Below are 71,696 nucleotides of genomic sequence, written 5' to 3' on the forward strand. Positions count from 1 at the left end.
GTGCTGTTTATCAAACCAAAACTTTGTGACAACAATATAGACCTGACCGTGAATGCTGCATCTGGTGTGGCTTTGTCAAGGGGAGGGAGGCAATAGGGAGGTCAGGGTAGGTGAAGAAGAGTTTTTGGACGGCTTATCACTTTGGCATTCTTTGTTGAATGAGCACAAATCTTGGCAAAAACAATATAGACCTGCCTCAGAATAATTTTACAACGTTTGGTGTGGTTTCATCAAGGGGGGGAAAGTTGGAGGGGACAATGTCGTAGAATAACAGTTTTTGGGAGGCTTATCATTTTGACTCAGTTCGGCAAATCCACACCAATCTTCTCGAAAACAATATCGACCTTCTTGCAAAGTTTGGTGAGGTTATGTCAAGTGTGGGAAAAGTTGTACGGGGGTCCAAAAGATTTTGAAATCTCGATAGACTTGAATGGGGACAACATTTTGCTTGCGGCTACAGCCGAACTGCAGGATGGATTTGCACCAAACATGCGTGAGAATCGTTGGTCAGGTCCTGAAAGCATGCTTTTGCTCATTTGGTGTTAATCCGTCCAGTGTTTTATTTTTTTCAAAAGTGCCAAAATGAAGGTGCAAAATATGGTGATATAACTTTGGGGCCTGAGACTGCCCTTTATCACATAATGGGGTAAACAGTTAATCCAGGGCAACAGAGTGCAAAGATTAAGTGGCAAAAAATAATCTAGGCCAAGTAATTGGTACTAACTAGTGCGTCAGACAGCAGCTATGTAATGAGGATATCTGTTCATAGGGTCAACAATTAAACCAGCGCTGCACACAATTAATCTGGAGCTATCTGGAACTATCCTAGAACAAATTACAATTCAGCAATGAGATAATTTAGGGTGAGAGTTAATAAAATGGAAACAAAAGTAAATACTTAAGAGAGCCAGGGAGCAACTACGCATGGGCCATCGTCCCTTATCTGGCCAAAGTCCCTTACCTGGCCAAAGTCCTTTAACTGGCCAATGTCCATTACCTGGCCAACGTCCCTTACCTGGCCTCTTCCCTTAACTGGCTATAGTCCTTTACCTAGTCAATGTCGATTACCTGCCCATCATCCCTTACCTTGCCATCGTCCCTTATCTGGCCATCCTCCCTTAACTGGCCTTGCCCCTCATCTGGCCATCATCCCTTAACTGGCCTCGTCCCTTAACTGGCCTCGTCCCTTAACTGGCCATCGTCCCTTATTTGGCCAATGTCCCTTACCAGGCCATCATCTCTTACCTGGCCAATGTCCTTTACCTGGCCATCGTCCCTTAACTGGCCTTGTCCCTTAACTGGCCATCGTCCCTTACCTGGTTAACGTCCGTTACCTGGCCATCATTGCTTACCTGGCCATCATCACTTACCTGCCCATTGTCCCGTACCTGGCCAACATCCCTTACCTGGCCATTGTCCCTTACCTGGCCATCGTCCCTTACCTGGCCAATGTCCCTTACCTGGCCATCATCCCTTACCTGGCCATCCTCCCTTACCTGGCCATCATCCTTTAACTGGCCATCGTCCCTTACCTGGCCAACGTTCCTTACATGGCCATTGTCCCTTACCTGGCCAACGTTCCTTACCAGACCATTGTCCCTTATCTGAATGTTAATGTTATGAAGAAATGTTTTCTACCCTCCAGTAAGAGCCGACATGTTACTTTACCAGGGCTCAACAACAGGACAATTCACACTTCACTAGCACCCTCTTCTGGGTAGCTCGGCAGCAGGAGAGCATTGGTTCACACCCCTGCGTAACTGTATACTAACATCCTAGCTTCTTTGCACACACTGAAAATGCTTTTTAAATAAAGTGATAAAAAAGAAACCAAAAAACAGGATTCCCTCTCTTTTTCACTGAATTCCATCTTCCCTTTTTTACACATCATGAAATGCAGAGCTGTCTGTTCCTTGCCTGCTGTCGCTTGTAGTCAGCCCACTCTTCCCTGTGTCTTTGACCTTCACTACCTCTGTGTAACTTCTGGATCATTCTCTCTGCAGGGCTCCTGCATCTTACACTGAACGTGTAGCTCCCCACACACTGCAAAATGCAATTCAGATGAATGGGTTGAAAAAGCGATGAAACAATTCTTCCGGTCCTGTGCACACTTCCGGTCTTGTGCTCACTGGTACTCAGACTGTCCCCCCCTATAACCAAAGGCTCTCTTTCATTTCTGCTATTACTGCCTGAGCAAGAGACCCAGGTGCTATTGAAAGCTAGCAGACAAAAATGTGAAGTTAGCCTCTCTACGGGACTAGGGTGTGGCATGGGCTGGGTGTGGGAAACAGGTAAAGACAGAGGTGGCACCCTTTGCTGGCTGCCCAGGGGGATTGGCGGGAGGGGGGCGCTAGTGGCGCAAAAGCTGGTGCCGGAATGCACAGCTCCAAGTATTCAGAAGGCTGGTCCTATTTCATGGCCATTTGCAGTGGGTGGACCTGCACCAAATACCTTGGCAAGTCCTGCAGAAGGCTTGTGAAGACCCCCTCTGTAAGTAACCATGCTTAGAATGAGTCCAGCCAGTATGGCGGTGCGAAACAATGGAGGGGCCCCTGTAAGGGGCCAGGGGAAAGAAAGGGGGCTAAAGGGCTTGAGGGGCAACAAAGCGGGCTGGAGGCAAGAACAATGGCTAAACGGGACTGGGGGCAACACAAGGGGCAAAAGGGGAAACAGGACTGCATGGCCTTCTCACTCAGGGTCACAGGAAACCTCAGAGCTCTGATAGTTTACTGCCAAAATACACACATCTCATATTGTATATCCTTAGAGAAACATGCTGAGGCAAAAGAATAATGAAACCTAATATCCCAGACCCTAAAAGGAAAACTACAAGATCCAGAGGTAAAATGATACCAGCCTGAAATAATCCCTTCTTTTTGGGCCACTATAGTTACCTAATTGCAGGTCATTAAAAGGCCACAGGCAGCCTAGTCCAGGAGGCTGCCTGTGGCCTTGCATGCTAATGGCAGCCCAGTCCAGGACGCTGCCTGCGGCCTTGCATGATAATGGCAGCCCAGTCCAGGACGCTGCCTGTGGCCTTGCATGATAATGGCAGTCCAGTCCAGGACACTGCCTGTGGCCTTGCATGATAATGGCAGTCCAGTCCAGGACGCTGCCTGTGGCCAGTTCAGGGCGCGGGCCTGTGGCATTGCATGATAATGGCAGCCCAGTCCAGGACGCTGCCTGCGGCCTTGCATGATAATGGCAGCCCAGTCCAGGACGCTGCCTGTGGCCTTGCATGATAATGGCAGTCCAGTCCAGGACACTGCCTGTGGCCTTGCATGATAATGGCAGTCCAGTCCAGGACGCTGCCTGTGGCCAGTTCAGGGCGCTGCCTGTGGCATTGCATGATAATGGCAGCCCAGTCCAGGACGCTGCCTGTGGCCTTGCATGATAATGGCAGCCCAGTCCAGGACGCTGTCTGTGGCCTTGCATGATAATGGCAGCCCAGTCCAGGATACTGCCTGCGGCCTTACATGCTAATGGTAGCCCTGTAAAGGGCACTGCCTGAGGCCTTGCATGCTAATGGCAGCCCTGTCCAGGACGCTGCCTGTTGCCTTGCATGATAATTGCAATGGCAGCCCAGTCCAGGACGCTGCCTGTGACCTTGCATGATAATGGCAATGGCAGCCCAGTCCAGGACACTGCCTGTGCCCTTGCATGATAATGGCAATGGCAGCCCAGTCCAGGACGCTGCCTGTGGCCTTGCATGATAATGGCAATGGCAGCCCAGTCAAGGACGCTGCCTGTGACCTTGCATGATAATGGCAATGGCAGCCCAGTCCAGGACGCTGCCTCTGGCCTTGCATGATAATGGCAGCCCAGTCCAGGATGCTGCCTGTGGCCTTGCATGAGAATGGCAGCCGAGTCCAGGACGCTGCCTGTGTCCTTGAATGATAATGGCAGCCCAGTCCATGACGCTACTTGCGGCCTTGCATGATAATGGCAGTGGCAGCCCAGTCCCGGGCACTGCCTGTGGCCTTGCATGATAATGGCAGCCCATTCCAGGATGCTGCCTGCGGCCTTGCATGATAATGGCAGTGGCAGACCAGTCCAGGGTGCTGCCTGCAGCCTTGCATGATAATGGCAGCCCAGTCCAGGATGCTGCCTGTGGCCTTGCATGATAATGGCAGTGGCAGCCCATTCCAGGGCGCTGCCTGCAGACTTGCATGATAATGGCTGCCAAGTCCAGGACGCTGCCTGTGACCTTGCATGATAATGACAGTGGCAGCCCAGTCCAGGGCGCTGCCTGCGGCCTTGCATGATAATGACAGCCCAGTCCAGGATGCTGCCTGTGACCTTGCACGATAATGGCAATGGCAGCCCAGTCCAGGACGCTGTCACATGTCTCCCCCCTTCTCACCTGTCTGTATTGTTTGCTTGTGATCTTCGGAGATGTCTTCGTTAGCACTGTCCAGGATTTATATAACCCCGTGCATGGGTCCTCGGATTCCAGCGTGTGGTTCGTGACCCAGCTCCAGGATACGCTCAGATGTCCCAGACGAAGATCAGGAAATAATGAGGTTCGCACTCGGAGACCCGAATGTGATGGAAATCCAGGATATGCAAAGGTAAGGATAAGGGAAAGGAAGAAAGAAGAGGAATTCAGGGGACCGGGAACCAGGAATCAAAAGTAAGCGCTGAACGAGCTCTGGCAACACGTCCGACTACTGCAAGCGGTAGAGTTGAGATGCGCAGAGCCGCGGGGGCGTGTCTGCTTTGTAGAACGTAGAGCGTACAATGCAGAGACTGGCAAACAGATTTCCGCGTTCAGCGGCCATGTTGGGAGCATTACTGAGTTCAGTCCCCTATGGGTCAGGGACCACGAAGTCCAGAAGGGACGCGAATGGCGGTTTCATGACAGCATGCCTCCTCTGAAATGAAGCTCCTCCGGTTTTACCCAGATGTATAAGGTGGTATCTTCGGAGCAGTCTGGGGGCATTCATGTTTGAGACGGGTTCCCAGGTGCGTTCACTGGGAGGGTACCCTTTCCACTCGACCAGATACTGTAGCTGACCACGTCTGTACCTGGAGTCACATATTCTGCAAATCTCATATTCTAGCTGATCATTGACAATTACAGCGGTAGATCTTGGAGCAGTTCGAGAGGACTGGACGTATGGTTTCAACAGAGAAGTGTGAAAGACCGGGTGGATCCTTTTCCAAGATTCTGGTAGTCTGAGTCGAAAGGCCACTGGGTTAATGACTTCGTTTATGTAAAAAGGGCCATAATACCTGGCAGCCAATTTATTTGGTTGTAGGTGTCGAGGTAGAAGTTTCGAAGACAACCAGACCTTATCACCTATTGAGTATGAAGGCCCTGGTCTTCTTTTGGAGTCAGCATAATGTTTAACGTCTCTTCGGGCCTTTTCTAGGTGTTTTTTTGCTTCTTTGTGTACGTTGATAAGGGTTTCAATCCAGGAGTCAACCGTAGGAACTGGGGTAGGATGTGGGAGAATGGATGGTAAAACCGAAGGGTGGAATCCTTGACTACAGAAGAAGGGACTGGTTTTGATAGCCGAGTGATCCGAATTGTTGTACGCAAATTCAGCCGCAGGTATTAAGAGTGACCAATCATCCTGGACCATGGTGGCGAAACAGCAAAGGTATTGTTCCAGAGTTTGGTTTACGCGTTCAGTAGCTCCATTGGTCTGTGGGTGATAACCTGAGGATAAGGCACCTTGGATTCCCAGTATACGACATAATTGTTTCCAGAACTGGGATATGTACTGGGGTCCTCTGTCAGAAATGATCTTGGAGGGTAGCCCGTGGAGTCAGAATATGTGTTCCAGGAAGATTCCGGCAAGTTCAGATGAAGATGGCAATTTATATAAAGGTGTAAAATGAGCCATGTGTGTGAACAAATCAATGGTAACCATGATAGTTGTGTAGCCCCTGGAAGGCGGTAGTTCCACGATAAAGTCTGTGGCGATGAATTCCCAAGGTCTTGTTGGCAGCGCTGGTTGGAGCAGGAGACCTGCCGGTTTCTTATTATCATGCTTGTTTTGATTGCAGACTGCACATGTTTGGATATAAAGCTGGACATCATCCTTCATCTTCGGCCACCAAAACTGTCTTTGTCTTAGACAGAGGGTGTTGGTGATGCCACGGTGTCCTGAATGAAGAGTATCATGACATAGGCTTGTGATCTTTTGTCATAGTCTCTGAGTGGGAATGACCAGGCAATTGTCTTTGAATAAATATCCGTCCTTCGTTTTGAGATTCCATCGATTATTACCATTAAACTCCTTCCAGGTTTCTGAGGACTGAGTTTGAATCCGAATATCCTCCAGGAGGTTGATTACTTGGGCAGCAAATATTGTGTGGGGAAACATCTTTTGGAAGGATCGATCTTCAAGGATTTTGTAGTCAGGACGTCGGGATAAGGCATCGGCTATTATGTTGTGTGTTCCAGGAACATGATGGATTTGAAACTGGTATTGAGCAAAAAGGAAGGCCCAACGGGCTTGACGGCTGTTCCTACATTCCAGGGATTGCAGGACTTGAAGATTCCGATGGTCCGTGCGGACCTGAACAGGGTGTTTCGCTCCCAGGAGTAGATGACGCCAATCTGTGAAGGCTTGACGGATGGCTAGCAATTCTTTTTCTAAAACAGAATAGTGGGTTTTGCTAGGAGTCAAGGTGCGAGAAAGATAGGCGATGGGTTGTTCTAGCTTGTCATTGAACTCCTGTTTCAGGACTGCCCCAATGGCGTAGTTGGAGGCATCAGTTTCCACAAGAAAGGGTCGATCAATGTCAGATTGGGCTAATATGGGGGCTTGTGTGAACTCCGACTTTAACCGTTGAAACACCTCATCTTGGGCTGCTGTCCAGTGAAAGGGGGTATCTTTTTTTAACAATGTAATGATCGTATGTACAATCTCCGAAAAAGAGGGTATACATTTCCGGTAGAAGTTAGCAAGCCCCAGGAAGGATTGAATTTGTTTTACAGTAGTTGGAACAGGCCAGGATAGAATGGAGTCTACTTTCGAGGGGTCCATTCCAATTCCTTTTGGGCTAAGGACGAATCCAAGATAGTGAACAGTAGACACATGGAAAAGGCATTTCTTGGGTTTAGCCAGGAGCTTATGTTCATGTAGACGTTGTAAAACTGCCTTAACATGTTCTTCATGCTTCAGATGGTCCTTAGAGTATATCAGTATGTCGTCCAGATATACAATGACGAAGAGGAACAGCATATCGGAGAACACCCGGTCCATAAAACGTTAGAAGACCGCTGGGGCATTGACAAGTCCGAAGGGCATAACCAAGTATTCAAAATGACCAAATGGTGTTCTAAAGGCTGTTTTCCATTCGTCACCTTCTTTTATACGGATGAGATGGTAGGCACCTCTGAGATCTAATTTTGTGAACATTACAGCTCCTCTTACTGCTTCCAAGATATCCGAGATGAGGGGCAACGGGTAGCGGTCCTTGAGGGTGCATTGATTAAGGCCATGGTAATCTTGACAGGGCCTAAGCTCCTTGGTATCTTTCTTGGGAACGGAAAACAATGAAGCTCCAGCCGGGGACTTGGATGGTCGTATGGTACCATTTTCCAAGTTAGTATCCAGGGTATTCTCGGAGGGCTCTTTTCTCAGGTTTTGATAGAATGAACATCCTCCCAAAAGGAATCACTGCTGAGGGTTCAGTATCGATGGCGCAGTCCTCAGGTCTGTGAGGGGGAAGAGCTTGAACTATGGCGGTCAAAAATACATCTGTATAAGCCTGGTTGGCCCTGGGAATCTGGATGATATTAGAGACAGTGAGTGGACCTTGCTGGTTCGCTTGCGAGTCTTCAGAGGATCCTGACGAGGAGTCTAGGGATAAACAGTGGGATATACAATGTTCTGAACCAAGAAATAAGGATCCTGCTGCCCAGTTGATGTAGGGGTTATGCTTCTGTAACCAGGGCATGCCCAGAACCATTGGGTAATGGGCAGATCTTATGATGTCGAATTTGGTTCTCTCTTGAATGTGGTTTATAGAAAGCAGGATATCTTTGGTTTGAAGGGTTATGGGTCCTGAGGAGAGGGGTCTTCCATCAATAGCCTCTACAGGTTGCATGATGTCTCGAGTTTCATATGGAATGTTATGGGTAGTGACCCAATCATGATCTATGAATATCCCATTGGCCCCGCAATCCACTAATGCCAGAATGGGGTACGATTCTTTCTTAGAAGGCGATAGAAAGGCCTGCAGAATCACAAGGTTGTTCTGTCCAGGAGAGTTCAAGGATGGAATAGATGTGGAGCAAACATCTCTCTCCCGAAACTGTGCTCCATCTAGGATCGGGAGCTGGCGTTTCCCGAATGCCGTGGAGGGGCAATAGGACACTCACAAGATGTTTATCAGAGGCACAATACATGCACAGACCAGTGTGAATCCGTCGCATCCTTTCTTGCGGGGTTATGGGTCCGCGGAAGGCCCCAAGTTGCATGGGTTCTGGGTCTGTGGTCGGAGAAGCTGCAGGCTCAGGTCTAGAAGGATGGTCTGTAAAGGCCTTTTGGAAGAGTGATTTAATTTTCTTCTTTTCCGCCTTTCTTTCCTGGATACGAAAGTCGATTTGCAAGGAAAGATCCATGAGAGTCTGGAAGGAACTTGGGCGAGCTACCCTGGCTAGCTCGTCCTTTATCTCTTCATTCAATCCTCTTCGAAAGAGGGTGAAACAGGCCTCTGGAGACCAGTCTGCTTTCTTGGCAAGTTGTTTAAAGCGGGTCACATAGGTAAGCATATCCTGGGATCCTTGTTGAAAGTCCAGTAAACGTTCTTGAGTACTGTAAACCTGCTCTGGCCGATCAAACATGGTCTTTAGCGCCTGCACAAAGCCATCATAGTCATCCAGGAGGGCGTCACCCGAATTAACTAAGGGAGTGGCTCAGGTCAAGGCATTCCCAGTGAGATGTGAGATCATAAAGCCCACCTTTGCTCTGGGAGTGGAGAAGTAGTAGGGCTTAAAGGTGAAGTGCACTAAACATGAATCGAGGAAGGCACGAAGGGTCTTTGAAGAGCCATCATATTTATCCACTACTCCTCCCAACAACACGCTTTCCTTGGTTGCGGTGTCATCTGACAAGACCAGCTGTTTCAATGCAGCATTTTCGGCTTTAAGATTTTGGACTTCTGTTGTTAACTCCTGCATACCTCGCATGAGGTCTTGAACTGCGGCCTCCATTTCTGTAACTGTATCAATTTGTTGGCGTCTCAATCTGTCACAAGTCTCCCCCCTTCCCACCTGTCTGTATTGTTTGCTCTTGATCTTCGGAGATGTCTTCCTTCGCACTGTTTGGGATTTATATAACCCCGTGCGTGGGTCCTCAGATTCCAGTGTGTGGTTCGTGACCCAGCTCCAGGATACGCTCAGATGTCCGGGACGAAGATCAGGAAATAATGAGGTTCGCACTTGGAGACCTGAATGCGATGGAAATCCAGGATATGCAAAGGTAAGGATAAGAGGAAGGAAGAAAGAAGAGGAATTCAGGGGACGGGAACCAGGAATCAAAAGTAAGCACTGAACAAGCTCCGGCAACACACGTCCGACTACTGCAAGCGGTAGCGTTGAGACGCGCAGAGGCGCGGGGCGTGTCTGCTTTGTAGAACGTAGAGTGTACAATGCAGAGACTGGCAAACAGCGTTCCGCGTTCAGCGGCCATGTTGGGAGTACTACTGAGTTCAGTCCCCTATGCGTCAGGGACCACAAAGTCCAGAAGGGACGCGAATGGCGGTTCCTGACAGACGCTGCCTGTGACCTTGCATGATAACGGCAATGGCAGCCCATTCCAGGACGCTGTCTGTGACCTTGCATGATAATGGCAGCCCAGTCCAGGACGCTGCCTGTGGCCTTGCATGATAATGGCAGCCCAGTCCAGGACGCTGCCTGTGGCCTTGCATGATAAATGGCAGCCTAGTCCAGGACGCTGCCTCTGAAATTGCATGATAATGGCAATGGCAGCCCAGTCCAGGACGCTGCCTGTGACCTTGCATGATAATGGCAATGGCAGCCCAGTCCAGGAAGCTGCCTGTAGCCTTGCATGATAATGGCGGCCCAGTCCAGGACGCTGCCTGTAGCCTTGCATGATAATGGCAGCCCAGTCCAGGATGCTGCCTGCGACCTTGCATGATAATGGCAGCCCAGTCCGGGACGCTGCCTGCGGCATTGCATGATAATGGCATCCCAGTCCAGGACGCTGCCTGTGGCCTTGCATGATAATGGCAGCCCAGTCCAGGACGCTGCCTGTGGCCTTGCATGAGAATGGCATCCCAGTCCAGGACGCTGCCTGCGGCCTTGCATGATAATGGCAGTGGCAGCCCAATCCAGGGCGCTGCCTGCGGTCTTGCTTGATAATGGCAGTAGCAGCCCTGTCCAGGGCGCTGCCTGCTGCCTTGAATGATAATGACAGCCCAGTCCAGGAACTGCCTGTGTCCTTGCATGATAATGGCAGTGGCAGCCCAGTCCAGGGCACTGACTGTGGCCTTGCATGATAATGGCAGCCCAGTCCAGGACGCTGCCTGCGGCCTTGCATGATAATGGCAGCCCAGTCCAGGACGCTGCCTGTGACCTTGCATGATAATGGCAATGGCAGCCCAGTCTAGGACGCTGCCTGTGACCTTGCATAATAATGGCAGCCCAGTCCAGGGCGCTGCCTGCGGCCTTGCATGATAATGGCAGCCCAGTCCAGGACACTGCCTGTGGCCTTGCATGATAATGGCAGTGGCAGCCCAGTCCAGGGCGCTGCCTGCGGCCTTGCATGATAATGGCATCCCGGTCCAGGATGCTGCCTGTGGCCTTGCATGATAATGGCAGTGGCAGCCCAGTCCAGGGCGCTGCCTGTGGCCTTGCATGATAATGGCAGCCCAGTCCAGGACGCTGCCTGTGACCTTGCACGATAATGGCAATGGAAGCACAGTCCAGGACGCTGCCTGTGACCTTGCATGATAATGACAATGGCAGCCCAGTCCAGGACGCTGTCTGTGACCTTACATGATAATGGCAGCCCAGTCCAGGAGGCTGCCTGCGGCCTTGCATGATAATGGCAGTAGCAGCCCAGTCCAGGGCGCTGCCTGCGGCCTTGCATTGTATTGTATTGTATTGTATTTTTTATTTATAACGCGCAAACCAACAGGCCCGGAGGCATCAGGGCGCAATTTGTACAAGGTTACAGATATGCAGGTATAACAGAGAATCATTAAACATTTACACATGGGATCAGATATGCAGGTATAACAAAGAATCATTATATACATTTACAAGAGGATCTTATATACATATGTACAGTAGACATTATCATGCCTGTGACCTTGCATGATAATGGCAATGGCAGCCCAGTCCAGGACTCTGCCTGTGACCTTGCATAATAATGGCAGCCCAGTCCAGGGCGCTGCCTGCGGCCTTGCATGATAATGGCAGTCCAGTCCAGGACACTGCCTGTGGCCTTGCATGATAATGGCATCCCAGTACAGGACGCTGCCTGTGACCTTGCATGATAATGGCAGCCCAGTCCAGGACGCTGCATGCGCATGATAATGGCAGCCCAATCCAGGACGCTGCCTGCGGCCTTGCATGATAATGGCATCCCGGTCCAGGATGCTGCCTGTGGCCTTGCATGATAGTGGCAGCCCAGTCCAGGGCGCTGCCTGCGGCCTTGCATGATAATGGCAGCCCAGTCCAGGACGCTGCCTGTGACCTTGCATGATAATGGCAATGGCAGCCCAGTCCAGGACTCTGCCTGTGACCTTGCATAATAATGGCAGCCCAGTCCAGGGCGCTGCCTGCGGCCTTGCATGATAATGGCAGCCCAATCCAGGGCGCTGCCTGCGGCCTTGCATGATAATGGCATCCCGGTCCAGGATGCTGCCTGTGGCCTTGCATGATAATGGCAGTGGCAGCCCAGTCCAGGGCGCTGCCTGTGGCCTTGCATGATAATGGCAGCCCAGTCCAGGACACTGCCTGTGACCTTGCACGATAATGGCAATGGAAGCACAGTCCAGGACGCTGCCTGTGACCTTGCATGATAATGACAATGGCAGCCCAGTCCAGGACGCTGTCTGTGACCTTGCATGATAATGGCAGCCCAGTCCAGGACGCTGCCTGCGGCCTTGCATGATAATGGCAGTAGCAGCCCAGTCCAGGGCGCTGCCTGCGGCCTTGCATGATAATGACAGCCCAGTCCAGGACACTGCCTGTGTCCTTGCATGATAATGACAGTGGCAGCCAGTCCAGGGGACTGCCTGAGCTCTTGCGTGATAATGGCAGCCCAGTCCAGGACGCTGCCTGCGGCCTTGCATTATAATGGCAGTGGCAGCTCAGTCCAGGGCGCTGCCTGCGGCCTTGCATGATAATGGCAGCCCAGTCCAGGACGCTGCATGCGCATGATAATGGCAGCCCAGTCCAGGACGCTGCCTGCGGCCTTGCATGATAATGGCAGTCCAGTCCAGGACACTGCCTGTGGCCTTGCATGATAATGGCATCCCAGTACAGGACGCTGCCTGTGACCTTGCATGATAATGGCAGCCCAGTCCAGGACGCTGCATGCGCATGATAATGGCAGCCCAGTCCAGGACGCTGCCTGCGGCCTTGCATGATAATGGCATCCCGGTCCAGGATGCTGCCTGTGGCCTTGCATGATAGTGGCAGCCCAGTCCAGGGCGCTGCCTGCGGCCTTGCATGATAATGGCAGCCCAGTCCAGGACGCTGCCTGTGACCTTGCACGATAATGGCAATGGAAGCCCAGTCTAGGACGCTGCCTGTGACCTTGCATGATAATGACAATGGCAGCCCAGTCCAGGACGCTATCTGTGACCTTGCATGATAATGGCAGCCCAGTCCGGGACGCTGCCTGTGACCTTGCATGATAATGGCAGCCCAGTCCAGGACGCTGCCTGTGGCCTTGCATGATAATGGCAGCGCAGTCCAAGACGCTGCCTGTGGCCTTGCATGATAATGGCAGCCTAGTCCAGGACGCTGCCTCTGGAATTGCATGATAATGGCAATGGCAGCCCAGTCCAGGACGCTGCCTGTGACCTTGCATGATAATGGCAATAGCAGCCCAGTCCAGGACGCTGCCTGTGACCTTGCATGATAATGGCAATGGCAGCCCAGTCCAGGACGCTGCCTGTGGCCTTGCATGATAATGGCAGCCCAGTCCAGGATGCTCCCTGTGGCCTTGCATCATAATGGCAGCCCAGTCCAATGGCAGCCCAGTCCAGGACGCTGCCTATGGCCTTGCGTGATAATAGCAGCCCAGCCCAGGACGCTGCCTGTGGCCTTGCGTGATAATGGCAGCCCAGTCCAGGACGCTGCCTGCGGCCTTGCATGATAATGGCAGCCCAGTCCAGGAAGCTGCCTGCGACCTTGCATGATAATGGCAGCCCAGTCCAGGACGCTGCCAGCGGCCTTGCATGATAATGGCATCCCAGTCCAGGACGCTGCCTGCGACCTTGCATGATAATGGTAGCCCAGTTTAGGACGCTGCCTGCGGCCTTGCATGATAATGGCAGCCCAGTCCAGGACGCTGCCTGCAGCCTTGCATGATAATGGCATCCCAGTCCAGGACGCTGCCTGCGATCTTGCATGATAATGTAAGCCCAGTACAGGACGCTGCCTGCGACCTTGCATGATAATGGCAGCCCAGTCCAGGACGCTGCCTGCGGCCTTGCATAATAATGGAAGCCCATTCCAGGACGCTGCCTGCGACCTTGCATGATAATGGCAGCCCAGTCCAGGACGCTGCCTGCGGCCTTGCATGATAATGGCAGCCCAGTCCAGGACGCTGCCTGCAGCCTTGCATGATAAGGTCAGCCCAGTCCAGGACACTGCCTGCGACCTTGAATGATAATGGCAGCCCAGTCCAGGACGCTGCCTGCGGCCTTGCATGATAATGGAAGCCCAGTCCAGGACGCTGCCTGCGACCTTGCATGATAATGGCAGCCCAGTCCAGGACGCTGCCTGCGGCCTTGCATGATAATGGCATCCCAGTCCAGGACGCTGCCTGCGGCCTTGCATGATAATATCAGCCCAGTCCAGGACGCTGCCTGCGACCTTGCATGATAATGGCAGCCCAGTCCAGGACGCTGCCTGCGGCCTTGCATGATAATGGCAGCACAGTCCAGGACGCTGCCTGCGCCCCTTGCATGATAATGGCAATGGCAATGGCAGCCCAGTCCAGGACGCTGCCTGTGGCCTTGCATGATAATGGCAATGGCAGCCCAGTCCAGGCTGCTGCCTGTGGCCTTGCATGATAATGGCAGCCCAGTCCAGGATGCTGCCTCCGGACTTACATGATAATGGCAGCCCAGTCCAGGATGCTTGCTGCGGCCTTGCATTATAATGGCATCCCAGTCCAGGACACTGCCTGCGGCCTTGCATAATAATGGCAGCCCAGTCCAGGACGCTGTCTGCGGCCTTACATGATAATGGTAGTGGCAGTCCAATCCAGGGCATTGCCTGCGGCCTTGCATGATAATGGCAGCCCAGTCCAGGATGCTGCCTGCGGCCTTGCATGATAATGGCAGTGGCAGCCCAGTCCAGGGCGCTGCCTGTGGCCTTGCATGATAATGGCAGCCCAGTCCAGGACGCTGCCTGTGGCCTTGCATGATAATGGCAGTGGCAGCCCTGTCCAGGACGTTGCCTGCGGCCTTGCATGATGAAGGCCGTGGCAGCCCATTATAGGGTGCTACCTGCGGTCTTGCATGATAATGCCAGCCCAGTCCAGGACGCTGCCTGTGACCCTGCATGATAATGGCAATGGCAGCCCAGTCCAGGACGCTGCCTGTGACCTTGCATGATAATGGCAATGGCAGCCCAGTCCAGGACGCTGCCTGTGACCTTGCATGATAATGGCAATGGCAGCCCAGTCCAGGATGCTGCCTGTGACCTTGCATGATAATGGCAGCCCAGTCCAGGACGCTGCCTGTAGCCTTGCATGATAATGGCAGCCCAGTCCAGGACGCTGCCTGTGGCCTTGCATGATAATGGCAATGGCAGCCCAGTACAGGATGCTGCCTGTGGCCTTGCATAATAATGGCAGCCCAGTCCAGGACGCTGCCTGCGGCCTTGCGTGATAATGGCAGCCCAGTCCAGGACGCTGCCTGCGGCCTTGCATTATAATGGCAGCCCAGTCCACGACGCTGCCTGCGGCCTTGCATGATAATGGCAGCCCAGTCCAATGGCAGTCCATAATGGCAGCCCAGTCCAGGACGCTGCCTGTGGCCTTGCGTGATAATGGCAGACAAGTCCATGACGCTGCCTGCGGCATTGCGTGATAATGGCAGCCCAGTCCAGGACGCTGCCTGCGGCTTTGCATTATAATGGCAGCCCAGTTCAGGACGCTGCCTGCGGCCTTGCATGATAATGGCAGCCCAGTCCAGGACGCTTCCTGTGACCTTGCATGATAATGCCAATGTCAGCCCAGTCCAGGACGCTGCCTGTGACCTTGCATAATAATGGCAGCCCAGCCCAGGGCGCTGCCTGCGGCCTTGCATGATAATGGCAGCCCAGTCCAGGACACTGCCTGTGGCCTTGCATGATAATGGCAGTGGCAGCCCAGTCCAGGGCGCTGCCTGCGGCCTTGCATGAAAATGGCATCCCAGTCCAGGATGTTGCCTGCGACCTTGCATGATAATGGCAGCCCAGTCCAGGACGCTGCTTGCGGCCTTGCATGATAATGGCAGCCCAGTCCAGGACGCTGCCTGCGACCTTGCATGATGTCAGCCCAGTCCAGGACGCTGCCTGCGACCTTGCATGATAAGAGCAGCCCAGTCCAGGATGGTGCCTGCGGCCTTGCATGATAATGGCAGCCCAGTCCAGGACGCTGCCTGCAGTCTTGCATGATAATGGCAATGGCAGCCCAGTCCAGGACGCTGCCTGTTACTTTGCATTATAATGGCAGTCCGGTCCAGGGCGCTGCCTGCGGCCTTGCATGATAATGGCAGCACAGTCCAGGACACTGCCTGTGGCCTTGCATGATAATGGGAGCCCAGTCCAGGACGCTGCCTTTCGCCTTGCATGATAATGGCAGCCCAGTCCAGGACGCTGCCTGCGGCCTTGCATGATGATGGCATCCCAGTCCAGGACGCTGCCTGTGGCCTTGCTTGATAATGGCAGCCCAGTCCAGGACGCTGTCTGCGGCCTTGCATGAAAATGGCAGTCCAGTCCAGGACGCTGCCTGCGACCTGGCCTTGCATGATAATGGCAGCCCAGTCCAGAACGCTGCCTGCGGCCTTGCATGATAATGGCAGCCCAGTCCAGGACGCTGCCTGCGGCCTTGCATGATAATGGCAGCCCAGTCCAGGGCGCTGCATGCGGCTTTGCATGATAATGGCAGCCCTGTCCAGGACGCTGCCTGTGGCCTTGCATGATAATGGCAGCCCAGTCCAGGGCGCTGCATGCGGCTTTGCATGATAATGGCAGCCCAGTCCAGGACGCTGCCTGCGGCCTTGCATGATAATGGCAGCCCAGTCCAGGACGCTGCCTGCGGCCTTGCATGATAATGGCAGCCCAGTCCAGGACGCTGCCTGCGGCCTTGCATGATAATGGCAGCCCAGTCCAGGGCGCTGCATGCGGCTTTGCATGATAATGGCAGCCCAGTCCAGGGCGCTGCCTGCGGCCTTGCATGATAATGGCAGCACAGTCCAGGACACTGCCTGTGGCCTTGCATGATAATGGGAGCCCAGTCCAGGACGCTGCCTTCCGCCTTGCATGATAATGGCAGCCCAGTCCAGGACGCTGCCTGCGGCCTTGCATGATAATGGCATCCCAGTCCAGGACGCTGCCTGCGGCCTTGCTTGATAATGGCAGCCCAGTCCAGGACGCTGTCTGTGGCCTTGCATGATAATGGCAGTCCAGTCCAGGACGCTGCCTGCGACCTGGCCTTGCATGATAATGGCAGCCCAGTCCAGGACGCTGCCTGCGGCCTTGCATGATAATGGCAGCCCAGTCCAGGACGCTTCCTGCGGCCTTGCATGATAATGGCAGCCCAGTCCAGGACGCTGCCTGCGGCCTTGCATGATAATGGCAGCCCAGTCCAGGACGCTGCCTGCGGCCTTGCATGATAATGGCAGCCCAGCCCAGGGCACTGCATGCGGCTTTGCATGATAATGGCAGCCTAGTCCAGGACGCTGCCTGCGGCCTTGCATGATAATAGCAGCCCAGTCCAGGGCGCTGCCTGCGGCCTTGCATGATAATGGCAGCCCAGTCCAGGACGCTGCCTGCGGCCTTGCATGATAATGGCAGCCCAGTCCAGGGCGCTGCATGCGGCTTTGCGTGATAATGGCAGCCCAGTCCAGGATGCTGCCTGCGGCCTTGCGTGATAATGGCAGCCCAGTCCAGGACGCTGCCTGCGGAATTGCATGATAATGGCAGCCCAGTCCAGGATGCTGCCTGTGGCCTTGCATGATAATGGCAGCCCAGTCCAGGACGCTGCCTGCGACCTTGCATGATAATGGAAGCTCAGTCCAGGACGCTGCCTGTGGCCTTGCATGATAATGGCAGCCCAGTCCAGGGCGCAGCATGCGGCTTTGCATGATAATGGCGGTCCAGTCCAGGACGCTGTCTGCGGCCTTGCATGATAATAGCAGCCCAGTCCAGGACGCTGCATGCACATGATAATGGCAGCCCAGTCCAGGACGCTGCCTGCGGCCTTGCATGATAATGGCAGCCCAGTCCAGGATGCCGCCTGCGACCTTGCATGATAATGGCAGCCCAGTCCAGGATGCTGCATGCGCATGATAATGGCAGCCCAGTCCAGGACGCTGCCTGTGGCCTTGCATGATAATGGCAATGGCAGCCCAGTCCATGACGCTGCCTGCGACCTTGCCTTGCATGATAATGGCAGTCCAGTCCAGGACGCTGCCTATGACCTGGCCTTGCATGATAATGGCAGCCCAGTCGAGGACGCTGCCTACGGCCTTGCATGCTAATGGCTGCCCAGTCCAGGACGCTGCCTGCGACCTTGCCTGATAATGGCAATGGCAGCCCAGTCCAGGACGCTGCCTGCGACTTTGCATGATAATGGCAATGGCAGCCCAGTCCAGGACGCTGCCTGTGACCTTGCATGATAATGGCAATGGCAGCCCTGTCCAGGACGCTGCCTGCGGCCTTGCATGATAATGGCAATGGCAGCCCAGTCCAGGACGGTGCCTGCGGCCTTGCATGATAATGGCAATGGCAGCCCAGTCCAGGACGCTGCCTGCAGCCTTGCATGATAATGGCAGCCCAGTCCAGGACGCTGCCTGTGACCTTGCATGATAATGGCAATGGCAGCCCAGTCCAGGACGCTGCCTGCGACCTTGCCTTGCATAATAATGGCAGTCCAGTCCAGGACGCAGCCTGCGACCTGGCCTTGCATGATAATGGCAGCCCAGTCGAGGACACTGCCTGCGGCCTTGCATGATAATGGCAGCCCAGTCCAGGACGCTGCCTGCGACCTTGCATGATAATCCAATGGCAGCCCAGTCCAGGACGCTGCCTGTGACCTTGCATGATAATGGCAATGGAAGCCCAGTCCAGGACGCTGCCTGCGACCTTGCATGATAATGGCAATGACAGCCCAGTCCAGGACGCGGCCTGTGGCCTTGCATGATAATGGCAGCCCAGTCCAGGACGCTGCCTGCGGCCTTGCATGATAATGGCAGTCCAGTCCAGGACGCTGCCTGCGGCCTTGCATGATAATGGCAGCCCAGTCCAGGACGCTGTCTGCGGCCTTGCATGATAATGGCAGCCCAGTCCAGGACGCTGCCTGCGGCCTTGCATGATAATGGCAGCCCAGTCCAGGACGCTGCCTGCGGCCTTGCATTATAATGGCAGCCCAGTCCAGGACGCTGCCTGCGACCTTGCATGATAATGGCAATGGCAGCCCAGTCTAGGACGCTGCCTGCGACCTTGCCTTGCATAATAATGGCAGTCCAGTCCAGGACGCAGCCTGCGACCTGGCCTTGCATGATAATGGCAGCCCAGTCCAGGACGCTGCCTGCGGCCTTGCATGATAATGGCAGCCCAGTCCAGGACGCTGCCTGCGGCCTTGCGTGATAATGGCAGCCCAGTCCAGGACGCTGCCTGCGACCTGGCCTTGCATGATAATGGCAGCCCAGTCCAGGACGCTGCCTGCGGCCTTGCATGATAATGGCAGCCCAGTCCAGGACGCTGCCTGCGGCCTTGCATGATAATGGCAGCCCAGTCCAGGACGCTGCCTGCGGCCTTGCATGATAATGGCGGCCCAGTCCAGGACGCTGCCTGCGACCTTGCATGATAATGGCAATGGCAGCCCAGTCCAGGACGCTGCCTGCGACCTTGCCTTGCATAATAATGGCAGTCCAGTCCAGATCGCAGCCTGCGACCTGGCCTTGCATGATAATGGCAGCCCAGTCGAGGACACTGCCTGCGGCCTTGCATGATAATGGCAGCCCAGTCCAGGACCCTGCCTGCGACCTTGCATGATAATCCAATTGCAGCCCAGTCCAGGACGCTGCCTGCAACCTTGCATGATAATGGCAATGGCAGCCCAGTCCAGAACGCTGCCTGCGACCTTGCATGATAATGGCAATGATAGCCCAGTCCAGGACGCTGCCTGCGGCCTTGCATGATAATGGCAGCCCAGTCCAGGACGCTGCCTGTGGCCTTGCATGATAATGGCAGCCCAGTCCAGGACGCTGCCTGCGGCCTTGCATGATAATGGCAGCCCAGTCCAGGACGCTGCCTGCGGCCTTGCATGATAATGGCAGCCCAGTCCAGGACGCTGCCTGCGACCTTGCATGATAATGGCAATGGCAGCCCAGTCCAGGACACTGCCTGCGACCTTGCCTTGCATAATAGAGGCATTCCAGTCCAGGACGCAGCCTGCGACCTGGCCTTGCATGATAATGGCAGCCCAGTCCAGGACGCTGCCTGCAGCGTTGCATGATAATGGCAGCCCAGTCCAGGACGCTGCCTGCGGCCTTGCGTGATAATGGCAGCACAGTCCAGGACGCTGCCTGCGGCCTTGCATGATAATGGCAGCCCAGTCCAGGACGCTGCCTGCGGCCTTGCATGATAATGGCAGCCCAGTCCAGGACGCTGCCTGCGACCTTGCATGATAATGGCAATGGCAGCCCAGTCCAGGACGCTGCCTGCGACCTTGCCTTGCATAATAATGGCAGTCCAGTCCAGGACGCAGCCTGCGACCTGGCCTTGCATGATAATGGCAGCCCAGTCCAGGACGCTGCCTGCGGCCTTGCATGATAATGGCAGCCCAGTCCAGGACGCTGCCTGCGGCCTTGCATGATATTGGCAGCCCAGTCCAGGACGCTGCCTGCGGCCTTGCATGATAATGGCAGCCCAGTCCAGGACGCTGCCTGCGACCTTGCTTGATAATGGCAATGGCAGCCCAGTCCAGGACGCTGCCTGCGACCTTGCCTTGCATAATAATGGCAGTCCATTCCAGGACGCAGCCTGCGACCTGGCCTTGCATGATAATGGCAGCCCAGTCCAGGACGCTGCCTGTGGCCTTGCATGATAATGGCAGCCCAGTCCAGGACGCTGCCTGCGACCTTGCATGATAATGGCAATGGCAGCCCAGTCCAGGACGCTGCCTGCGACCTTGCCTTGCATAATAAAAGCAGCCCAGTCCAGGACGCTGCCTGCGGCCTTGCATGATAATGGCAGCCCAGTCCAGGACGCTGCCTGCGACCTTGCATGATAATGGCAATAGCAGCCCAGTCCAGGACGCTGCCTGCGGCCTTGCATGATAATGGCAATGGCAGCCCAGTCCAGAGCGCTGCCTGCGGCCTTGCATGATAATGGCAGCCCAGTCCAGGACGCTGCCTGCGGCCTTGCATGATAATGGCAGCCCAGTCCAGGACGCTGCCTGCGGCCTTGCATGATAATGGCAGCCAAGTCCAGGACGCTGCCTGCGGCCTTGCATGATAATGGCAGCCCAGTCCAGGACACTGCCTGCGGCCTTGCATGATAATGGCAGCCCAGTCCAGGACGCTGCCTGCGGCCTTGCATGATAACGGCAGCCCAGTCCAGGACGCTGCCTGCGGCCTTGCATGAGCATGGCAGCCCAGTCCAGGACTCTGCCTGCGGCCTTGCATGATAATGGCAGCCCAGTCCAGGACGCTGCCTGCGGTCTTGCATGATAATGGCAGCCCAGTCCAGGGCGCTGCCTGCGGCCTTGCATGATAATGGCAATGGCAGCCCAGTCCAGGAAGCAGCCTGCGGCCTTGCATGATAATGGCAGCCCAGTCAATGACGCTGCCTGCGGCCTTGCATGATAATGGCAGCCCTGTCCAGGACACTGCCTGCGGCCTTGCATGATAATGGCAGCCCAGTCCAGGGCGCTGCCTGCGGCCTTGCATGATAATGGCAGCCCAGTCCAGGACGCTGCCTGCGGCCTTGCATGATAATGGCAGCCCAGACCAGGACGCTGCCTGCGGCCTTGCATGATAATGGCAGCCCAGTGCGGCCTTGCATGATAATGGCAGCCCAGTCCAGGACGCTGCCTGCGGCCTTGCATGATAATGGCAGCCCAGTCCAGGACGCTGCCTGCGGCCTTGCGTGATAATGGCAGCCCAGTCCAGGACGCTGCCTGCGGCCTTGCGTGATAATGGCAGCCCAGTCCAGGACACTGCCTGCGGCCTTGCGTGATAATGGCATCCCAGTCCAGGACGCTGCCTGCGGCCTTGCGTGATAATGGCAGCCCAGTCCAGGACGCTGCCTGCGGCCTTGCGTGATAATGGCAGCCCAGTCCAGGACGCTGCCTGCGGCCTTGCGTGATAATGGCAGCCCAGTCCAGGGCGCTGCCTGCGGCCTTGCATGATAATGGCAGCCCAGTCCAGGACGCTGCCTGCGGCCTTGCATGATAATGGCAGCCCAGTCCAGGACGCTGCCTGCGGCCTTGCATGATAATGGCAGCCCAGTCCAGGGCGCTGCCTGCGGCCTTGCATGATAATGGCAATGGCAGCCCAGTCCAGGACGCTGCCTGCGGCCTTGCATGATAATGGCAGCCCAGTCCAGGACGCTGCCTGCGGCCTTGCATGATAATGGCAGCCCAGTCCAGGGCGCTGCCTGCGGCCTTGCATGATAATGGCAATGGCAGCCCAGTCCAGGACGCTGCCTGCGGCCTTGCATGATAATGGCAGCCCAGTCCAGGACGCTGCCTGCGGCCTTGCATGATAATGGCAGCCCAGTCCAGGGCGCTGCCTGCGGCCTTGCATGATAATGGCAGCAAAGTCCAGGACGCTGCCTGCGGCCTTGCATGATAATGGCAGCCCAGTCCAGGACGCTGCTTGCGGCTAAGCATGATAATGGCAGCCCAATCCAGGGCGCTGCCTGCGGCCTTGCATGATAATGGCATCCCAGTCCAGGACGCTGCCTGCGGCCTTGCATGATAATATCAGCCCAGTCCAAGACGCTGCCTGCGACCTTGCATGATAATGGCAGCCCAGTCCAGGACGCTGCCTGCGGCCTTGCATGATAATGGCAGCACAGTCCAGGACGCTGCCTGCGCCCCTTGCATGATAATGGCAATGGCAATGGCAGCCCAGTCCAGGACGCTGCCTGTGGCCTTGCATGATAATGGCAATGGCAGCCCAGTCCAGGCTGCTGCCTGTGGCCTTGCATGATAATGGCAGCCCAGTCCAGGATGCTGCCTCCGGCCTTACATGATAATGGCAGCCCAGTCCAGGATGCTTGCTGCGGCCTTGCATTATAATGGCATCCCAGTCCAGGACACTGCCTGCGGCCTTGCATAATAATGGCAGCCCAGTCCAGCACGCTGTCTGCGGCCTTACATGATAATGGTAGTGGCAGTCCAGTCCAGGGCATTGCCTGCGGCCTTGCATGATAATGGCAGCCCAGTCCAGGATGCTGCCTGCGGCCTTGCATGATAATGGCAGTGGCAGCCCAGTCCAGGGCGCTGCCTGTGGCCTTGCATGATAATGGCAGCTCAGTCCAGGACGCTGCCTGTGGCCTTGCATGATAATGGCAGTGGCAGCCCTGTCCAGGACGCTGCCTGCGGCCTTGCATGATAAAGGCCGTGGCAGCCCATTATAGGGTGCTACCTGCGGTCTTGCATGATAATGCCAGCCCAGTCCAGGACGCTGCCTGTGACCCTGCATGATAATGGCAATGGCAGCCCAGTCCAGGACGCTGCCTGTGACCTTGCATGATAATGGCAATGGCAGCCCAGTCCAGGACGCTGCCTGTGACCTTGCATGATAATGGCAATGGCAGCCCAGTCCAGGATGCTGCCTGTGACCTTGCATGATAATGGCAGCCCAGTCCAGGACGCTGCCTGTAGCCCTGCATGATAATGGCAGCCCAGTCCAGGACGCTGCCTGTGGCCTTGCATGATAATGGCAATGGCAGCCCAGTACAGGATGCTGCCTGTGGCCTTGCATAATAATGGCAGCCCAGTCCAGGACGCTGCCTGCGGCCTTGCATTATAATGGCAGCCCAGTCCACGACGCTGCCTGCGGCCTTGCATTATAATGGCAGCCCAGTCCAATGGCAGTCCATAATGGCAGCCCAGTCCAGGACGCTGCCTGTGGCCTTGCGTGATAATGGCAGACAAGTCCATGACGCTGCCTGCGGCATTGCGTGATAATGGCAGCCCAGTCCAGGACGCTGCCTGCGGCTTTGCATTATAATGGCAGCCCAGTTCAGGACGCTGCTTGCGGCCTTGCATGATAATGGCAGCCCAGTCCAGGACGCTTCCTGTGACCTTGCATGATAATGGCAATGTCAGCCCAGTCCAGGACGCTGCCTGTGACCTTGCATAATAATGGCAGCCCAGCCCAGGGCGCTGCCTGCGGCCTTGCATGATAATGGCAGCCCAGTCCAGGACACTGCCTGTGGCCTTGCATGATAATGGCAGTGGCAGCCCAGTCCAGGGCGCTGCCTGCGGCCTTGCATGAAAATGGCATCCCAGTCCAGGATGTTGCCTGCGACCTTGCATGATAATGGCAGCCCAGTCCAGGACGCTGCTTGCGGCCTTGCATGATAATGGCAGCCCAGTCCAGGACGCTGCCTGCGACCTTGCATGATGTCAGCCCAGTCCAGGACGCTGCCTGCGACCTTGCATGATAAGAGCAGCCCAGTCCAGGATGGTGCCTGCGGCCTTGCATGATAATGGCAGCCCATTCCAGGACGCTGCCTGCAGCCTTGCATGATAATGGCAATGGCAGCCCAGTCCAGGACGCTGCCTGTTACTTTGCATTATAATGGCAGTCCAGTCCAGGGCGCTGCCTGCGGCCTTGCATGATAATGGCAGCACAGTCCAGGACACTGCCTGTGGCCTTGCATGATAATGGGAGCCCAGTCCAGGACGCTGCCTTTCGCCTTGCATGATAATGGCAGCCCAGTCCAGGACGCTGCCTGCGGCCTTGCATGATGATGGCATCCCAGTCCAGGACGCTGCCTGCGGCCTTGCTTGATAATGGCAGCCCAGTCCAGGACGCTGTCTGCGGCCTTGCATGAAAATGGCAGTCCAGTCCAGGACGCTGCCTGCGACCTGGCCTTGCATGATAATGGCAGCCCAGTCCAGGACGCTGCCTGCGGCCTTGCATGATAATGGCAGCCCAGTCCAGAACGCTGCCTGCGGCCTTGCATGATAATGGCAGCCCAGTCCAGGACGCTGCCTGCGGCCTTGCATGATAATGGCAGCCCAGTCCAGGGCGCTGCATGCGGCTTTGCATGATAATGGCAGCCCTGTCCAGGACGTTGCCTGTGGCCTTGCATGATAATGGCAGCCCAGTCCAGGGCGCTGCATGCGGCTTTGCATGATAATGGCAGCCCAGTCCAGGACGCTGCCTGCGGCCTTGCATGATAATAGCAGCCCAGTCCAGGACGCTGCCTGCGGCCTTGCATGATAATGGCAGCCCAGTCCAGGACGCTGCCTGCGGCCTTGCATGATAATGGCAGCCCAGTCCAGGGCGCTGCATGCGGCTTTGCATGATAATGGCAGCCCAGTCCAGGGCGCTGCCTGCGGCCTTGCATGATAATGGCAGCACAGTCCAGGACACTGCCTGTGGCCTTGCATGATAATGGGAGCCCAGTCCAGGACGCTGCCTTCCGCCTTGCATGATAATGGCAGCCCAGTCCAGGACGCTGTCTGCGGCCTTGCATGATAATGGCATCCCAGTCCAGGACGCTGCCTGCGGCCTTGCTTGATAATGGCAGCCCAGTCCAGGACGCTGTCTGTGGCCTTGCATGATAATGGCAGTCCAGTCCAGGACGCTGCCTGCGACCTGGCCTTGCATGATAATGGCAGCCCAGTCCAGGACGCTGCCTGCGGCCTTGCATGATAATGGCAGCCCAGTCCAGGACGCTTCCTGCGGCCTTGCATGATAATGTCAGCCCAGTCCAGGACGCTGCCTGCGGCCTTGCATGATAATGGCAGCCCAGTCCAGGACGCTGCCTGCGGCCTTGCATGATAATGGCAGCCCAGTCCAGGATGCTGCCTGCGGCCTTGCGTGATAATGGCAGCCCAGTCCAGGACGCTGCCTGCGGAATTGCATGATAATGGCAGCCCAGTCCAGGATGCTGCCTGTGGCCTTGCATGATAATGGCAGCCCAGTCCAGGACGCTGCCTGCGACCTTGCATGATAATGGCAGCCCAGTCCAGGACGCTGCCTGTGGCCTTGCATGATAATGGCAGCCCAGTCCAGGGCGCAGCATGCGGCTTTGCATGATAATGGCGGTCCAGTCCAGGACGCTGTCTGCGGCCTTGCATGATAATAGCAGCCCAGTCCAGGACGCTGCATGCACATGATAATGGCAGGCCAGTCCAGGACGCTGCCTGCGGCCTTGCATGATAATGGCAGCCCAGTCCAGGATGCCGCCTGCGACCTTGCATGATAATGGCAGCCCAGTCCAGGACGCTGCATGCGCATGATAATGGCAGCCCAGTCCAGGACGCTGCCTGTGGCCTTGCATGATAATGGCAGCCCAGTCCAGGACGCTGCCTGTGGCCTTGCATGATAATGGCAATGGCAGCCCAGTCCATGACGCTGCCTGCGACCTTGCCTTGCATGATAATGGCAGTCCAGTCCAGGACGCTGCCTATGACCTGGCCTTGCATGATAATGGCAGCCCAGTCGAGGACGCTGCCCACGGCCTTGCATGCTAATGGCTGCCCAGTCCAGGACGCTGCCTGCGACCTTGCCTGATAATGGCAATGGCAGCCCAGTCCAGGACGCTGCCTGCGACCTTCCATGATAATGGCAATGGCAGCCCAGTCCAGGACGCTGCCTGTGACCTTGCATGATAATGGCAATGGCAGCCCTGTCCAGGACGCTGCCTGCGGCCTTGCATGATAATGGCAATGGCAGCCCAGTCCAGGACGGTGCCTGCGGCCTTACATGATAATGGCAATGGCAGCCCAGTCCAGGACGCTGCCTGCAGCCTTGCATGATAATGGCAATGGCAGCCCAGTCCAGGACGCTGCCTGTTACTTTGCATTATAATGGCAGTCCAGTCCAGGGCGCTGCCTGCGGCCTTGCATGATAATGGCAGCACAGTCCAGGACACTGCCTGTGGCCTTGCATGATAATGGGAGCCCAGTCCAGGACGCTGCCTTTCGCCTTGCATGATAATGGCAGCCCAGTCCAGGACGCTGCCTGCGGCCTTGCATGATGATGGCATCCCAGTCCAGGACGCTGCCTGCGGCCTTGCTTGATAATGGCAGCCCAGTCCAGGACGCTGTCTGCGGCCTTGCATGAAAATGGCAGTCCAGTCCAGGACGCTGCCTGCGACCTGGCCTTGCATGATAATGGCAGCCCAGTCCAGGACGCTGCCTGCGGCCTTGCATGATAATGGCAGCCCAGTCCAGAACGCTGCCTGCGGCCTTGCATGATAATGGCAGCCCAGTCCAGGATGCTGCCTGCGGCCTTGCATGATAATGGCAGCCCAGTCCAGGGCGCTGCATGCGGCTTTGCATGATAATGGCAGCCCTGTCCAGGACGCTGCCTGTGGCCTTGCATGATAATGGCAGCCCAGTCCAGGGCGCTGCATGCGGCTTTGCATGATAATGGCAGCCCAGTCCAGGACGCTGCCTGCGGCCTTGCATGATAATAGCAGCCCAGTCCAGGACGCTGCCTGCGGCCTTGCATGATAATGGCAGCCCAGTCCAGGACGCTGCCTGCGGCCTTGCATGATAATGGCAGCCCAGTCCAGGGCGCTGCATGCGGCTTTGCATGATAATGGCAGCCCAGTCCAGGGCGCTGCCTGCGGCCTTGCATGATAATGGCAGCACAGTCCAGGACACTGCCTGTGGCTTTGCATGATAATGGGAGCCCAGTCCAGGACGCTGCCTTCCGCCTTGCATGATAATGGCAGCCCAGTCCAGGACGCTGCCTGCGGCCTTGCATGATAATGGCATCCCAGTCCAGGACGCTGCCTGCGGCCTTGCTTGATAATGGCAGCCCAGTCCAGGACGCTGTCTGTGGCCTTGCATGATAATGGCAGTCCAGTCCAGGACGCTGCCTGCGACCTGGCCTTGCATGATAATGGCAGCCCAGTCCAGGACGCTGCCTGCGGCCTTGCATGATAATGGCAGCCCAGTCCAGGACGCTTCCTGCGGCCTTGCATGATAATGGCAGCCCAGTCCAGGACGCTGCCTGCGGCCTTGCATGATAATGGCAGCCCAGTCCAGGACGCTGACTGCGGCCTTGCATGATAATGGCAGCCCAGTCCAGGGCACTGCATGCGGCTTTGCATGATAATGGCAGCCTAGTCCAGGACGCTGCCTGCGGCCTTGCATGATAATAGCAGCCCAGTCCAGGGCGCTGCCTGCGGCCTTGCATGATAATGGGAGCCCAGTCCAGGACGCTGCCTGCGGCCTTGCATGATAATGGCAGCCCAGTCCAGGGCGCTGCATGCGGCTTTGCGTGATAATGGCAGCCCAGTCCAGGATGCTGCCTGCGGCCTTGCGTGATAATGGCAGCCCAGTCCAGGACGCTGCCTGCGGAATTGCATGATAATGGCAGCCCAGTCCAGGATGCTGCCTGTGGCCTTGCATGATAATGGCAGCCCAGTCCAGGACGCTGCCTGCGACCTTGCATGATAATGGCAGCCCAGTCCAGGACGCTGCCTGTGGCCTTGCATGATAATGGCAGCCCAGTCCAGGGCGCAGCATGCGGCTTTGCATGATAATGGCGGTCCAGTCCAGGACGCTGTCTGCGGCCTTGCATGATAATAGCAGCCCAGTCCAGGACGCTGCATGCACATGATAATGGCAGCCCAGTCCAGGACGCTGCCTGCGGCCTTGCATGATAATGGCAGCCCAGTCCAGGATGCCGCCTGCGACCTTGCATGATAATGGCAGCCCAGTCCAGGACGCTGCATGCGCATGATAATGGCAGCCTAGTCCAGGACGCTGCCTGTGGCCTTGCATGATAATGGCAGCCCAGTCCAGGACGCTGCCTGTGGCCTTGCATGATAATGGCAATGGCAGCCCAGTCCATGACGCTGCCTGCGACCTTGCCTTGCATGATAATGGCAGTCCAGTCCAGGACGCTGCCTATGACCTGGCCTTGCATGATAATGGCAGCCCATTCGAGGACGCTGCCTACGGCCTTGCATGCTAATGGCTGCCCAGTCCAGGACGCTGCCTGCGACCTTGCCTGATAATGGCAATGGCAGCCCAGTCCAGGACGCTGCCTGCGACCTTGCATGATAATGGCAATGGCAGCCCAGTCCAGGACGCTGCCTGTGACCTTGCATGAAAATGGCAATGGCAGCCCTGTCCAGGACGCTGCCTGCGGCCTTGCATGATAATGGCAATGGAAGCCCAGTCCAGGACGGTGCCTGCGGCCTTGCATGATAATGGCAATGGCAGCCCAGTCCAGGACGCTGCCTGCGGCCTTGCATGATAATGGCAATGGCAGCCCAGTCCAGGACGCTGCCTGCAGCCTTGCATGATAATGGCAGCCCAGTCCAGGACGCTGCCTGTGACCTTGCATGATAATGGCAATGGCAGCCCAGTCCAGGACGCTGCCTGCGACCTTGCCTTGCATAATAATGGCAGTCCAGTCCAGGACGCAGCCTGCGACCTGGCCTTGCATGATAATGGCAGCCCAGTCGAGGACACTGCCTGCGGCCTTGCATGATAATGGCAGCCCAGTCCAGGACGCTGCCTGCGACCTTGCATGATAATCCAATGGCAGCCCAGTCCAGGACGCTGCCTGTGACCTTGCATGATAATGGCAATGGAAGCCCAGTGCAGGACGCTGCCTGCGACCTTGCATGATAATGGCAATGACAGCCCAGTCCAGGACGCGGCCTGTGGCCTTGCATGATAATGGCAGCCCAGTCCAGGACGCTGCCTGCGGCCTTGCATGATAATGGCAGTCCAGTCCAGGACGCTGCCTGCGGCCTTGCATGATAATGGCAGCCCAGTCCAGGACGCTGTCTGCGGCCTTGCATGATAATGGCAGCCCAGTCCAGGACGCTGCCTGCGGCCTTGCATGATAATGGCAGCCCAGTCCAGGACGCTGCCTGCGGCCTTGCATGATAATGGCAGCCCAGTCCAGGACGCTGCCTGCGACCTTGCATGATAATGGCAATGGCAGCCCAGTCCAGGACGCTGCCTGCGACCTTGCCTTGCATAATAATGGCAGTCCAGTCCAGGACGCAGCCTGCGACCTGGCCTTGCATGATAATGGCAGCCCAGTCCAGGACGCTGCCTGCGGCCTTGCATGATAATGGCAGCCCAGTCCAGGACGCTGCCTGCGGCCTTGCGTGATAATGGCAGCCCAGTCCAGGACGCTGCCTGCGACCTGGCCTTGCATGATAATGGCAGCCCAGTCCAGGACGCTGCCTGCGGCCTTGCATGATAATGGCAGCCCAGTCCAGGACGCTGCCTGCGGCCTTGCATGATAATGGCAGCCCAGTCCAGGACGCTGCCTGCGGCCTTGCATGATAATGGCGGCCCAGTCCAGGACGCTGCCTGCGACCTTGCATGATAATGGCAATGGCAGCCCAGTCCAGGACGCTGCCTGCGACCTTGCCTTGCATAATAATGGCAGTCCAGTCCAGATCGCAGCCTGCGACCTGGCCTTGCATGATAATGGCAGCCCAGTCGAGGACACTGCCTGCGGCCTTGCATGATAATGGCAGCCCAGTCCAGGACCCTGCCTGCGACCTTGCATGATAATCCAATTGCAGCCCAGTCCAGGACGCTGCCTGCAACCTTGCATGATAATGGCAATGGCAGCCCAGTCCAGAACGCTGCCTGCGACCTTGCATGATAATGGCAATGATAGCCCAGTCCAGGACGCTGCCTGCGGCCTTGCATGATAATGGCAGCCCAGTCCAGGACGCTGCCTGTGGCCTTGCATGATAATGGCAGCCCAGTCCAGGACGCTGCCTGCGGCCTTGCATGATAATGGCAGCCCAGTCCAGGACGCTGCCTGCGGCCTTGCATGATAATGGCAGCCCAGTCCAGGACGCTGCCTGCGACCTTGCATGATAATGGCAATGGCAGCCCAGTCCAGGACACTGCCTGCGACCTTGCCTTGCATAATAATGGCATTCCAGTCCAGGACGCAGCCTGCGACCTGGCCTTGCATGATAATGGCAGCCCAGTCCAGGACGCTGCCTGCAGCGTTGCATGATAATGGCAGCCCAGTCCAGGACGCTGCCTGCGGCCTTGCGTGATAATGGCAGCACAGTCCAGGACGCTGCCTGCGGCCTTGCATGATAATGGCAGCCCAGTCCAGGATGCTGCCTGCGGCCTTGCATGATAATGGCAGCCCAGTCCAGGACGCTGCCTGCGACCTTGCATGATAATGGCAATGGCAGCCCAGTCCAGGACGCTGCCTGCGACCTTGCCTTGCATAATAATGGCAGTCCAGACCAGGACGCAGCCTGCGACCTGGCCTTGCATGATAATGGCAGCCCAGTCCAGGACGCTGCCTGCGGCCTTGCATGAAAATGGCAGCCCAGTCCAGGACGCTGCCTGCGGCCTTGCATGATATTGGCAGCCCAGTCCAGGACGCTGCCTGCGGCCTTGCATGATAATGGCAGCCCAGTCCAGGACGCTGCCTGCGACCTTGCTTGATAATGGCAATGGCAGCCCAGTCCAGGACGCTGCCTGCGACCTTGCCTTGCATAATAATGGCAGTCCATTCCAGGACGCAGCCTGCGACCTGGCCTTGCATGATAATGGCAGCCCAGTCCAGGACGCTGCCTGTGGCCTTGCATGATAATGGCAGCCCAGTCCAGGACGCTGCCTGCGACCTTGCTTGATAATGGCAATGGCAGCCCAGTCCAGGACGCTGCCTGCGACCTTGCCTTGCATAATAATGGCAGTCCATTCCAGGACGCAGCCTGCGACCTGGCCTTGCATGATAATGGCAGCCCAGTCCAGGACGCTGCCTGTGACCTTGCATGATAATGGCAATGGCAGCCCTGTCCAGGACGCTGCCTGCGGCCTTGCATGATAATGGCAATGGCAGCCCAGTCCAGGACGGTGCCTGCGGCCTTACATGATAATGGCAATGGCAGCCCAGTCCAGGACGCTGCCTGCAGCCTTGCATGATAATGGCAATGGCAGCCCAGTCCAGGACGCTGCCTGTTACTTTGCATTATAATGGCAGTCCAGTCCAGGGCGCTGCCTGCGGCCTTGCATGATAATGGCAGCACAGTCCAGGACACTGCCTGTGGCCTTGCATGATAATGGGAGCCCAGTCCAGGACGCAGCCTTTCGCCTTGCATGATAATGGCAGCCCAGTCCAGGACGCTGCCTGCGGCCTTGCATGATGATGGCATCCCAGTCCAGGACGCTGCCTGCGGCCTTGCTTGATAATGGCAGCCCAGTCCAGGACGCTGTCTGCGGCCTTGCATGAAAATGGCAGTCCAGTCCAGGACGCTGCCTGCGACCTGGCCTTGCATGATAATGGCAGCCCAGTCCAGGACGCTGCCTGCGGCCTTGCATGATAATGGCAGCCCAGTCCAGAACGCTGCCTGCGGCCTTGCATGATAATGGCAGCCCAGTCCAGGACGCTGCCTGCGGCCTTGCATGATAATGGCAGCCCAGTCCAGGGCGCTGCATGCGGCTTTGCATGATAATGGCAGCCCTGTCCAGGACGCTGCCTGTGGCCTTGCATGATAATGGCAGCCCAGTCCAGGGCGCTGCATGCGGCTTTGCATGATAATGGCAGCCCAGTCCAGGACGCTGCCTGCGGCCTTGCATGATAATAGCAGCCCAGTCCAGGACGCTGCCTGCGGCCTTGCATGATAATGGCAGCCCAGTCCAGGACGCTGCCTGCGGCCTTGCATGATAATGGCAGCCCAGTCCAGGGTGCTGCATGCGGCTTTGCATGATAATGGCAGCCCAGTCCAGGGCGCTGCCTGCGGCCTTGCATGATAATGGCAGCACAGTCCAGGACACTGCCTGTGGCTTTGCATGATAATGGGAGCCCAGTCCAGGACGCTGCCTTCCGCCTTGCATGATAATGGCAGCCCAGTCCAGGACGCTGCCTGCGGCCTTGCATGATAATGGCATCCCAGTCCAGGACGCTGCCTGCGGCCTTGCTTGATAATGGCAGCCCAGTCCAGGACGCTGTCTGTGGCCTTGCATGATAATGGCAGTCCAGTCCAGGACGCTGCCTGCGACCTGGCCTTGCATGATAATGGCAGCCCAGTCCAGGACGCTGCCTGCGGCCTTGCATGATAATGGCAGCCCAGTCCAGGACGCTTCCTGCGGCCTTGCATGATAATGGCAGCCCAGTCCAGGACGCTGCCTGCGGCCTTGCATGATAATGGCAGCCCAGTCCAGGACGCTGACTGCGGCCTTGCATGATAATGGCAGCCCAGTCCAGGGCACTGCATGCGGCTTTGCATGATAATGGCAGCCTAGTCCAGGACGCTGCCTGCGGCCTTGCATGATAATAGCAGCCCAGTCCAGGGCGCTGCCTGCGGCCTTGCATGATAATGGCAGCCCAGTCCAGGACGCTGCCTGCGGCCTTGCATGATAATGGCAGCCCAGTCCAGGGCGCTGCATGCGGCTTTGCGTGATAATGGCAGCCCAGTCCAGGATGCTGCCTGCGGCCTTGCGTGATAATGGCAGCCCAGTCCAGGACGCTGCCTGCGGAATTGCATGATAATGGCAGCCCAGTCCAGGATGCTGCCTGTGGCCTTGCATGATAATGGCAGCCCAGTCCAGGACGCTGCCTGCGACCTTGCATGATAATGGCAGCCCAGTCCGGGACGCTGCCTGTGGCCTTGCATGATAATGGCAGCCCAGTCCAGGGCGCAGCATGCGGCTTTGCATGATAATGGCGGTCCAGTCCAGGACGCTGTCTGCGGCCTTGCATGATAATAGCAGCCCAGTCCAGGACGCTGCATGCACATGATAATGGCAGCCCAGTCCAGGACGCTGCCTGCGGCCTTGCATGATAATGGCAGCCCAGTCCAGGATGCCGCCTGCGACCTTGCATGATAATGGCAGCCCAGTCCAGGACGCTGCATGCGCATGATAATGGCAGCCTAGTCCAGGACGCTGCCTGTGGCCTTGCATGATAATGGCAGCCCAGTCCAGGACGCTGCCTGTGGCCTTGCATGATAATGGCAATGGCAGCCCAGTCCATGACGCTGCCTGCGACCTTGCCTTGCATGATAATGGCAGTCCAGTCCAGGACGCTGCCTATGACCTGGCCTTGCATGATAATGGCAGCCCAGTCGAGGACGCTGCCTACGGCCTTGCATGCTAATGGCTGCCCAATCCAGGACGCTGCCTGCGACCTTGCCTGATAATGGCAATGGCAGCCCAGTCCAGGACGCTGCCTGCGACCTTGCATGATAATGGCAATGGCAGCCCAGTCCAGGACGCTGCCTGTGACCTTGCATGATAATGGCAATGGCAGCCCTGTCCAGGACGCTGCCTGCGGCCTTGCATGATAATGGCAATGGCAGCCCAGTCCAGGACGGTGCCTGCGGCCTTGCATGATAATGGCAATGGCAGCCCAGTCCAGGACGCTGCCTGCGGCCTTGCATGATAATGGCAATGGCAGCCCAGTCCAGGACGCTGCCTGCAGCCTTGCATGATAATGGCAGCCCAGTCCAGGACGCTGCCTGTGACCTTGCATGATAATGGCAATGGCAGCCCAGTCCAGGACGCTGCCTGCGACCTTGCCTTGCATAATAATGGCAGTCCAGTCCAGGACGCAGCCTGCGACCTGGCCTTGCATGATAATGGCAGCCCAGTCGAGGACACTGCCTGCGGCCTTGCATGATAATGGCAGCCCAGTCCAGGACGCTGCCTGCGACCTTGCATGATAATCCAATGGCAGCCCAGTCCAGGACGCTGCCTGTGACCTTGCATGATAATGGCAATGGAAGCCCAGTGCAGGACGCTGCCTGCGACCTTGCATGATAATGGCAATGACAGCCCAGTCCAGGACGCGGCCTGTGGCCTTGCATGATAATGGCAGCCCAGTCCAGGACGCTGCCTGCGGCCTTGCATGATAATGGCAGTCCAGTCCAGGACGCTGCCTGCGGCCTTGCATGATAATGGCAGCCCAGTCCAGGACGCTGTCTGCGGCCTTGCATGATAATGGCAGCCCAGTCCAGGACGCTGCCTGCGGCCTTGCATGATAATGGCAGCCCAGTCCAGGACGCTGCCTGCGGCCTTGCATGATAATGGCAGCCCAGTCCAGGACGCTGCCTGCGACCTTGCATGATAATGGCAATGGCAGCCCAGTCCAGGACGCTGCCTGCGACCTTGCCTTGCATAATAATGGCAGTCCACTCCAGGACGCAGCCTGCGACCTGGCCTTGCATGATAATGGCAGCCCAGTCCAGGACGCTGCCTGCGGCCTTGCATGATAATGGCAGCCCAGTCCAGGACGCTGCCTGCGGCCTTGCGTGATAATGGCAGCCCAGTCCAGGACGCTGCCTGCGACCTGGCCTTGCATGATAATGGCAGCCCAGTCCAGGACGCTGCCTGCGGCCTTGCATGATAATGGCAGCCCTGTCCAGGACGCTGCCTGCGGCCTTGCATGATAATGGCAGCCCAGTCCAGGACGCTGCCTGCGGCCTTGCATGATAATGGCGGCCCAGTCCAGGACGCTGCCTGCGACCTTGCATGATAATGGCAATGGCAGCCCAGTCCAGGACGCTGCCTGCGACCTTGCCTTGCATAATAATGGCAGTCCAGTCCAGATCGCAGCCTGCGACCTGGCCTTGCATGATAATGGCAGCCCAGTCGAGGACACTGCCTGCGGCCTTGCATGATAATGGCAGCCCAGTCCAGGACCCTGCCTGCGACCTTGCATGATAATCCAATTGCAGCCCAGTCCAGGACGCTGCCTGCAACCTTGCATGATAATGGCAATGGCAGCCCAGTCCAGAACGCTGCCTGCGACCTTGCATGATAATGGCAATGATAGCCCAGTCCAGGACGCTGCCTGCGGCCTTGCATGATAATGGCAGCCCAGTCCAGGACGCTGCCTGTGGCCTTGCATGATAATGGCAGCCCAGTCCAGGACGCTGCCTGCGGCCTTGCATGATAATGGCAGCCCAGTCCAGGACGCTGCCTGCGGCCTTGCATGATAATGGCAATGGCAGCCCAGTCCAGGACACTGCCTGCGACCTTACCTTGCATAATAATGGCATTCCAGTCCAGGACGCAGCCTGCGACCTGGCCTTGCATGATAATGGCAGCCCAGTCCAGGACGCTGCCTGCAGCGTTGCATGATAATGGCAGCCCAGTCCAGGACGCTGCCTGCGGCCTTGCGTGATAATGGCAGCACAGTCCAGGACGCTGCCTGCGGCCTTGCATGATAATGGCAGCCCAGTCCAGGATGCTGCCTACGGCCTTGCATGATAATGGCAGCCCAGTCCAGGACGCTGCCTGCGACCTTGCATGATAATGGCAATGGCAGCCCAGTCCAGGACGCTGCCTGCGACCTTGCCTTGCATAATAATGGCAGTCCAGACCAGGACGCAGCCTGCGACCTGGCCTTGCATGATAATGGCAGCCCAGTCCAGGACGCTGCCTGCGGCCTTGCATGAAAATGGCAGCCCAGTCCAGGACGCTGCCTGCGGCCTTGCATGATATTGGCAGCCCAGTCCAGGACGCTGCCTGCGGCCTTGCATGATAATGGCAGCCCAGTCCAGGACGCTGCCTGCGACCTTGCTTGATAATGGCAATGGCAGCCCAGTCCAGGACGCTGCCTGCGACCTTGCCTTGCATAATAATGGCAGTCCATTCCAAGACGCAGCCTGCGACCTGGCCTTGCATGATAATGGCAGCCCAGTCCAGGACGCTGCCTGTGGCCTTGCATGATAATGGCAGCCCAGTCCAGGACGCTGCCTGCGACCTTGCATGATAATGGCAATGGCAGCCCAGTCCAGGACGCTGCCTGCGACCTTGCCTTGCATAATAAAAGCAGCCCAGTCCAGGACGCTGCCTGCGGCCTTGCATGATAATGGCAGCCCAGTCCAGGACGCTGCCTGCGACCTTGCATGATAATGGCAATAGCAGCCCAGTCCAGGACGCTGCCTGCGGCCTTGCATGATAATGGCAATGGCAGCCCAGTCCAGGGCGCTGCCTGCGGCCTTGCATGATAATGGCAGCCCAGTCCAGGACGCTGCCTGCGGCCTTGCATGATAATGGCAGCCCAGTCCAGGACGCTGCCTGCGGCCTTGCATGATAATGGCAGCCAAGTCCAGGACGCTGCCTGCGGCCTTGCATGATAATGGCAGCCCAGTCCAGGACGCTGCCTGCGGCCTTGCATGATAATGGCAGCCCAGTCCAGGACGCTGCCTGCGGCCTTGCATGATAACGGCAGCCCAGTCCAGGACGCTGCCTGCGGCCTTGCATGATAATGGCAGCCCAGTCCAGGACTCTGCCTGCGGCCTTGCAGGATAATGGCAGCCCAGTCCAGGACGCTGCCTGCGGTCTTGCATGATAATGGCAGCCCAGTCCAGGGCGCTGCCTGCGGCCTTGCATGATAATGGCAATGGCAGCCCAGTCCAGGAAGCAGCCTGCGGCCTTGCATGATAATGGCAGCCCAGTCAATGACGCTGCCTGCGGCCTTGCATGATAATGGCAGCCCTGTCCAGGACACTGCCTGCGGCCTTGCATGATAATGGCAGCCCAGTCCAGGGCGCTGCCTGCGGCCTTGCATGATAATGGCAGCCCAGTCCAGGACGCTGCCTGCGGCCTTGCATGATAATGGCAGCCCAGTCCAGGACGCTGCCTGCGGCCTTGCATGATAATGGCAGCCCAGTGCGGCCTTGCATGATAATGGCAGCCCAGTCCAGGACGCTGCCTGCGGCCTTGCGTGATAATGGCAGCCCAGTCCAGGACGCTGCCTGCGGCCTTGCATGATAATGGCAGCCCAGTCCAGGACGCTGCCTGCGGCCTTGCGTGATAATGGCAGCCCAGTCCAGGACACTGCCTGCGGCCTTGCGTGATAATTGCATCCCAGTCCAGGACGCTGCCTGCGGCCTTGCGTGATAATGGCAGCCCAGTCCAGGACGCTGCCTGCGGCCTTGCGTGATAATGGCAGCCCAGTCCAGGACGCTGCCTGCGGCCTTGCGTGATAATGGCAGCCCAGTCCAGGGCGCTGCCTGCGGCCTTGCATGATAATGGCAGCCCAGTCCAGGACGCTGCCTGCGGCCTTGCATGATAATGGCAGCCCAGTCCAGGACGCTGCCTGCGGCCTTGCATGATAATGGCAGCCCAGTCCAGGGCGCTGCCTGCGGCCTTGCATGATAATGGCAATGGCAGCCCAGTCCAGGACGCTGCCTGCGGCCTTGCATGATAATGGCAGCCCAGTCCAGGACGCTGCCTGCGGCCTTGCATGATAATGGCAGCCCAGTCCAGGGCGCTGCCTGCGGCCTTGCATGATAATGGCAATGGCAGCCCAGTCCAGGACGCTGCCTGCGACCTTGCATGATAATGGCAGCCCAGTCCAGGACGCTGCCTGCGGTCTTGCATGATAATGGCAGCCCAGTCCAGGGCGCTGCCTGCGGCCTTGCATGATAATGGCAGCAAAGTCCAGGACCCTGCCTGCGGCCTTGCATGATAATGGCAGCCCAGTCCAGGACGCTGCTTGCGGCCAAGCATGATAATGGCAGCCCAGTCCAGGGCGCTGCCTGCGGCCTTGCATGATAATGGCAGACCAGTCCAGGACGCTGACTGCGGCCTTGCATGATAATGGCAGCCCAGTCCAGGACGCTGCCTGCGGCCTTGCATGATAATGGCAGCCCAGTCCAGGGCGCTGCCTGCGGCCTTGCATGATAACGGCAATGGCAGCCCAGTCCAGGACGCTGCCTGCGGCCTTGCATGATAATGGCAGCCCAGTCCAGGACGCTGCCTGCGGCCTTGCATGATAATGGCAGCCCAGTCCAGGACGCTGCCTGCGGCCTTGCATGATAATGGCAGCCCAGTCCAGGGCGCTGCCTGCGGCCTTGCATGATAATGGCAATGGCAGTCCAGTCCAGGACGCTGCCTGGGGCCTTGCATGATAATGGCAGCCCAGTCCAGGACGCTGCCTGCGGCCTTGCATGATAATGGGAGCCCAGTCCAGGACGCTGTCTGCGGCCTTGCATGATAATGGCAGCCCAGTCCAGGATGCTGCCTGCGGCCTTGCATGATAATGGCAGCCCAGTCCAGGACGCTGCCTGTGGCCTTGCATGATAATGGCAGCCCAGTCCAGGGCGCTGCCTGCGGCCTTGCATGATAATGGCAATGGCAGCCCAGTCCAGGACGCTGCCTGCGGCCTTGCATGATAATGGCAGCCCAGTCCAGGACGCTGCCTGCGGCCTTGCATGATAATGGCAGCCCAGTCCAGGACGCTGCCTGCAGCCTTGCATGATAATGGCAGCCTAGTCCAGGGCGCTGCCTGCGGCCTTGCATGATAATGGCAATGGCAGCCCAGTCCAGGACGCTGCCTGCGGCCTTGCATGATAATGGCAGCCCAGTCCAGGACGCTGCCTGCGGCCTTGCATGATAATGGCAGCCCAGTCCAGGACGCTGCCTCCGGCCTTGCATGATAATGGCAGCCCAGTCCAGGATGCTGCCTGCGGCCTTGCATGATAATGGCAGCCCAGTCCAGGACGCTGCCTGCGGCCTTGCATGATAATGGCAATGGCAGCCCTGTCCAGGACGCTGCCTGCGGCCTTGCATGATAATGGCAATGGCAGCCCTGTCCAGGACGCTGCCTGCGGCCTTGCATGATAATGGCAGCCCAGTCCAGGACGCTGCTTGCGGCCTTGCATGATAATGGCAGCCCAGTCCAGGACGCTGCGTGCGGCCTTGCATGATAATGGCAGCCCAGTCCAGGGCGCTGCCTGCGGCCTTGCATGATAATGGCAATGGCAGCCCTGTCCAGGACGCTGCCTGCGGCCTTGCATGATAATGGCAATGGCAGCCCTGTCCAGGACGCTGCCTGCGGCCTTGCATGATAATGGCAGCCCAGTCCAGGGCGCTGCCTGCGGCCTTGCATGATAATGGCAGCGCAGTCCAGGGCGCTGCCTGCGGCCTTGCATGATAATGGCAATGGCAGCCCAGTCCAGGATGCTGCCTGCGGCCTTGCATGATAATGGCAGTGGCAGCCCAGTCCAGGGCGCTGCCTGCGGCCTTGCATGATAATGGCAGCCCAGTCCAGGACGCTGCCTGCGGCCTTGCATGATAATGGCAGCCAAGTCCAGGACGCTGCCTGCGGCCTTGCATGATAATGGCAGCCCAGTCCAGGACGCTGCCTGCGGCCTTGCATGATAATGGCAGCCCAGTCCAGGACGCTGCCTGCGGCCTTGCATGATAACGGCAGCCCAGTCCAGGACGCTGCCTGCGGCCTTGCATGATAATGGCAGCCCAGTCCAGGACTCTGCCTGCGGCCTTGCATGATAATGGCAGCCCAGTCCAGGACGCTGCCTGCGGTCTTGCATGATAATGGCAGCCCAGTCCAGGGCGCTGCCTGCGGCCTTGCATGATAATGGCAATGGCAGCCCAGTCCAGGAAGCAGCCTGCGGCCTTGCATGATAATGGCAGCCCAGTCAATGACGCTGCCTGCGGCCTTGCATGATAATGGCAGCCCTGTCCAGGACACTGCCTGCGGCCTTGCATGATAATGGCAGCCCAGTCCAGGGCGCTGCCTGCGGCCTTGCATGATAATGGCAGCCCAGTCCAGGACGCTGCCTGCGGCCTTGCATGATAATGGCAGCCCAGTCCAGGACGCTGCCTGCGGCCTTGCATGATAATGGCAGCCCAGTGCGGCCTTGCATGATAATGGCAGCCCAGTCCAGGACGCTGCCTGCGGCCTTGCGTGATAATGGCAGCCCAGTCCAGGACGCTGCCTGCGGCCTTGCATGATAATGGCAGCCCAGTCCAGGACGCTGCCTGCGGCCTTGCGTGATAATGGCAGCCCAGTCCAGGACACTGCCTGCGGCCTTGCGTGATAATTGCATCCCAGTCCAGGACGCTGCCTGCGGCCTTGCGTGATAATGGCAGCCCAGTCCAGGACGCTGCCTGCGGCCTTGCGTGATAATGGCAGCCCAGTCCAGGACGCTGCCTGCGGCCTTGCGTGATAATGGCAGCCCAGTCCAGGGCGCTGCCTGCGGCCTTGCATGATAATGGCAGCCCAGTCCAGGACGCTGCCTGCGGCCTTGCATGATAATGGCAGCCCAGTCCAGGACGCTGCCTGCGGCCTTGCATGATAATGGCAGCCCAGTCCAGGGCGCTGCCTGCGGCCTTGCATGATAATGGCAATGGCAGCCCAGTCCAGGACGCTGCCTGCGGCCTTGCATGATAATGGCAGCCCAGTCCAGGACGCTGCCTGCGGCCTTGCATGATAATGGCAGCCCAGTCCAGGGCGCTGCCTGCGGCCTTGCATGATAATGGCAATGGCAGCCCAGTCCAGGACGCTGCCTGCGACCTTGCATGATAATGGCAGCCCAGTCCAGGACGCTGCCTGCGGTCTTGCATGATAATGGCAGCCCAGTCCAGGGCGCTGCCTGCGGCCTTGCATGATAATGGCAGCAAAGTCCAGGACCCTGCCTGCGGCCTTGCATGATAATGGCAGCCCAGTCCAGGACGCTGCTTGCGGCCAAGCATGATAATGGCAGCCCAGTCCAGGGCGCTGCCTGCGGCCTTGCATGATAATGGCAGACCAGTCCAGGACGCTGACTGCGGCCTTGCATGATAATGGCAGCCCAGTCCAGGACGCTGCCTGCGGCCTTGCATGATAATGGCAGCCCAGTCCAGGGCGCTGCCTGCGGCCTTGCATGATAACGGCAATGGCAGCCCAGTCCAGGACGCTGCCTGCGGCCTTGCATGATAATGGCAGCCCAGTCCAGGACGCTGCCTGCGGCCTTGCATGATAATGGCAGCCCAGTCCAGGACGCTGCCTGCGGCCTTGCATGATAATGGCAGCCCAGTCCAGGGCGCTGCCTGCGGCCTTGCATGATAATGGCAATGGCAGTCCAGTCCAGGACGCTGCCTGGGGCCTTGCATGATAATGGCAGCCCAGTCCAGGACGCTGCCTGCGGCCTTGCATGATAATGGGAGCCCAGTCCAGGACGCTGTCTGCGGCCTTGCATGATAATGGCAGCCCAGTCCAGGATGCTGCCTGCGGCCTTGCATGATAATGGCAGCCCAGTCCAGGACGCTGCCTGTGGCCTTGCATGATAATGGCAGCCCAGTCCAGGGCGCTGCCTGCGGCCTTGCATGATAATGGCAATGGCAGCCCAGTCCAGGACGCTGCCTGCGGCCTTGCATGATAATGGCAGCCCAGTCCAGGACGCTGCCTGCGGCCTTGCATGATAATGGCAGCCCAGTCCAGGACGCTGCCAGCAGCCTTGCATGATAATGGCAGCCTAGTCCAGGGCGCTGCCTGCGGCCTTGCATGATAATGGCAATGGCAGCCCAGTCCAGGACGCTGCCTGCGGCCTTGCATGATAATGGCAGCCCAGTCCAGGACGCTGCCTGCGGCCTTGCATGATAATGGCAGCCCAGTCCAGGACGCTGCCTCCGGCCTTGCATGATAATGGCAGCCCAGTCCAGGATGCTGCCTGCGGCCTTGCATGATAATGGCAGCCCAGTCCAGGACGCTGCCTGCGGCCTTGCATGATAATGGCAATGGCAGCCCTGTCCAGGACGCTGCCTGCGGCCTTGCATGATAATGGCAATGGCAGCCCTGTCCAGGACGCTGCCTGCGGCCTTGCATGATAATGGCAGCCCAGTCCAGGACGCTGCTTGCGGCCTTGCATGATAATGGCAGCCCAGTCCAGGACGCTGCGTGCGGCCTTGCATGATAATGGCAGCCCAGTCCAGGGCGCTGCCTGCGGCCTTGCATGATAATGGCAATGGCAGCCCTGTCCAGGACGCTGCCTGCGGCCTTGCATGATAATGGCAATGGCAGCCCTGTCCAGGACGCTGCCTGCGGCCTTGCATGATAATGGCAGCCCAGTCCAGGGCGCTGCCTGCGGCCTTGCATGATAATGGCAGCGCAGTCCAGGGCGCTGCCTGCGGCCTTGCATGATAATGGCAATGGCAGCCCAGTCCAGGATGCTGCCTGCGGCCTTGCATGATAATGGCAGTGGCAGCCCAGTCCAGGGCGCTGCCTGCGGCCTTGCATGATAATGGCAGCCCAGTCCAGGGCGCTGCCTGCGGCCTTGTATGATAATGGCAGCGTAGTCCAGGGCCAGCGCCCTTGCATGATAATGACAATGGCAGCCCAGTCCAGGACGCTGCCTGCGGCCTTGCATGATAATGGCAGCCCAGTCCAGGACGCTGCCTGCGGCCTTGCATGATAATGGCAGCCCAGCCCAGGACGCTGCCTGCGGCCTTGCACGATAATGGCAGCCCAGTCCAGGGCGCTGCCTGCGGCCTTGCATGATAATGGCAGCCCTGTAAAGGGTGCTGCCTGCGGCATTGCATGATATGGCAGCCCAGTCCAGGACGCTGCCTGCGGCCTTGCATGATAATGGCAATGGCAGCCCAGTCCAGGGCGCTGCCTGCGGCCTTGCATGATAATGGCAGCCCAGTCCAGGACGCTGCCTGCGGCCTTGCATGATAATGGCAATGGCAGCCCAGTCCAGGACGCTGCCTGCGGCCTTGCATGAAAATGGCAGCCCAGTCCAGGACGCTGCCTGCGGCCTTGCATGATAATGGCAGCCCAGTCCAGGACGCTGCCTGTGGCCTTGCATAATAATGGCAGCCCAGTCCAGGGCGCTGCCTGCGGCCTTGCATGATAATGGCAGCGCAGTCCAGGGCCAGCGCCCTTGCATGATAATGGCAATGGCAGCCCTGTCCAGGACGCTGCCTGCGGCCTTGCATGATAATGGCAGCCCAGTCCAGGACGCTGCCTGCGGCCTTGCATGATAATGGCAGCCCAGTCCAGGACACTGTGTGCGGCCTTGCATGATAATGGCAGCCCAGTCCAGGGCGCTGCCTGCAGCCTTGCATGATAATGGCAATGGCAGCCCAGTCCAGGGCGCTGCCTGCGGCCTTGCATGATAATGGCAGCCCAGTCCAGGGCACTGCCTGCGGCCTTGCATGATAATGGCAGCGCAGTCCAGGGCGCTGCCTGCGGCCTTGCATGATAATGGCAATGGCAGCCCAGTCCAGGATGCTGCCTGCGGCCTTGCATGATAATGGCAGTGGCAGCCCAGTCCAGGGCGCTGCCTGTGGCCTTGCATGATAATGGCAGCCCAGTCCAGGACGCTGCCTGCGGCCTTGCATGATAATGGCAATGGCAGCCCAGTCCATGATGCTGCCTGCGGCCTTGCATGATAATGGCAGTGGCAGCCCAGTCCAGGGCGCTGCCTGTGGCCTTGCATGATAATGGCAGCCCAGCCCAGGACGCTGCCTGCGGCCTTGCATGATAATGGCAGCCCAGTCCAGGGCGCTGCCTGCGGCCTTGCATGATAATGGCAGCCCTGTACAGGGCGCTGCCTGCGGCCTTGCATGATAATGGCAGCCCAGTCCAGGACGCTGCCTGCGGCATTGCATGATATGGCAGCCCAGTCCAGGACGCTGCCTGCGGCCTTGCATGATAATGGCAATGGCAGCCCAGTCCAGGGCGCTGCCTGCGGCCTTGCACGATAATGGCAGCCCAGTCCAGGACGCTGCCTGCAGCCTTGCATGATAATGGCAATGGCAGCCCAGTCCAGGACGCTGCCTGCGGCCTTGCATGATAATGGCAGCCCAGTCCAGGACGCTGCCTGCGGCCTTGCATGATAATGGCAGCCCAGTCCAGGACGCTGCCTGTGGCCTTGCATAATAATGGCAGCCCAGACCAGGGCGCTGCCTGCGGCCTTGCATGATAATGGCAGCGCAGTCCAGGGCCAGCGCCCTTGCATGATAATGGCAATGGCAGCCCTGTCCAGGACGCTGCCTGCGGCCTTGCATGATAATGGCAGCCCAGTCCAGGATGCTGCCTGCGGCCTTGCATGATAATGGCAGCCCAGTCCAGGACACTGTGTGCGGCCTTGCATGATAATGGCAGCCCAGTCCAGGGCGCTGCCTGCGGCCTTGCATGATAATGGCAATGGCAGCCCTGTCCAGGACGCTGCCTGCGGCCTTGCATGATAATGGCAATGGCAGCCCTGTCCAGGACGCTGCCTGCGGCCTTGCATGATAATGGCAGCCCAGTCCAGGGCGCTGCCTGCGGCCTTGCATGATAATGGCAGCGCAGTCCAGGGCACTGCCTGCGGCCTTGCATGATAATGGCAATGGCAGCCCAGTCCAGGATGCTGCCTGCGGCCTTGCATGATAATGGCAGTGGCAGCCCAGTCCAGGGTGCTGCCTGTGGCCTTGCATGATAATGGCAGCCCAGTCCAGGGCGCTGCCTGCGGCCTTGTATGATAATGGCAGCGCAGTCCAGGGCCAGCGCCCTTGCATGATAATGGCAATGGCAGCCCAGTCCAGGACGCTGCCTGCGGCCTTGCATGATAATGGCAATGGCAGCCCAGTCCAGGACGCTGCCTGCGGCCTTGCATGATAGTGGCAGCCCAGCCCAGGACGCTGCCTGCAGCCTTGCATGATAATGGCAGCCCAGTCCAGGGCGCTGCCTGCGGCCTTGCATGATAATGGCAGCCCTGTACAGGGCGCTGCCTGCGGCCTTGCATGATAATGGCAGCCCAGTCCAGGACGCTGCCTGCGGCCTTGCATGATATGGCAGCCCAGTCCAGGACGCTGCCTGCGGCCTTGCATGATAATGGCAATGGCAGCCCAGTCCAGGGCGCTGCCTGCGGCCTTGCATGATAATGGCAGCCCAGTCCAGGACGCTGCCTGCGGCCTTGCATGATAATGGCAATGGCAGCCCAGTCCAGGACGCTGCCTGCGGCCTTGCATGATAATGGCAGCAAAGTCCAGGACCCTGCCTGCGGCCTTGCATGATAATGGCAGCCCAGTCCAGGACGCTGCTTGCGGCCAAGCATGATAATGGCAGCCCAGTCCAGGGCGCTGCCTGCGGCCTTGCATGATAATGGCAGACCAGTCCAGGACGTTGACTGCGGCCTTGCATGATAATGGCAGCCCAGTCCAGGACGCTGCCTGCGGCCTTGCATGATAATGGCAGCCCAGTCCAGGGCGCTGCCTGCGGCCTTGCATGATAACGGCAATGGCAGCCCAGTCCAGGACGCTGCCTGCGGCCTTGCATGATAATGGCAGCCCAGTCCAGGACGCTGCCTGCGGCCTTGCATGATAATGGCAGCCCAGTCCAGGACGCTGCCTGCGGCCTTGCATGATAATGGCAGCCCAGTCCAGGGCGCTGCCTGCGGCCTTGCATGATAATGGCAATGGCAGTCCAGTCCAGGACGCTGCCTGGGGCCTTGCATGATAATGGCAGCCCAGTCCAGGACGCTGCCTGCGGCCTTGCATGATAATGGGAGCCCAGTCCAGGACGCTGTCTGCGGCCTTGCATGATAATGGCAGCCCAGTCCAGGATGCTGCCTGCGGCCTTGCATGATAATGGCAGCCCAGTCCAGGACGCTGCCTGTGGCCTTGCATGATAATGGCAGCCCAGTCCAGGGCGCTGCCTGCGGCCTTGCATGATAATGGCAATGGCAGCCCAGTCCAGGACGCTGCCTGCGGCCTTGCATGATAATGGCAGCCCAGTCCAGGACGCTGCCTGCGGCCTTGCATGATAATGGCAGCCCAGTCCAGGACGCTGCCTGCAGCCTTGCATGATAATGGCAGCCTAGTCCAGGGCGCTGCCTGCGGCCTTGCATGATAATGGCAATGGCAGCCCAGTCCAGGACGCTGCCTGCGGCCTTGCATGATAATGGCAGCCCAGTCCAGGACGCTGCCTGCGGCCTTGCATGATAATGGCAGCCCAGTCCAGGACGCTGCCTCCGGCCTTGCATGATAATGGCAGCCCAGTCCAGGATGCTGCCTGCGGCCTTGCATGATAATGGCAGCCCAGTCCAGGACGCTGCCTGCGGCCTTGCATGATAATGGCAATGGCAGCCCTGTCCAGGACGCTGCCTGCGGCCTTGCATGATAATGGCAATGGCAGCCCTGTCCAGGACGCTGCCTGCGGCCTTGCATGATAATGGCAGCCCAGTCCAGGACGCTGCTTGCGGCCTTGCATGATAATGGCAGCCCAGTCCAGGACGCTGCGTGCGGCCTTGCATGATAATGGCAGCCCAGTCCAGGGCGCTGCCTGCGGCCTTGCATGATAATGGCAATGGCAGCCCTGTCCAGGACGCTGCCTGCGGCCTTGCATGATAATGGCAATGGCAGCCCTGTCCAGGACGCTGCCTGCGGCCTTGCATGATAATGGCAGCCCAGTCCAGGGCGCTGCCTGCGGCCTTGCATGATAATGGCAGCGCAGTCCAGGGCGCTGCCTGCGGCCTTGCATGATAATGGCAATGGCAGCCCAGTCCAGGATGCTGCCTGCGGCCTTGCATGATAATGGCAGTGGCAGCCCAGTCCAGGGCGCTGCCTGCGGCCTTGCATGATAATGGCAGCCCAGTCCAGGACGCTGCCTGCGGCCTTGCATGATAATGGCAGCCAAGTCCAGGACGCTGCCTGCGGCCTTGCATGATAATGGCAGCCCAGTCCAGGACGCTGCCTGCGGCCTTGCATGATAATGGCAGCCCAGTCCAGGACGCTGCCTGCGGCCTTGCATGATAACGGCAGCCCAGTCCAGGACGCTGCCTGCGGCCTTGCATGATAATGGCAGCCCAGTCCAGGACTCTGCCTGCGGCCTTGCATGATAATGGCAGCCCAGTCCAGGACGCTGCCTGCGGTCTTGCATGATAATGGCAGCCCAGTCCAGGGCTCTGCCTGCGGCCTTGCATGATAATGGCAATGGCAGCCCAGTCCAGGAAGCAGCCTGCGGCCTTGCATGATAATGGCAGCCCAGTCAATGACGCTGCCTGCGGCCTTGCATGATAATGGCAGCCCTGTCCAGGACACTGCCTGCGGCCTTGCATGATAATGGCAGCCCAGTCCAGGGCGCTGCCTGCGGCCTTGCATGATAATGGCAGCCCAGTCCAGGACGCTGCCTGCGGCCTTGCATGATAATGGCAGCCCAGTCCAGGACGCTGCCTGCGGCCTTGCATGATAATGGCAGCCCAGTGCGGCCTTGCATGATAATGGCAGCCCAGTCCAGGACGCTGCCTGCGGCCTTGCGTGATAATGGCAGCCCAGTCCAGGACGCTGCCTGCGGCCTTGCATGATAATGGCAGCCCAGTCCAGGACGCTGCCTGCGGCCTTGCGTGATAATGGCAGCCCAGTCCAGGACACTGCCTGCGGCCTTGCGTGATAATTGCATCCCAGTCCAGGACGCTGCCTGCGGCCTTGCGTGATAATGGCAGCCCAGTCCAGGACGCTGCCTGCGGCCTTGCGTGATAATGGCAGCCCAGTCCAGGACGCTGCCTGCGGCCTTGCGTGATAATGGCAGCCCAGTCCAGGGCGCTGCCTGCGGCCTTGCATGATAATGGCAGCCCAGTCCAGGACGCTGCCTGCGGCCTTGCATGATAATGGCAGCCCAGTCCAGGACGCTGCCTGCGGCCTTGCATGATAATGGCAGCCCAGTCCAGGGCGCTGCCTGCGGCCTTGCATGATAATGGCAATGGCAGCCCAGTCCAGGACGCTGCCTGCGGCCTTGCATGATAATGGCAGCCCAGTCCAGGACGCTGCCTGCGGCCTTGCATGATAATGGCAGCCCAGTCCAGGGCGCTGCCTGCGGCCTTGCATGATAATGGCAATGGCAGCCCAGTCCAGGACGCTGCCTGCGACCTTGCATGATAATGGCAGCCCAGTCCAGGACGCTGCCTGCGGTCTTGCATGATAATGGCAGCCCAGTCCAGGGCGCTGCCTGCGGCCTTGCATGATAATGGCAGCAAAGTCCAGGACCCTGCCTGCGGCCTTGCATGATAATGGCAGCCCAGTCCAGGACGCTGCTTGCGGCCAAGCATGATAATGGCAGCCCAGTCCAGGGCGCTGCCTGCGGCCTTGCATGATAATGGCAGACCAGTCCAGGACGCTGACTGCGGCCTTGCATGATAATGGCAGCCCAGTCCAGGACGCTGCCTGCGGCCTTGCATGATAATGGCAGCCCAGTCCAGGGCGCTGCCTGCGGCCTTGCATGATAACGGCAATGGCAGCCCAGTCCAGGACGCTGCCTGCGGCCTTGCATGATAATGGCAGCCCAGTCCAGGACGCTGCCTGCGGCCTTGCATGATAATGGCAGCCCAGTCCAGGACGCTGCCTGCGGCCTTGCATGATAATGGCAGCCCAGTCCAGGGCGCTGCCTGCGGCCTTGCATGATAATGGCAATGGCAGTCCAGTCCAGGACGCTGCCTGGGGCCTTGCATGATAATGGCAGCCCAGTCCAGGACGCTGCCTGCGGCCTTGCATGATAATGGGAGCCCAGTCCAGGACGCTGTCTGCGGCCTTGCATGATAATGGCAGCCCAGTCCAGGATGCTGCCTGCGGCCTTGCATGATAATGGCAGCCCAGTCCAGGACGCTGCCTGTGGCCTTGCATGATAATGGCAGCCCAGTCCAGGGCGCTGCCTGCGGCCTTGCATGATAATGGCAATGGCAGCCCAGTCCAGGACGCTGCCTGCGGCCTTGCATGATAATGGCAGCCCAGTCCAGGACGCTGCCTGCGGCCTTGCATGATAATGGCAGCCCAGTCCAGGACGCTGCCAGCAGCCTTGCATGATAATGGCAGCCTAGTCCAGGGCGCTGCCTGCGGCCTTGCATGATAATGGCAATGGCAGCCCAGTCCAGGACGCTGCCTGCGGCCTTGCATGATAATGGCAGCCCAGTCCAGGACGCTGCCTGCGGCCTTGCATGATAATGGCAGCCCAGTCCAGGACGCTGCCTCCGGCCTTGCATGATAATGGCAGCCCAGTCCAGGATGCTGCCTGCGGCCTTGCATGATAATGGCAGCCCAGTCCAGGACGCTGCCTGCGGCCTTGCATGATAATGGCAATGGCAGCCCTGTCCAGGACGCTGCCTGCGGCCTTGCATGATAATGGCAATGGCAGCCCTGTCCAGGACGCTGCCTGCGGCCTTGCATGATAATGGCAGCCCAGTCCAGGACGCTGCTTGCGGCCTTGCATGATAATGGCAGCCCAGTCCAGGACGCTGCGTGCGGCCTTGCATGATAATGGCAGCCCAGTCCAGGGCGCTGCCTGCGGCCTTGCATGATAATGGCAATGGCAGCCCTGTCCAGGACGCTGCCTGCGGCCTTGCATGATAATGGCAATGGCAGCCCTGTCCAGGACGCTGCCTGCGGCCTTGCATGATAATGGCAGCCCAGTCCAGGGCGCTGCCTGCGGCCTTGCATGATAATGGCAGCGCAGTCCAGGGCGCTGCCTGCGGCCTTGCATGATAATGGCAATGGCAGCCCAGTCCAGGATGCTGCCTGCGGCCTTGCATGATAATGGCAGTGGCAGCCCAGTCCAGGGCGCTGCCTGCGGCCTTGCATGATAATGGCAGCCCAGTCCAGGGCGCTGCCTGCGGCCTTGTATGATAATGGCAGCGTAGTCCAGGGCCAGCGCCCTTGCATGATAATGACAATGGCAGCCCAGTCCAGGACGCTGCCTGCGGCCTTGCATGATAATGGCAGCCCAGTCCAGGACGCTGCCTGCGGCCTTGCATGATAATGGCAGCCCAGCCCAGGACGCTGCCTGCGGCCTTGCACGATAATGGCAGCCCAGTCCAGGGCGCTGCCTGCGGCCTTGCATGATAATGGCAGCCCTGTAAAGGGTGCTGCCTGCGGCATTGCATGATATGGCAGCCCAGTCCAGGACGCTGCCTGCGGCCTTGCATGATAATGGCAATGGCAGCCCAGTCCAGGGCGCTGCCTGCGGCCTTGCATGATAATGGCAGCCCAGTCCAGGACGCTGCCTGCGGCCTTGCATGATAATGGCAATGGCAGCCCAGTCCAGGACGCTGCCTGCGGCCTTGCATGAAAATGGCAGCCCAGTCCAGGACGCTGCCTGCGGCCTTGCATGATAATGGCAGCCCAGTCCAGGACGCTGCCTGTGGCCTTGCATAATAATGGCAGCCCAGTCCAGGGCGCTGCCTGCGGCCTTGCATGATAATGGCAGCGCAGTCCAGGGCCAGCGCCCTTGCATGATAATGGCAATGGCAGCCCTGTCCAGGACGCTGCCTGCGGCCTTGCATGATAATGGCAGCCCAGTCCAGGACGCTGCCTGCGGCCTTGCATGATAATGGCAGCCCAGTCCAGGACACTGTGTGCGGCCTTGCATGATAATGGCAGCCCAGTCCAGGGCGCTGCCTGCAGCCTTGCATGATAATGGCAATGGCAGCCCAGTCCAGGGCGCTGCCTGCGGCCTTGCATGATAATGGCAGCCCAGTCCAGGGCACTGCCTGCGGCCTTGCATGATAATGGCAGCGCAGTCCAGGGCGCTGCCTGCGGCCTTGCATGATAATGGCAATGGCAGCCCAGTCCAGGATGCTGCCTGCGGCCTTGCATGATAATGGCAGTGGCAGCCCAGTCCAGGGCGCTGCCTGTGGCCTTGCATGATAATGGCAGCCCAGTCCAGGACGCTGCCTGCGGCCTTGCATGATAATGGCAATGGCAGCCCAGTCCATGATGCTGCCTGCGGCCTTGCATGATAATGGCAGTGGCAGCCCAGTCCAGGGCGCTGCCTGTGGCCTTGCATGATAATGGCAGCCCAGCCCAGGACGCTGCCTGCGGCCTTGCATGATAATGGCAGCCCAGTCCAGGGCGCTGCCTGCGGCCTTGCATGATAATGGCAGCCCTGTACAGGGCGCTGCCTGCGGCCTTGCATGATAATGGCAGCCCAGTCCAGGACGCTGCCTGCGGCATTGCATGATATGGCAGCCCAGTCCAGGACGCTGCCTGCGGCCTTGCATGATAATGGCAATGGCAGCCCAGTCCAGGGCGCTGCCTGCGGCCTTGCACGATAATGGCAGCCCAGTCCAGGACGCTGCCTGCAGCCTTGCATGATAATGGCAATGGCAGCCCAGTCCAGGACGCTGCCTGCGGCCTTGCATGATAATGGCAGCCCAGTCCAGGACGCTGCCTGCGGCCTTGCATGATAATGGCAGCCCAGTCCAGGACGCTGCCTGTGGCCTTGCATAATAATGGCAGCCCAGACCAGGGCGCTGCCTGCGGCCTTGCATGATAATGGCAGCGCAGTCCAGGGCCAGCGCCCTTGCATGATAATGGCAATGGCAGCCCTGTCCAGGACGCTGCCTGCGGCCTTGCATGATAATGGCAGCCCAGTCCAGGATGCTGCCTGCGGCCTTGCATGATAATGGCAGCCCAGTCCAGGACACTGTGTGCGGCCTTGCATGATAATGGCAGCCCAGTCCAGGGCGCTGCCTGCGGCCTTGCATGATAATGGCAATGGCAGCCCTGTCCAGGACGCTGCCTGCGGCCTTGCATGATAATGGCAATGGCAGCCCTGTCCAGGACGCTGCCTGCGGCCTTGCATGATAATGGCAGCCCAGTCCAGGGCGCTGCCTGCGGCCTTGCATGATAATGGCAGCGCAGTCCAGGGCACTGCCTGCGGCCTTGCATGATAATGGCAATGGCAGCCCAGTCCAGGATGCTGCCTGCGGCCTTGCATGATAATGGCAGTGGCAGCCCAGTCCAGGGTGCTGCCTGTGGCCTTGCATGATAATGGCAGCCCAGTCCAGGGCGCTGCCTGCGGCCTTGTATGATAATGGCAGCGCAGTCCAGGGCCAGCGCCCTTGCATGATAATGGCAATGGCAGCCCAGTCCAGGACGCTGCCTGCGGCCTTGCATGATAATGGCAATGGCAGCCCAGTCCAGGACGCTGCCTGCGGCCTTGCATGATAGTGGCAGCCCAGCCCAGGACGCTGCCTGCAGCCTTGCATGATAATGGCAGCCCAGTCCAGGGCGCTGCCTGCGGCCTTGCATGATAATGGCAGCCCTGTACAGGGCGCTGCCTGCGGCCTTGCATGATAATGGCAGCCCAGTCCAGGACGCTGCCTGCGGCCTTGCATGATATGGCAGCCCAGTCCAGGACGCTGCCTGCGGCCTTGCATGATAATGGCAATGGCAGCCCAGTCCAGGGCGCTGCCTGCGGCCTTGCATGATAATGGCAGCCCAGTCCAGGACGCTGCCTGCGGCCTTGCATGATAATGGCAATGGCAGCCCAGTCCAGGACGCTGCCTGCGGCCTTGCATGATAATGGCAGCCCAGTCCAGGACGCTGCCTGCGGCCTTGCATGGTAATGGCAGCCCAGTCCAGGACGCTGCCTGTGGCCTTGCATAATAATGGCAGCCCAGTCCAGGGCGCTGCCTGCGGCCTTGCATGATAATGGCAGCGCAGTCCAGGGCCAGCGTCCTTGCATGATAATGGCAATGGCAGCCCAGTCCAGGACGCTGCCTGCGGCCTTGCATGATAATGGCAATGGCAGCCCAGTCCAGGACGCTGCCTGCGGCCTTACATGATAATGGCAGCCCAGCCCAGGACGCTGCCTGCGGCCTTGCATGATAATGGCAGCCCAGTCCAGGGCGCTGCCTGCTGCCTTGCATGATAATGGCAGCCCTGTACAGGGCGCTGCCTGCAGCCTTGCATGATAATGGCAGCCCAGTCCAGGACTCTGCCTGCGGCCTTGCATGATAATGGCAGCCCAGTCCAGGACGCTGCCTGCGGCCTTGCATGATAATGGCAATGGCAGCCCAGTCCAGGGCGCTGCCTGCGGCCTTGCATGATAATGGCAGCCCAGTCCAGGACGCTGCCTGCGGCCTTGCATGATAATGGCAATGGCAGCCCAGTCCAGGACGCTACCTGCGGCCTTGCATGATAATGGCAGCCTAGTCCAGGACGCTGCCTGTGGCCTTGCATGATAATGGCAATGGCAGCCCAGTCCAGGGCGCTGCCTGCGACCTTGCCTTGCATGATAATGGCAGCCCAGTCCAGGCCCTGCCTGTGGCCTTGCATGATAATGGCAATGGCAGCCCAGTCCAGGACGCTGCCTGCGGCCTTGCATGATAATGGCAGCCCAGTCCAGGACGCTGCCTGCGGCCTTGCATGATAATGGCAGCCCAGTCCAGGACACTGCCTGTGGCCTTGCATGATAATGGCATCCCAGTACAGGACGCTGCCTGTGACCTTGCATGACAATGGCAGCCCAGTCCAGGACGCTGCATGCGCATGATAATGGCAGCCTAGTCCAGGCGGCCTTGCATGATAATGGCATCCCGGTCCAGGATGCTGCCTGTGGCCTTGCATGATAGTGGCAGCCCAGTCCAGGGCGCTGCCTGCGGCCTTGCATGATAATGGCAGCCCAGTCCAGGACGCTGCCTGTGACCTTGCATGATAATGGCAATGGAAGCCCAGTCCAGGACGCTGCCTGTGACCTTGCATGATAATTACAATGGCAGCAAAGTCCAGGACGCTATCTGTGACCTTGCATGATAATGGCAGCCCAGTCCGGGACGCTGCCTGTGACCTTGCATGATAATGGCAGCCCAGTCCAGGACGCTGCCTGTGGCCTTGCATGATAATGGCAGCGCAGTCCAAGACGCTGCCTGTGGCCTTGCATGATAATGGCAGCCTAGTCCAGGACGCTGCCTCTGGAATTGCATGATAATGGCAATGGCAGCCCAGTCCAGGACGCTGCCTGTGACCTTGCATGATAATGGCAATGGCAGCCCAGTCCAGGACGCTGCCTGTGGCCTTGCATGATAATGGCAGCCCAGTCCAGGATGCTCCCTGTGGCCTTGCATCATAATGGCAGCCCAGTCCAATGGCAGCCCAGTCCAGGACGCTGCCTATGGCCTTGCGTGATAATAGCAGCCCAGCCCAGGACGCTGCCTGTGGCCTTGCGTGATAATGGCAGCCCAGTCCAGGACGCTACCTGCGGCCTTGCATGATAATGGCAGCCCAGTCCAGGAAGCTGCCTGCGACCTTGCATGATAATGGCAGCCCAGTCCAGGACGCTGCCAGCGGCCTTGCATGATAATGGCATCCCAGTCCAGGAAGCTGCCTGCGACCTTGCATGATAATGGTAGCCCAGTTTAGGACGCTGCCTGCGGCCTTGCATGATAATGGCAGCCCAGTCCAGGACGCTGCCTGCAGCCTTGCATGATAATGGCATCCCAGTCCAGGACGCTGCCTGCGATCTTGCATGATAATGGCAGCCCAGTCCAGGACGCTGCCTGCAGCCTTGCATGATAATGTCAGCCCAGTACAGGACGCTGCCTGCGACCTTGCATGATAATGGCAGCCCAGTCCAGGACGCTGCCTGCGGCCTTGCATAATAATGGAAGCCCAGTCCAGGACGCTGCCTGCGACCTTGCATGATAATGGCAGCCCAGTCCAGGACGCTGCCTGCGGCCTTGCATGATAATGGCAGCCCAGTCCAGGACGCTGCCTGCAGCCTTGCATGATAAGGTCAGCCCAGTCCAGGACACTGCCTGCGACCTTGAATGATAATGGCAGCCCAGTCCAGGACGCTGCCTGCGGCCTTGCATGATAATGGAAGCCCAGTCCAGGACGCTGCCTGCGACCTTGCATGATAATGGCAGCCCAGTCCAGGACGCTGCCTGCGGCTTTGCATGATAATATCAGCCCAGTCCAGGACGCTGCCTGCGACCTTGCATGATAATGGCAGCCCAGTCCAGGATGCTGCCTGCGGCCTTGCATGATAATGGCAGCACAGGCCAGGACGCTGCCTGCGCCCCTTGCCTGATAATGGCAATGGCAATGGCAGCCCAGTCCAGGACGCTGCCTGTGGCCTTGCATGATAATGGCAGTGGCAGCCAAGTCCAGGCTGCTGCCTGTGGCCTTGCATGATAATGGCAGCCCAGTCCAGGATGCTGCCTCCGGCCTTACATGATAATGGCAGCCCAGTCCAGGATGCTTGCTGCGGCCTTGCATTATAATGGCATCCCAGTCCAGGACACTGCCTGCGGCCTTCCATAATAATGGCAGCCCAGTCCAGGACGCTGTCTGCGGCCTTACATGATAATGGTAGTGGCAGTCCAGTCCAGGGCATTGCCTGCGGCCTTGCATGATAATGGCAGCCCAGTCCAGGATGCTGCCTGCGGCCTTGCATGATAATGGCAGTGGCAGCCCAGTCCAGGGCGCTGCCTGTGGCCTTGCATGATAATGGCAGCCCAGTACAGGACACTGCCTGTGGCCTTGCATGATAATGGCAGTGGCAGCCCTGTCCAGGACGCTGCCTGTGGCCTTGCATGATAAAGGCCGTGGCAGCCCATTATAGGGCGCTACCTGCGGTCTTGCATGATAATGCCAGCCCAGTCCAGGACGCTGCCTGTGACCCTGCATGATAATGGCAATGGCAGCCCAGTCCAGGATGCTGCCTGTGACCTTGCATGATAATGGCAATGGCAGCCCAGTCCAAGATGCTGCCTGTGACCTTGCATGACAATGGCAGCCCAGTACAGGACGCTGCCTGTGGCCTTGCATAATAATGGCAGCCCAGTCCAGGACGCTGCCTGCGGCCTTGCGTGATAATGGCAGCCCAGTCCAGGACGCTGCCTGCGGCCTTGCATTATAATGGCAGCCCAGTCCACGACGCTGCCTGTGGCCTTGCATGATAATGGCAGCCCAGTCCAATGGCAGTCCATAATGGCAGCCCAGTCCAGGACGCTGCCTGTGACCTTGCATAATAATGGCAGCCCAGCCCAGGGCGCTGCCTGCGGCCTTGCATGATAATGGCAGCCCAGTCCAGGACACTGTCTGTGGCCTTGCATGATAATGGCAGTGGCAGCCCAGTCCAGGGCGCTGCCTGCGGCCTTGCATGAAAATGGCATCCCAGTCCAGGATGTTGCCTGCGACCTTGCATGATAATGGCAGCCCAGTCCAGGACGCTGCCTGCGGCCTTGCATGATAATGGCAGCCCAGTCCAGGACGCTGCCTGCGGCCTTGCATGATAATGGCAGCCCAGTCCAGGACGCTGCCTGCAGCCTTGCATGATAATGGCAATGGCAGCCCAGTCCAGGACGCTGCCTGTTACTTTGCATTATAATGGCAGTCCAGTCCAGGGCGCTGCCTGCGGCCTTGCATGATAATGGAAGCACAGTCCAGGACACTGCCTGTGGCCTTGCATGATAATGGGAGCCCAGTCCAGGACGCTGCCTTCCGCCTTGCATGATAATGGCAGCCCAGTCCAGGACGCTGCCTGCGGCCTTGCATGATGATGGCATCCCAGTCCAGGACGCTGCCTGTGGCCTTGCTTGATAATGGCAGCCCAGTCCAGGACGCTGTCTGCGGCCTTGCATGAAAATGGCAGTCCAGTCCAGGACGCTGCCTGCGACCTGGCCTTGCATGAAAATGGCAGCCCAGTCCAGGACGCTGCCTGCGGCCTTGCATGATAATGGCAGCCCAGTCCATGACGCTGCCTGCGGCCTTGCATGATAATGGCAGCCCAGTCCAGGGCGCTGCATGCGGCTTTGCATGATAATGGCAGCCCTGTCCAGGACGCTGCCTGTGGCCTTGCATGATAATGGCAGCCCAGTCCAGGACGCTGCCTGCGGCCTTGCATGATAATAGCAGCCCAGTCCAGGACGCTGCCTGCGGCCTTGCATGATAATGGCAGCCCAGTCCAGGACGCTGCCTGCGGCCTTGCATGATAATGGCAGCCCAGTCCAGGGCGCTGCATGCGGCTTTGCATGATAATGGCAGCCCAGTCCAGGGCGCTGCCTGCGGCCTTGCATGATAATGGCAGCACAGTCCAGGACACTGCCTGTGGCCTTGCATGATAATGGGAGCCCAGTCCAGGACGCTGCCTTCCGCCTTGCATGATAATGGCAGCCCAGTCCAGGACGCTGCCTGCGGCCTTGCATGATAATGGCATCCCAGTACAGCACGCTGCCTGCGGCCTTGCTTGATAATGGCAGCCCAGTCCAGGACGCAGTCTGTGGCCTTGCATGATAATGGCAGTCCAGTCCAGGACGCTGCCTGCGACCTGGCCTTGCATGATAATGGCAGCCCAGTCCAGGACGCTGCCTGCGGCCTTGCATGATAATGGCAGCCCAGTCCAAGGCACTGCATGCGGCTTTGCATGATAATGGCAGCCTAGTCCAGGACGCTGCCTGCGGCCTTCCATGATAATAGCAGCCCAGTCCAGGGCGCTGCCTGCGGCCTTGCATGATAATGGCAGCCCAGTCCAGGACGCTGCCTGCGGCCTTGCGTGATAATGGCAGCCCAGTCCAGGGCACTGCATGCGGCTTTGCGTGATAATGGCAGCCCAGTCCAGGATGCTGCCTGCGGCCTTGCGTGATAATGGCAGCCCAGATCAGGACGCTGCCTGCGGAATTGCATGATAATGGCAGCCCAGTCCAGGATGCTGCCTGTGGCCTTGCATGATAATGGCAGCCCAGTCCAGGACGCTGCCTGTGACCTTGCATGATAATGACAGCCCAGTCCAGGACGCTGCCTGTGGCCTTGCATGATAATGGCAGCCCAGTCCAGGGTGCTGCATGCGGCTTTGCATGATAATGGCGGCCCAGTCCAGGACGCTGTCTGCGGCCTTGCATGATAATAGCAGCCCAGTCCAGGACGCTGCATGCACATGATAATGGCAGCCCAGTCCAGGACGCTGCCTGCGGCCTTGCATGATAATGGCAGCCCAGTCCAGGATGCCGCCTGCGACCTTGCATGATAATGGCAGCCCAGTCCAGGACGCTGCATGCGCATGATAATGGCAGCCCAGTCCAGGACGCTGCCTGTGGCCTTGCATGATAATGGCAGCCCAGTCCAGGACGCTGCCTGTGGCCTTGCATGATAATGGCAATGGCAGCCCAGTCCATGACGCTGCCTGCGACCTTGCCTTGCATGATAATGGCAGTCCAGTCCAGGACGCTGCCTATGACCTGGCCTTGCATGATAATGGCAGCCCAGTCGAGGACGCTGCCTACGGCCTTGCATGCTAATGGCTGCCCAGTCCAGGACGCTGCCTGCGACCTTGCATGATAATGGCAATGGCAGCCCAGTCCAGGACGCTGCCTGCGACCTTGCATGATAATGGCAATGGCAGCCCAGTCCAGGACGCTGCCTGCGACCTTGCATGATAATGGCAATGGCAGCCCTGTCCAGGACGCTGCCTGCGGCCTTGCATGATAATGGCAATGGCAGCCCAGTCCAGGACGCTGCCTGCGGCCTTGCATGATAATGGCAGCCCAGTCCAGGACGCTGCCTGCGGCCTTGCATGATAATGGCAATGGCAGCCCAGTCCAGGACGCTGCCTGCAGCCTTGCATGATAATGGCAGCCCAGTCCAGGACGCTGCCTGTGACCTTGCATGATAATGGCAATGGCAGCCCAGTCCAGGACGCTGCCTGCGACCTTGCCTTGCATAATAATGGCAGTCCAGTCCAGGACGCAGCCTGCGACCTGGCCTTGCATGATAATGGCAGCCCAGTCGAGGACACTGCCTGCGGCCTTGCATGATAATGGCAGCCCAGTCCAGGATGCTGCCTGCGACCTTGCATGATAATCCAATGGCAGCCCAGTCCAGGACGCTGCCTGTGACCTTGCATGATAATGGCAATGGCAGCCCAGTCCAGGACGCTGCCTGCGACCTTGCATGATAATGGCAATGACAGCCCAGTCCAGGACGCTGCCTGCGGCCTTGCATGATAATGGCAGCCCAGTCCAGGACGCTGCCTGCGGCCTTGCATGATAATGGCAGCCCAGTCCAGGACACTGCCTGTGGCCTTGCATGATAATGGCATCCCAGTACAGGACGCTGCCTGTGACCTTGCATGACAATGGCAGCCCAGTCCAGGACGCTGCATGCGCATGATAATGGCAGCCTAGTCCAGGCGGCCTTGCATGATAATGGCATCCCGGTCCAGGATGCTGCCTGTGGCCTTGCATGATAGTGGCAGCCCAGTCCAGGGCGCTGCCTGCGGCCTTGCATGATAATGGCAGCCCAGTCCAGGACGCTGCCTGTGACCTTGCATGATAATGGCAATGGAAGCCCAGTCCAGGACGCTGCCTGTGACCTTGCATGATAATTACAATGGCAGCAAAGTCCAGGACGCTATCTGTGACCTTGCATGATAATGGCAGCCCAGTCCGGGACGCTGCCTGTGACCTTGCATGATAATGGCAGCCCAGTCCAGGACGCTGCCTGTGGCCTTGCATGATAATGGCAGCGCAGTCCAAGACGCTGCCTGTGGCCTTGCATGATAATGGCAGCCTAGTCCAGGACGCTGCCTCTGGAATTGCATGATAATGGCAATGGCAGCCCAGTCCAGGACGCTGCCTGTGACCTTGCATGATAATGGCAATGGCAGCCCAGTCCAGGACGCTGCCTGTGGCCTTGCATGATAATGGCAGCCCAGTCCAGGATGCTCCCTGTGGCCTTGCATCATAATGGCAGCCCAGTCCAATGGCAGCCCAGTCCAGGACGCTGCCTATGGCCTTGCGTGATAATAGCAGCCCAGCCCAGGACGCTGCCTGTGGCCTTGCGTGATAATGGCAGCCCAGTCCAGGACGCTACCTGCGGCCTTGCATGATAATGGCAGCCCAGTCCAGGAAGCTGCCTGCGACCTTGCATGATAATGGCAGCCCAGTCCAGGACGCTGCCAGCGGCCTTGCATGATAATGGCATCCCAGTCCAGGAAGCTGCCTGCGACCTTGCATGATAATGGTAGCCCAGTTTAGGACGCTGCCTGCGGCCTTGCATGATAATGGCAGCCCAGTCCAGGACGCTGCCTGCAGCCTTGCATGATAATGGCATCCCAGTCCAGGACGCTGCCTGCGATCTTGCATGATAATGGCAGCCCAGTCCAGGACGCTGCCTGCAGCCTTGCATGATAATGTCAGCCCAGTACAGGACGCTGCCTGCGACCTTGCATGATAATGGCAGCCCAGTCCAGGACGCTGCCTGCGGCCTTGCATAATAATGGAAGCCCAGTCCAGGACGCTGCCTGCGACCTTGCATGATAATGGCAGCCCAGTCCAGGACGCAGCCTGCGGCCTTGCATGATAATGGCAGCCCAGTCCAGGACGCTGCCTGCAGCCTTGCATGATAAGGTCAGCCCAGTCCAGGACACTGCCTGCGACCTTGAATGATAATGGCAGCCCAGTCCAGGACGCTGCCTGCGGCCTTGCATGATAATGGAAGCCCAGTCCAGGACGCTGCCTGCGACCTTGCATGATAATGGCAGCCCAGTCCAGGACGCTGCCTGCGGCTTTGCATGATAATATCAGCCCAGTCCAGGACGCTGCCTGCGACCTTGCATGATAATGGCAGCCCAGTCCAGGATGCTGCCTGCGGCCTTGCATGATAATGGCAGCACAGGCCAGGACGCTGCCTGCGCCCCTTGCCTGATAATGGCAATGGCAATGGCAGCCCAGTCCAGGACGCTGCCTGTGGCCTTGCATGATAATGGCAGTGGCAGCCAAGTCCAGGCTGCTGCCTGTGGCCTTGCATGATAATGGCAGCCCAGTCCAGGATGCTGCCTCCGGCCTTACATGATAATGGCAGCCCAGTCCAGGATGCTTGCTGCGGCCTTGCATTATAATGGCATCCCAGTCCAGGACACTGCCTGCGGCCTTCCATAATAATGGCAGCCCAGTCCAGGACGCTGTCTGCGGCCTTACATGATAATGGTAGTGGCAGTCCAGTCCAGGGCATTGCCTGCGGCCTTGCATGATAATGGCAGCCCAGTCCAGGATGCTGCCTGCGGCCTTGCATGATAATGGCAGTGGCAGCCCAGTCCAGGGCGCTGCCTGTGGCCTTGCATGATAATGGCAGCCCAGTACAGGACACTGCCTGTGGCCTTGCATGATAATGGCAGTGGCAGCCCTGTCCAGGACGCTGCCTGTGGCCTTGCATGATAAAGGCCGTGGCAGCCCATTATAGGGCGCTACCTGCGGTCTTGCATGATAATGCCAGCCCAGTCCAGGACGCTGCCTGTGACCCTGCATGATAATGGCAATGGCAGCCCAGTCCAGGATGCTGCCTGTGACCTTGCATGATAATGGCAATGGCAGCCCAGTCCAAGATGCTGCCTGTGACCTTGCATGACAATGGCAGCCCAGTACAGGACGCTGCCTGTGGCCTTGCATAATAATGGCAGCCCAGTCCAGGACGCTGCCTGCGGCCTTGCGTGATAATGGCAGCCCAGTCCAGGACGCTGCCTGCGGCCTTGCATTATAATGGCAGCCCAGTCCACGACGCTGCCTGTGGCCTTGCATGATAATGGCAGCCCAGTCCAATGGCAGTCCATAATGGCAGCCCAGTCCAGGACGCTGCCTGTGACCTTGCATAATAATGGCAGCCCAGCCCAGGGCGCTGCCTGCGGCCTTGCATGATAATGGCAGCCCAGTCCAGGACACTGTCTGTGGCCTTGCATGATAATGGCAGTGGCAGCCCAGTCCAGGGCGCTGCCTGCGGCCTTGCATGAAAATGGCATCCCAGTCCAGGATGTTGCCTGCGACCTTGCATGATAATGGCAGCCCAGTCCAGGACGCTGCCTGCGGCCTTGCATGATAATGGCAGCCCAGTCCAGGACGCTGCCTGCGGCCTTGCATGATAATGGCAGCCCAGTCCAGGACGCTGCCTGCAGCCTTGCATGATAATGGCAATGGCAGCCCAGTCCAGGACGCTGCCTGTTACTTTGCATTATAATGGCAGTCCAGTCCAGGGCGCTGCCTGCGGCCTTGCATGATAATGGAAGCACAGTCCAGGACACTGCCTGTGGCCTTGCATGATAATGGGAGCCCAGTCCAGGACGCTGCCTTCCGCCTTGCATGATAATGGCAGCCCAGTCCAGGACGCTGCCTGCGGCCTTGCATGATGATGGCATCCCAGTCCAGGACGCTGCCTGTGGCCTTGCTTGATAATGGCAGCCCAGTCCAGGACGCTGTCTGCGGCCTTGCATGAAAATGGCAGTCCAGTCCAGGACGCTGCCTGCGACCTGGCCTTGCATGAAAATGGCAGCCCAGTCCAGGACGCTGCCTGCGGCCTTGCATGATAATGGCAGCCCAGTCCATGACGCTGCCTGCGGCCTTGCATGATAATGGCAGCCCAGTCCAGGGCGCTGCATGCGGCTTTGCATGATAATGGCAGCCCTGTCCAGGACGCTGCCTGTGGCCTTGCATGATAATGGCAGCCCAGTCCAGGACGCTGCCTGCGGCCTTGCATGATAATAGCAGCCCAGTCCAGGACGCTGCCTGCGGCCTTGCATGATAATGGCAGCCCAGTCCAGGACGCTGCCTGCGGCCTTGCATGATAATGGCAGCCCAGTCCAGGGCGCTGCATGCGGCTTTGCATGATAATGGCAGCCCAGTCCAGGGCGCTGCCTGCGGCCTTGCATGATAATGGCAGCACAGTCCAGGACACTGCCTGTGGCCTTGCATGATAATGGGAGCCCAGTCCAGGACGCTGCCTTCCGCCTTGCATGATAATGGCAGCCCAGTCCAGGACGCTGCCTGCGGCCTTGCATGATAATGGCATCCCAGTACAGCACGCTGCCTGCGGCCTTGCTTGATAATGGCAGCCCAGTCCAGGACGCAGTCTGTGGCCTTGCATGATAATGGCAGTCCAGTCCAGGACGCTGCCTGCGACCTGGCCTTGCATGATAATGGCAGCCCAGTCCAGGACGCTGCCTGCGGCCTTGCATGATAATGGCAGCCCAGTCCAAGGCACTGCATGCGGCTTTGCATGATAATGGCAGCCTAGTCCAGGACGCTGCCTGCGGCCTTCCATGATAATAGCAGCCCAGTCCAGGGCGCTGCCTGCGGCCTTGCATGATAATGGCAGCCCAGTCCAGGACGCTGCCTGCGGCCTTGCGTGATAATGGCAGCCCAGTCCAGGGCACTGCATGCGGCTTTGCGTGATAATGGCAGCCCAGTCCAGGATGCTGCCTGCGGCCTTGCGTGATAATGGCAGCCCAGATCACGACGCTGCCTGCGGAATTGCATGATAATGGCAGCCCAGTCCAGGATGCTGCCTGTGGCCTTGCATGATAATGGCAGCCCAGTCCAGGACGCTGCCTGTGACCTTGCATGATAATGACAGCCCAGTCCAGGACGCTGCCTGTGGCCTTGCATGATAATGGCAGCCCAGTCCAGGGTGCTGCATGCGGCTTTGCATGATAATGGCGGCCCAGTCCAGGACGCTGTCTGCGGCCTTGCATGATAATAGCAGCCCAGTCCAGGACGCTGCATGCACATGATAATGGCAGCCCAGTCCAGGACGCTGCCTGCGGCCTTGCATGATAATGGCAGCCCAGTCCAGGATGCCGCCTGCGACCTTGCATGATAATGGCAGCCCAGTCCAGGACGCTGCATGCGCATGATAATGGCAGCCCAGTCCAGGACGCTGCCTGTGGCCTTGCATGATAATGGCAGCCCAGTCCAGGACGCTGCCTGTGGCCTTGCATGATAATGGCAATGGCAGCCCAGTCCATGACGCTGCCTGCGACCTTGCCTTGCATGATAATGGCAGTCCAGTCCAGGACGCTGCCTATGACCTGGCCTTGCATGATAATGGCAGCCCAGTCGAGGACGCTGCCTACGGCCTTGCATGCTAATGGCTGCCCAGTCCAGGACGCTGCCTGCGACCTTGCATGATAATGGCAATGGCAGCCCAGTCCAGGACGCTGCCTGCGACCTTGCATGATAATGGCAATGGCAGCCCAGTCCAGGACGCTGCCTGCGACCTTGCATGATAATGGCAATGGCAGCCCTGTCCAGGACGCTGCCTGCGGCCTTGCATGATAATGGCAATGGCAGCCCAGTCCAGGACGCTGCCTGCGGCCTTGCATGATAATGGCAGCCCAGTCCAGGACGCTGCCTGCGGCCTTGCATGATAATGGCAATGGCAGCCCAGTCCAGGACGCTGCCTGCAGCCTTGCATGATAATGGCAGCCCAGTCCAGGACGCTGCCTGTGACCTTGCATGATAATGGCAATGGCAGCCCAGTCCAGGACGCTGCCTGCGACCTTGCCTTGCATAATAATGGCAGTCCAGTCCAGGACGCAGCCTGCGACCTGGCCTTGCATGATAATGGCAGCCCAGTCGAGGACACTGCCTGCGGCCTTGCATGATAATGGCAGCCCAGTCCAGGATGCTGCCTGCGACCTTGCATGATAATCCAATGGCAGCCCAGTCCAGGACGCTGCCTGTGACCTTGCATGATAATGGCAATGGCAGCCCAGTCCAGGACGCTGCCTGCGACCTTGCATGATAATGGCAATGACAGCCCAGTCCAGGACGCTGCCTGTGGCCTTGCATGATAATGGCAGCCCAGTCCAGGACGCTGCCTGCGGCCTTGCATGATAATGGCAGTCCAGTCCAGGACGCTGCCTGCGGCCTTGCATGATAATGGCAGCCCACTCCAGGACGCTGCCTGCGACCTTGCATGATAATGGCAATGGCAGCCCAGTCCAGGACGCTGCCTGCGACCTTGCCTTGCATAATAATGGCAGTCCAGTCCAGGACGCAGCCTGCGACCTGGCCTTGCATGATAATGGCAGCCCAGTCCAGGACGCTGCCTGCGGCCTTGCATGATAATGGCAGCCCAGTCCAGGACGCTGCCTGCGGCCTTGCGTGATAATGGCAGCCCAGTCCAGGACGCTGCCTGCGACCTGGCCTTGCATGATAATGGCAGCCCAGTCCAGGACGCTGCCTGCGGCCTTGCATGATAATGGCAGCCCAGTCCAGGACGCTGCCTGCGGCCTTGCATGATAATGGCAGCCCAGTCCAGGACGCTGCCTGCGGCCTTGCATGATAATGGCAGCCCAGTCCAGGACGCTGCCTGCGGCCTTGCATGATAATGGCAGCCCAGTCCAGGACGCTGCCTGCGACCTTGCATGATAATGGCAATGGCAGCCCAGGACGCTGCCTGCGACCTTGCCTTGCATAATAATGGCAGTCCAGTCCAGATCGCAGCCTGCGACCTGGCCTTGCATGATAATGGCAGCCCAGACGAGGACACTGCCTGCGGCCTTGCATGATAATGGCAGCCCAGTCCAGGACCCTGCCTGTGACCTTGTATGATAATCCAATTGCAGCCCAGTCCAGGACGCTGCCTGCGACCTTGCATGATATTGGCAATGGCAGCCCAGTCCAGGACGCTGCCTGCGACCTTGCATGATAATGGCAATGATAGCCCAGTCCAGGAGGCTGCCTGCGGCCTTGCATGATAATGGCAGCCCAGTCCAGGACACTGCCTGCGGCCTTGCATGATAATGGCAGCCCAGTCCAGGACGCTGCCTGCGGCCTTGCATGATAATGGCAGCCCAGTCCAGGACGCTGCCTGCGACCTTGCATGATAATGGCAATGGCAGCCCAGTCCAGGACACTGCCTGCGACCTTGCCTTGCATAATAATGGCATTCCAGTCCAGGACGCAGCCTGCGACCTGGCCTTGCATGATAATGGCAGCCCTGTCCAGGACGCTGCCTGCAGCGTTGCATGATAATGGCAGCCCAGTCCAGGACGCTGCCTGCGGCCTTGCGTGATAATGGCAGCCCAGTCCAGGACGCTGCCTGCGGCCTTGCATGATAATGGCAGCCCAGTCCAGGACGCTGCCTGCGGCCTTGCATGATAATGGCAGCCCAGTCCAGGACGCTGCCTGCGGCCTTGCATGATAATGGCAGTCCAGTCCAGGACGCTGCCTGCGGCCTTGCATGATAATGGCAGCCCACTCCAGGACGCTGTCTGCGGCCTTGCATGATAATGGCAGCCCAGTCCAGGACGCTGCCTGCGGCCTTGCATGATAATGGCAGCCCAGTCCAGGACGCTGCCTGCGACCTTGCATGATAATGGCAATGGCAGCCCAGTCCAGGACGCTGCCTGCGACCTTGCCTTGCATAATAATGGCAGTCCAGTCCAGGACGCAGCCTGTGACCTGGCCTTGCATGATAATGGCAGCCCAGTCCAGGACGCTGCCTGCGGCCTTGCATGATAATGGCAGCCCAGTCCAGGACGCTGCCTGCGGCCTTGCGTGATAATGGCAGCCCAGTCCAGGACGCTGCCTGCGACCTGGCCTTGCAAGATAATGGCAGCCCGGTCCAGGACGCTGCCTGCGACCTTGCATGATAATGGCAGCCCAGTCCAGGACGCTGCCTGCGGCCTTGCATGATAATGGCAGCCCAGTCCAGGACGCTGCCTGCGGCCTTGCATGATAATGGCAGCCCAGTCCAGGACGCTGCCTGCGGCCTTGCATGATAATGGCAGCCCAGTCCAGGACGCTGCCTGCGGCCTTGCATGATAATGGCAGCCCAGTCCAGGACGCTGCCTGCGGCCTTGCATGATAATGGCAGCCCAGTCCAGGACGCTGCCTGCGACCTTGCATGATAATGGCAATGGCAGCCCAGTCCAGGACACTGCCTGCGACCTTGCCTTGCATAATAATGGCATTCCAGTCCAGGACGCAGCCTGCGCCCTGGCCTTGCATGATAATGGCAGCCCAGTCCAGGACGCTGCCTGCAGCGTTGCATGATAATGGCAGCCCAGTCCAGGACGCTGCCTGCGGCCTTGCGTGATAATGGCAGCCCAGTCCAGGACGCTGCCTGCGGCCTTGCATGATAATGGCAGCCCAGTCCAGGACGCTGCCTGCGGCCTTGCATGATAATGGCAGCCCAGTCCAGGACGCTGCCTGCGACCTTGCATGATAATGGCAATGGCAGCCCAGTCCAGGACGCTGCCTGCGACCTTGCCTTGCATAATAATGGCAGTCCAGTCCAGGACGCAGCCTGCGACCTGGCCTTGCATGATAATGGCAGCCCAGTCCAGGACGCTGCCTGCGGCCTTGCATGATTATGGCAGCCCAGTCCAGGACGCTGCCTGCGGCCTTGCATGATATTGGCAGCCCAGTCCAGGACGCTGCCTGCGGCCTTGCATGATAATGGCAGCCCAGTCCAGGACGCTGCCTGCGACCTTGCTTGATAATGGCAATGGCAGCCCAGTCCAGGACGCTGCCTGCGACCTTGCCTTGCATAATAATGGCAGTCCATTCCAGGACGCTGCCTGCGACCTTGCCTTGCATAATAAAAGCAGCCCAGTCCAGGACGCTGCCTGCGGCCTTGCATGATAATGGCAGCCCAGTCCAGGACGCTGCCTGCGACCTTGCATGATAATGGCAATAGCAGCCCAGTCCAGGACGCTGCCTGCGGCCTTGCATGATAATGGCAATGGCAGCCCAGTCCAGGGCGCTGCCTGCGGCCTTGCATGATAATGGCAGCCCAGTCCAGGACGCTGCCTGCGGCCTTGCATGATAATGGCAGCCCAGTCCAGGACGCTGCCTGCGGCCTTGCATGATAATGGCAGCCCAGTCCAGGACGCTGCCTGCGGCCTTGCATGATAATGGCAGCCGAGTCCAGGACGCTGCCTGCGGCATGCATGATAATGGCAGCCCAGTCCAGGACTCTGCCTGCGGCCTTGCATGATAATGGCAGCCCAGTCCAGGACGCTGCCTGCGGTCTTGCATGATAATGGCAGCCCAGTCCAGGGCGCTGCCTGCGGCCTTGCATGATAATGGCAATGGCAGCCCAGTCCAGGACGCAGCCTGCGGCCTTGCATGATAATGGCAGCCCAGTCCAGGACGCTGCCTGCGGCTTTGCATGATAATGGCAGCCCTGTCCAGGACTCTGCCTGCGGCCTTGCATGATAATGGCAGCCCAGTCCAGGGCGCTGCCTGCGGCCTTGCATGATAATGGCAGCCCAGTCCAGGACGCTGCCTGCGGCCTTGCATGATAATGGCAGCCCAGTCCAGGACGCTACCTGTGGCCTTGCATGATAATGGCAGCCCAGTGCGGCCTTGCATGATAATGGCAGCCCAGTCCAGGACGCTGCCTGCGGCCTTGCGTGATAATGGCAGCCCAGTCCAGGATGCTGCCTGCGGCCTTGCATGATAATGGCAGCCCAGTCCAGGACGCTGCTTGCGGCCTTGCGTGATAATGGCAGCCCAGTCCAGGACGCTGCCTGCGGCCTTGCGTGATAATGGCAGCCCAGTCCAGGACATTGCCTGCGGCCTTGCATGATAATGGCATCCCAGTCCAGGACGCTGCCTGCGGCCTTCCGTGATAATGGCAGCCCAGTCCAGGACGCTGCCTGTGGCCTTGCGTGATAATGGCAGCCCAGTCCAGGACGCTGCCTGCGGCCTTGCGTGATAATGGCAGCCCAGTCCAGGGCGCTGCCTGCGGCCTTGCATGATAATGGCAGCCCAGTCCAGGACGCTGCCTGCGGCCTTGCATGATAATGGCAGCCGAGTCCAGGACGCTGCCTGCGGCCTTGCATGATAATGGCAGCCCAGTCCGGGGCGCTGCCTGCGGCCTTGCATGATAATGGCAATGGCAGCCCAGTCCAGGACGCTGCCTGCGGCCTTGCATGATAATGGCAGCCCAGTCCAGGACGCTGCCTGCGGCCTTGCATGATAATGGCAGCCCAGTCCAGGGCGCTGCCTGCGGCCTTACATGATAATGGCAATGGGAGCCCAGTCCAGGACGCTGCCTGCGGCCTTGCATGATAATGGCAGCCCAGTCCAGGACGCTGCCTGCGGCCTTGCATGATAATGGCAGCCCAGTCCAGGGCGCTGCCTGCGGCCTTGCATGATAATGGCAGCAAAGTCCAGGACGCTGCCTGCGGCCTTGCATGATAATGGCAGCCCAGTCCAGGACGCTGCATGCGGCCAAGCATGATAATGGCAGCCCAGTCCAGGGCGCTGCCTGCGGCCTTGCATGATAATGGCAGACCAGTCCAGGACGCTGACTGCGGCCTTGCATGATAATGGCAGCCCAGTCCAGGACGCTGCCTGCGGCCTTGCATGATAATGGCAGCCCAGTCCAGGGCGCTGCCTGCGGCCTTGCATGATAACGGCAATGGCAGCCCAGTCCAGGACGCTGCCTGCGGCCTTGCATGATAATGGCAGCCCAGTCCAGGACGCTGCCTGTGGCCTTGCATGATAATGGCAGCCCAGTCCAGGACGCTGCCTGCGGCCTTGCATGATAATGGCAGCCCAGTCCAGGGCGCTGCCTGCGGCCTTGCATGATAATGGCAATGGCAGTCCAGTCCAGGACGCTGTCTGCGGCCTTGCATGATAATGGCAGCCCAGTCCAGGACGCTTGCTGCGGCCTTGCATGATAATGGCAGCCCAGTCCAGGACGCTGTCTGCGGCCTTGCATGATAATGGCATCCCAGTTCAGGACGCTGCCTGCGGCCTTGCATGATAATGGCAGCCAAGTCCAGGACGCTGCCTGCGGCCTTGCATGATAATGGCAGCCAAGTCCAGGACGCTGCCTGCGGCCTTGCATGATAATGGCAGCCCAGTCCAGGACGCTGCCTGCGGCCTTGCATGATAATGGCAGCCCAGTCCAGGACGCTGCCAGCGGCCTTGCATGATAATTGCAATGGCAGCCCTGTCCAGGACGCTGCCTGCGGCCTTGCATGATAATGGCAATGGCAGCCCTGTCCAGGACGCTGTCTGCGGCCTTGCATGATAATGGCAGCCCAGTCCAGGACGCTGCCTGCGGCCTTGCATGATAATGGCAGCCCAGTCCAGGGCGCTGCCTGCGGCCTTGCATGATAATGGCAATGGCAGCCCTGTCCAGGACGCTGCCTGCGGCCTTGCATGATAATGGCAATGGCAGCCCTGTCCAGGACGCTGCCTGCGGCCTTGCATGATAATGGCAGCCCAGTCCAGGGCGCTGCCTGCGGCCTTGCATGATAATGGCAGCGCAGTCCAGGGCGCTGCCTGCGGCCTTGCATGATAATGGCAATGGCAGCCCAGTCCAGGATGCTGCATGCGGCCTTGCATGATAATGGCAGTGGCAGCCCAGTCCAGGGCGCTGCCTGTGGCCTTGCATGATAATGGCAGCCCAGTCCAGGGCGCTGCCTGCGGCCTTGTATGATAATGGCAGCGCAGTCCAGGGCCAGCGCCCTTGCATGATAATGGCAATGGCAGCCCAGTCCAGGACGCTACCTGCGGCCTTGCATGATAATGGAAGCCCAGTGCGGCCTTGCATGATAATGGCAGCCCAGTCCAGGACGCTGCCTGCGGCCTTGCGTGATAATGGCAGCCCAGTCCAGGACGCTGCCTGCGGCCTTGCATGATAATGGCAGCCCAGTCCAGGACGCTGCCTGCGGCCTTGCGTGATAATGGCAGCCCAGTCCAGGACGCTGCCTGCGGCCTTGCGTGATAATGGCAGCCCAGTCCAGGACACTGCCTGCGGCCTTGCATGATAATGGCATCCCAGTCCAGGACGCTGCCTGCGGCCTTGCGTGATAATGGCAGCCCAGTCCAGGATGCTGCCTGCGGCCTTGCGTGATAATGGCAGCCCAGTCCAGGACGCTGCCTGAGGCCTTGCGTGATAATGGCAGCCCAGTCCAGGGCGCTGCCTGCGGCCTTGCATGATAATGGCAGCCCAGCCCAGGACGCTGCCTGCGGCCTTGCATGATAATGGCAGCCCAGTCCAGGACGCTGCCTGCGGCCTTGCATGATAATGGCAGCCCAGTCCAGGGCGCTGCCTGCGGCCTTGCATGATAATGGCAATGGCAGCCCAGTCCAGGACGCTGCCTGCGGCCTTGCATGATAATGGCAGCCCAGTCCAGGACGCTGCCTGCGGCCTTGCATGATAATGGCAGCCCAGTCCAGGGCGCTGCCTGCGGCCTTGCATGATAATGGCAATGGCAGCCCAGTCCAGGACGCTGCCTGCGGCCTTGCATGATAATGGCAGCCCAGTCCAGGACGCTGCCTGCGGCCTTGCATGATAATGGCAGCCCAGTCCAGGGCGCTGCCTGCGGCCTTGCATGATAATGGCAGCAAAGTCCAGGACGCTGCCTGCGGCCTTGCATGATAATGGCAATGGCAGCCCAGTCCAGGACGCTGCATGCGGCCAAGCATGATAATGGCAGCCCAGTCCAGGGCGCTGCCTGCGGCCTTGCATGATAATGGCAGACCAGTCCAGGACGCTGACTGCGGCCTTGCATGATAAAGGCAGCCCAGTCCAGGACGCTGCCTGCGGCCTTGCATGATAATGGCAGCCCAGTCCAGGGCGCTGCCTGCGGCCTTGCATGATAACGGCAATGGCAGCCCAGTCCAGGACGCTGCCTGCGGCCTTGCATGATAATGGCAGCCCAGTCCAGGACGCTGCCTGCGGCCTTGCATGATAATGGCAGCCCAGTCCAGGACGCTGCCTGCGGCCTTGCATGATAATGGCAGCCCAGTCCAGGGCGCTGCCTGCGGCCTTGCATGATAATGGCAATGGCAGTCCAGTCCAGGACGCTGCCTGCAGCCTTGCATGGTAATGGCAGCCCAGTCCAGGACGCTGCCTGCAGCCTTGCATGATAATGGC

The sequence above is a fragment of the Ambystoma mexicanum genome, chromosome 13 (genome assembly GCF_040938575.1).
Source record: "Ambystoma mexicanum isolate Mex_15411 chromosome 13, UKY_AmexF1_1, whole genome shotgun sequence".
Taxonomy (NCBI): domain Eukaryota; kingdom Metazoa; phylum Chordata; class Amphibia; order Caudata; family Ambystomatidae; genus Ambystoma; species Ambystoma mexicanum.